Raw genomic sequence first — 64,393 nt, 5'->3', positions numbered from 1 at the left:
TGAGGGATAAGGTTTCTTGCACAAATCTTAAAGAGATTTCATCCATTGAAAATCGGTTGATTTTCCCCATGAAACAATTCAATGATAGGTAGACGGTCTCTATAATTTAGTGCTTTTCACAAACAAACTTGTAGCTCAGTGCTATGTCGAAGTTAATCATTTTCCGCATCAACTCGAAATTTGGCACTGTGGAAGCGATACTACACTAGACACTGAAATGGCAAGAAGTTGGTGCCAATCTCTTTGGTGCACACCTCCAAACAAAGTCACATTTTCCCTCTATCCCTCTTCATATATGGGCTTATTCATTTTGCTACAACTTTCAACTCTACCAATTTTATTTGACAATAAACTGGACAAGTCGCATCTTTATTTGATATGATGTTAGATTTTCCAAGTTTTTTTCAATCTTATAATTAATTTATGATATTGGGATTTAAGTGTGGTAGAGAGGGGACAAACTCTCTTTTCTGCTCCATCCCGCTCTTCAAACAATGGTGTGGTGAGTTGGTATTAGACTTTCAAGGGAATTGATAAAGCAGGGTACACTGCTTCACTTCTCATAATATATTTTTACTTTTATAATGCCAATTTGGTTGACGGTCAGTTTGCCGCATTTAATATTAAGCAAGACCAATTTATACAACTATTTGGTTGAAGCCACAGTTGTGATAATATTCTCTTCCAACAAATTAGGTCTGATGCATCAATAACTTAGAAAAATGTGCCAAAATTCTTTTAGACTTATTAAGGTTTGGTAAAGATTTCGAGCATCTAACCTTAGAGAAGTTTGACAACTACTATTGACTGACAAACGATGGCGACTTGTAAGGCTCTGACTAGCAACTAAACAAACACTAATTCTTGAGATTGAGATGAGGGTGCGGGAGGTCAACGCTAACGAGGGTGGTGCCAACCTTCGACAACCCAAGAGAATGGGCAGCAACCCCATTCACGACACTAGTTGTAATGGACTCTATACCATAAGTACCAGGGGTTATATGGCTGTGCTGTAAATTGTAGCTGAACAACCCATAATCGTTAACACTAAGATGTTTATCCTCCATGTCTAGAACTCTATAGTTAAATTCTAGGTTTAATTTTCGAAAAATGGCTAGGAAGTAAAAGGCCCAAATTTGTAAGATTTAACAAAAATTAACCAATCTCAAAAGAAATTAGATGCTCGTACAAACCAAAGCTGATCAAGGGAGCTCCAAAATCTGAGGATATTCGACGAAATTCGAGCGGAAAGGTGAACTCGTACTTGTTCACTGTCCATGTAACATTGCGTGAAGGAAGACAGCTGGAGTATTATTGTAGTAGTACCACCATCCAACCAGCAGCCGGAAGACCGATCATTTTTAACGGACCAATTGCGAGAATACGCCACAAGTTAGCGTGGTCAAATCTCAGGAAAAGCACTGCAAGTGCGAGACAGAGCAGAGAACAGTTCAGCATTTTCAGGCTGCTAGCTAGCAGGTGCAGTCTTCCAAATGGAGCAAAAAAAGAAGAGAAAAAATGCCAGTTGCGCCCAGCTGTCCGGAGCACGTCTCCACGTGAGAATCGCCGAACGACCCGCCACCGACACTGACATGCGGGCCCAATCCCCCGTACGCACTCGCTGTCCTGTCACCCAAACCTCTTCTTCCCGAAGCCTCTCTGACCGCGTTGCATTCTTGCGGCTCACGAGTCACGACCACCCAACCCAACCCACCCACGAAGACGTCAACACGAACGCGAACGCGCGCGCGCGCGCGCGACGGCGCGAGCCGTATGTAAGGTTCGCTGCGGCTTCTTCTTCCGCTCGCCCGCGCGCTCATGGCCGCACTCCGCCACGCGACGCGGCGCGCGTAGGAGGCAGGCGGCTCGTGCGTATAAGAGGCGACGAGACGAGACGACGACAAGAAGACGCCGGAAGCAGAGGCAGGTAGCGTAGCGGCGGCAGTGAAGCGAGGGACGACTAGCGACGATGAGTTCTCGCTCGGCGGCGCGAGGAGGGGTGCCGCGGCCGAGGAGGCCGAGCAGCGGCGGCGGCGGCGGCGGCAGTAACACGCCGAGGCCGGGCGGTGGGGGTGGCGTGTTCCCCGGGCGAGCGGAGGGGTTCAACTGGTGGGGCGCGGGCGGGCGAGCGGCGGCGGCGGCATCGACGGCGCCGTTGGCGAGGCGGCAGGCGTGCGGCAGGGCAGGCAGGGCGTCGGCGATGGCTCGGGTGCCGACGGGGAACCGGGAGGTGGTGCGGCGGGCGCTGTCGCCGCCCGCCACGCGCAGCCGCGGCGCCGGCGCGCTGAGGAGGTGGAGCTTCCGGCCGGCGCCGAGCCGGCTCCGCAACGCGTCGTCGTCGCCGTCCTCCCCTGCCTCGCCACGGTCGCCGTGATTTTTCTCCTCTGCCGCCATGGCGGCGGTTCTGACCGGATTTTGGCATTCTTCCGTTGGTGACTTGGGGTAGGCACCGGAGATTACTGTCCTTTGTAATTAGGAGTAGTAGTTTGTAAAGTTTAATTTTTAGATGATGATCCTCTGTAATTAGTAGTTCCAGATTAATTCTTTTGACATGATACACGTACACTGGGAAAATGAATTTTGAGAATTACACGGTACAACGCAGATACTCACAACGCACGCGCACTCACTCCTATGAGCATTTTCGAAGAGGCGCCTCGCTGTCGACAGGTACATCGCATGCCACTGAAGAACCCAGTACCTCAGATGCTACTGAGGCTCTTGTAACCATTAGGCTACAGGCCCTTTCACACTGGGAAAATGAATTTTGATCAGGTTAAGTTACACTTGCGCTGTGTTTAGTTCCAAAATAATTCTTCAAACTTCTAACTTTTTCATCACATCAAAATTTTCCTACACACAAACTTTCAACTTTTTCGTCATATTGTTTCAATTTTATAGTGAACTAAACACATAAACACAGGCTTGATGAAAAATGCACTGTTGTATAGGCGAGAAATTTCAGTATATGCCATTCAAGCGGCCGAAGCATCTCCCCGTAAGCTCAAGCTCCGCCGTTGCCACCTTCACTGTGGATTCGCCGTTGGAGTATAAAAAGATCGGTAGATCACCGAGAAACACCATAGCCGCCGGACTCGATCGATGGCGTCGCTGACTCCACCACTGTGCTACTCGATTCATAACACTTTTCAGAACTTGTTGCCGAGGGCACGAAGTGTTGCATTCCGTGCCATCCGATCCATCCAGTACAAAAACGGTTTTCCAAACAGCCAATAATCATTTTCCCGGACGAGGGGAAGGCCTGACTACACGCATAAGCCTGTGAAAATGAGGCGCCATAGCTATCCACCTGCGAAAATATTTTGGGCGAAAAAAAAAATCACCACACCCCCCTACCCAATTCAGCCACGCCGCCGCCGCAATCCTCGCACCTTTGGCCGGATCTAGGGTTAAGGTTTTGGGGGGAGAGGGAGAGGGAGAGGAGGTGAGGGGAGGCTGTTGCAGGGGCAACGCCGCCACCCTTCCCTCCCCCCTTCAGCCAGATCTGGGAGGGAGGGAGGGTAACCGTCGCCACCGCTTGGAGCCGCGTCGACGCTGCCAGGAGGGAGGGAGGGGAGGGAAGGGAAGCCGCCACCGCCGCCCTCCCCCCTCCGACCAGATTTGGGAGAGAAGCCGCCGCCACCCCCCTCCCCCTTCCCTCCGGCCAGAGCTGGGAGGAAGGAGGGGAGTCACCGGCCAACACGCCCTCCCCCATGCCCCCTTCAGCCGGATCTGGGAAGGGAGGGGAGGGGAGGGGATCCGGGCTGGGGGTGGTGCGACGCCACCTCCGCTTGGAGCCGTTGGCGCCGTCGCCATTGCGTATCCCCTCCCTCCGGCCGAATCTGGGAGGAGGGACGGAAGCCGCCGTCGCCGCCCTCTCTCCTCCCCCCTTCAGATGGATCTGGGAGGGAGGAGAGGGGAGCCGCCACCGCCACCGCCGCTAGCCACTGCTGTCGCCGAGGAGAGAGGGAAGAAGAGGTGGGAGGGAAGGGGAGGGGAGCACCGGGGAGAGAGGCAAGGAGAGGTGGGAGGGGAGGGAGAGGGACTTAGGATTTTTGACTACATGTGACAGTTTTTATGAGCTTAGGTATTTTCGTAGGCAGATCTATTAAGAGATCCCAGGTAGACGACGAACTCACCCACGGTTGTCATTTTTGTAGGTGGTCATTTAACTCCGAGAGGCCTACTCGTCTGGAAAAACATGCCATCGTCTAGAAAAATGGTTTTCCTGGTAGTGATCGGGAAGTCACGTCGTACGATTATTAGCATTGCCTGTCGTAGTCGTTGTAGCCACGGAGGTCGGGCACGATGGCATGGAATCCCTGGCCCTTCTCATCACCATCGGTTAGCTTCTCCTCGTGTTGCTACTCTACTCTCCCACTCCAACACACTTTTTGAATAGAAAACAGCACTATAGTGCCTTTTCATTGAATAGAGCAGGAGAAAATACAACCCCTAAAGACAAAATGAAACAAGTAGAAACACTATAGCTATACACTATACAGAGTGCGGGATTAACTCACGCAGCCGCTTAGCCCCTACTAAAGCGCAAAGGCTAGCCTTTTCTTTAATTTTTGATAGAAAAAAACTCGTTGTCACCTCTTTTTGTTAAAGATCCGCCGATTCTCTCCTTTCAGCACACTGGGAGGACCTTAATTAGTGGCAAGCGGCACATAAGGAATAGCCCGTCGACGGAGGCCCGATGCGTGTGCCGGTAAGACCTTGGTGGCTAACGGCGTGAGCGAGGAGCTCGCCAATGGTGCCCGGATGCGCGCGCCGGGATGACCTTGCTGGCTGGCTGGCAGCGCGTGCCGAAAGGACCTTGGCGGTTGATGGCGTGCACGAGGACGAGCTCGTCGTGCTTGGACCTCAGCGGCTGGCGACGCTTGACAGTGGCCAGATGCACGCGAGGAGGACATCGACAGCCGACGGCATGTGTGAGGAGGAGCTCGCCGACGGCGATCAGATCCATGCGCTGGGTGGACGTCAGGACCGGAGGACGACGCGTGGTGCTGCTCGGTTTCCCGGGATTCCACACTGTCGCACCTCACAATCTCACATCCATGGCTACGGCAACTCCGACCGACCGACGATGCTGACAAACGGACGGCGCAACACACACAACTGACGACGCGACTTCTCGAATTGACGAAGTAGTATAGAATGAAACAATTTGAATCAGTTGTGGTAAGTTTTGAAAGTGCCGTTAATTGAGTGGCATTACTAAATTTTTTCCGTTATATGCATATTATACCTACTTGTACACCTGGACTGTGTTTAGTTTGGTTGAAATTGAAACGATGTGACGGAAAAGTTAGAAGTTTACGTGAGTAGAAAAGTTTGATGTGATGGAAAAGGTTGGAAGTTTGAAGAAAAAATTGGGATCTAAACACGGTGCAATTTCAGTACTACCTCCGTCACAAAAAGAGTATAGTTTTGCATTGTTTATGTCCAACGTTCGACTGTTCATATTATTTTTTAAAAAAATATGATTAGTATTATTATTATTATTAGATTATAAAATATGAATAGTACTTTATGTGTGACTATTTTTTTATATTTTCTCATAAATTTTGAAACAAGACGGACGATCAAACGTTGAACACGGAAACCCACAATTACATTTAAATTGGGACGGAGGTAGTATCAAACATCAAAATTGAGTTGAAAAGGCAACCTTCTCTCTCTCACTGGTCGTGGCAGGGCGACCTCAGACTATAGATGGCCAAAAGGCCCGCCCGGCATGGCCCGGCCCAGGCACGGCCCACCAGCCATCGGGCCGGAATGGCCCGATCGGCACTTCGTGCCGGGCCGTGCCGGCCCATGGGCTGCGCCTCCCGCCCAGACACGGCCCACCAGCTGTCGGGCCGTGCCGGGCCGGCCCGAAGACGCGGGTGGCCCACCGTGCCTTTTTTAAATAAGTCTAGTTTTCGTCCCTCGTCTTTGGGCTGTGACATAATATAGCGAAAATAAGTCTATTTTCCGTCCCTCCACTTTGGGCTGTGACATATATATATATAGTGAAAATAAGTCTATTTTATGTCCCTATTCTTTCGACCGTGGCATATAATATGTCTATTTTACTCCCTATTGTTTATGTGTCGGGCCTGGCATGCGGCCCATCGTGCCGTGCCGGCCCAACGTGCCGGCGGAGAGGCCCAGGCACGGCCCGGTGGTCGGGCCGGGCCGGCACGGGCCCGACCCTTGACGGGCCGTGCCGTGCTTGGGCCGGGCCAAAACGCCGTGCCGTGGGCCGGGCCGTCGGGCCTCGGGCCTTTTGGCCATCTATACCTCAGACGCCCCTCCAGTTCCCCTCATTGGCTAGGGCTGTGGTCTTTGCTCCATGTTCCCAACCCCTCTTCCTCGTATTCCGCGCGCACGCTTTTTAAATTGATAGACGGTGTGTTTTTTGCAAAAATTTTCTATACAAAAATTGCTTAAAAAAATCAAATTAATCCATTTTTTTAAAAAAATTGTTAATACTTAATTAATCACGCGCTAATGGACTGCTCCTTTTTTCGTGCGGGGAGATGGGTTCCAAACCATGTGTTAACAGTGAAATTTGGTAATCGGCAAAGACGTCATCAGCTTAGAATCATTATCGGCTACAGCATCTCGGAATCTCGGAATCAGCCGATGGGAGTTATCAAGTCGCCAATAGTCGGATTCCTGCTATATTCAGTTAAGGAAATCAATCTACTAAAGGAAGCTTATCCCTAAGTGACCGAGTTTAAAGAGGATGCGGCATGGCAGTTTATCTATTAATTAGGAATAGTTTGTTAGTTTCCTTTTATCTTTAGGAAAGTGTGTTTAGTGTCCGATAAGGACTTTATATTTTCCTTTTATCTTTAGGTTAGTTTCTTTCTTGTCTGACAAGGACTTGTATCAACCCATGGGTATAAATATGTACACCCGGGGTCTATGTAATCTATCCTCACGATCAATACAATTCGGCGCATCGCCACCTTTTACCTTTTCTATTTAATTTTATCGTCCGGCGGGACTTGGCACCCGACGCGGGGCTGCATCGGTGTTCGATCTCCGGCGAAGGGGTAAGTCCAATGTTCTGCCGGCCCGGGCAATTGTCTCATCTACATCGGCGTCGTTCAAGGCTGCATCAGGACATTCGACCTCTTAGATTACTCTGGTTTGGATGATATATTTGCCTACCTATTTATCATATGTCTCTGTTAATCTAGTCTTAGCATATCAATTTAGCTCTATCGGCTGCTTCTCGTTTTAGGGTTTATGCCGGTATCGGCTAAATCGTGTTGCTAGATTAGATTAGCTTAGACATCTACCACCCTGAAAACTCAATCATCGACTTGATTGTCTAGATATTATGTTTCTTTTCATACTTAGTGCCGCATCAGTTATGTTTGATCTACTAAGTCGTGCTTAGAACCATAATCTCTAGCCTGCTTCTTGATTGCCAATAAGGGTTTCATCGGGGTTTTAGCCGGTGAGTTATCTGGACGTTGCATCGGCTCATAAGGATTGCATATACATATAAGTTTGATTTAGCCGATGACAACAAAGGTTTCACTGTTTAATCTAATCTGTGGATTTATTGACATCGGTCTTCCAGCCGATGTGTGCTTTAACCTTCGGATCAATGTTTATTCTATCATATTATTGTTAGCCGATTGATTTATACTGGATTATATTGCTATATTATATTATCATCAGCCGATTGCCTTCATATCATTATCTACATTGGACATATAGCCGATTGCTTACACCCTATCGCTATCGGCTGGTATCGGCATCGGCTATTATCGGCTATCGGCTAGAACTATTCCATCGGCTTGTTAGCCGATCTGCTGTTTTGATCTACTATTTGCATATCTTGTCAGTTGCAGGATCAAACTAACTGGCACGCCCGCATCTCATCAATCTTTGGACCTGCACTGGAGCTAAGCAAATCTCCCAGGCCGGTGTATTCGATTTTTTTCGTCAACACCATGACATGCGAACACACCCTAGGTTTAAGAAAACTGGTCGGTTATCATGAAACTGTCGATGGTCGTTTTCTGGTATTGGATCAATTTTCGTGCAACGTTGGTTGAAAGTCATTGATTTTACAGGTTATCGATTGGTTTTCGATAAACCGGTGAGAAGCGGTTTTAAATTCCAAAATAAAAGGTTAAACCATTTCCACGCTGTCGACGGGGGATACCCGTAGACCGGATATAGAGGGTATTGGGGTACGCTGGTACGAGGATCTACATAATACGACATCAAGTAGGCAGAAAACAAAGATTATACTGGTTCAGGCCCCTTGATAGGTAATAGCCCTAATCCAGTTGATATGGGATTATATGATGGAAACCACATGTTACAAAGGGAACAGCGGAACTCGACGATACCGACGAGATCGTAGTCGAGTTGATTCGACTAGATCACCCTGCGACTTGGCTCCTGTAGGCTCCGGCTTCGTAGGCTGTGGTGAATGTGTTGGCGGTAAGATTCAATGCCTTAGGTCCTCCCGGGGGGTCCCTTTTATACCGTAGGTCAACTGGTCTCCAAATAGGACCCGGAGACATCGGACCCGGTATGATACAATGACGACCCAGTTCTATCCGAGTAGGACTCCTTCCGTCTGTGAACTCCATAATGAATTTCCTTAACGTATGCTGAAAACGTCCGTATGCACGCAAGTATACCATATCGATATGTAACGTATATCGAAGGGTAGAGGGTATACCTTACCCGTAACCCTGACAGTAGCCCCCGATTTCTGCTTAAATGAACTCGTGAAACCGATCGCGACTTCCGATGTCGAGGTTGTCGTCGTTCTCAGTGTGAGGAGTGAGAGACAAGGAGTGATCGACAATGCCAGGTGAAGCTCAACGGTCATGAGTGAATTTAAATTGATGTCCGAAAAACTGCCGCGCGTAACGGACCCAGAAATTTTCGGCGGCCATCTCTCTCCTTTCCTTGGAATTCTCAACATCGGAAGTGCGTCTATTTAAGGGAGTTTTGGGGATCCAATTTGAAGTCCGCCTGTTGTGAAAAAACTGTCCAGCCTCCAAGCGTCCCTCGTCTTCTGCGCTCCCGCAAAAACCCTAGCTAGCTCATCTCGGTCCTTCCTCTGGCGATCCCCGGCGGCAATGGATCTCGACAAGTCTACCACCACCAGCGCGTCGCTGAAGAAGCTGCAGGAGGATGGCGCCCTTCCTGGTCGCGGGACCATGGAGAGAGAAGCAGGAGGTACTGAACCCCAACCTGTCCTGGGTCGCATGGTTGCGATCGAGGATTATATTCTCTGTGGCTTTCTTCCTCCGCCTTCTGAATTTCTTCTCTTGGTCTTGAATTTCTACGGCCTTTCCTTGCTCCATTTGAGCCCCAATTCCATCGCCTTCCTGAGTATCTTTTCGCATCTTTGTGAGGCCTACATTGGGGTAGAGCCGTTTCTTGACCTCTTCTGCTTTTACTATGAGTTGTCCTGAGTATCTTTTCGCATCTTTGTGAGGCCTACATAGGGGTAGTGCCGGATGTGTCGGTTTTCGACTTCGGGATGGCCTGAAGTCGCGATACATCCCCTTCCAGTGCCCCTCATCTCGCAGCAAATGGTGGGGGAGGTGGTTCTATCTTCATATATCATCTTGGACCGCCAGACCCGCCTTGACCCCATCCCTCCAATCTTTCATCGATATCATTGATGACCTCCGAGTACGGGGGTTGTCGGGGTATGAAATCGCTGCCAACTTCATTGGTAGGCAGATCCAGCCACTCCAGGCTCGAGCCCACCCAGCCTTTGATTATTCTAGGCCGGAGGACGCGACCCGGGTTTCTCCTTGTGGTATTTTTCTTTTTAGTTAAATTGACTCCCTTATGTGCGTGTTCTTCCCGACATATTGAATTCTGGTCTCGATCTATAGGCTTGGATAGCGCAACCTTGGAGCGCCGCGTCGGCCAACTGATGATCAGTGGCCCGACAACGGCGAGCAACGTCCCCGTCCCCCTTTGCGAGAAAGGGGCAGCCGAGCGCGAAGCTGCCATCAATGTAAGTGTACTCAGCGGTCCTTTTGCATTATTCTTCCGGGATCGCATTATGACTTCATGAAGCGTAGGCTCTCCCTCTGACTGATATCATCGGGCCGCTCGTGGACCATCAGGTGGCGGCGTCGCTGAAGGAGAAAGTCGCCAAGGAGGCGTCTGACGCTGCTGCCGCTGCTGCCACAACGAGTGGCGACAACGTTCCGAAAAAGGGGAGGAAATTCTCCTCTGTGATCGTACATCGTTGGAAGACGCCCACCCCCTCAGTAAGCTCTCCTGGTCCTTCATCACGTAGTCAGGAAACTTCCACCTCACCTCATATACGTTATACTCCAGGCCTCGGATGCGTCTCCCCCGCCTCCGCGACGGTAGCGGCTTGTGACGCTCGGCGAGAAGTAAGTGAATGAATTTGAGGTTTCGTGACTTCGTCAAACTCTTGCAGTCTGTCTCAATTGCAGCCTTTCGCAGGGCGGCGCGGGTGAAGGCAGCGCAGGACGGGTCTGGGGGACCTCCAGCGCGTCTCCTGCTGTGGCCTCGATGGATGTCGTGGTCGTGCCCAGGAGCCGCGAGGCGACACCTAGCGGCCCAGCCAGCGATCTCGTGGCTGGTCGTGGTTCGCCGGCTGTCGTCCTCACCTGGGAGCAGCTCCAGGTCGAGATGGGGCGCCTCCTCAAGGCTGGTGCTCGCGGCATTAGTCGCGAGATCGCGGAGGCGAGGGCGGTGGCGGCGTCGTCGGCGAATGAGCGCGCCGACCGGCTGGCGCGCGATTTGGAGGTTTGCGAGGACCTCCAGAAGATGAGGGAACTGGTGGCCGGCAATGAGCGACAACGGTAGGGACTAGAGCACCGCATGTCGGAGCTCGAGAACAACTTGTCAGAAATCTGTGGCTCGTTGCGGGTCACCTATACTGGTCTGCACCAGCTCGCCGGGGAGTGCGGTATCAAGTCTACCATCCCGGCGAATCCCGATGAATTCTCGCTGACGTCTTCTCTTGCGGAGCTAGCGACGGCGATGGAGGAGATCCCCTCCAAGCACGCGGCCAGGATCGGAGAGGAGACGTCCAACGGGATCTATACCGGGGCGTGCCATGTCTTTGCGTGTGTGAGGCTGGCGCACCCTGAACTCGATCTGCGGAAGATCTTGGATCAGGGGGCGGCTAGCGACGCGCGCAAGGATGTGATGGAAGAAGTCGGCGATCTGGGGGAGTCTGTTCTCCCACTTTTTGAAGAGTAGGATTTTGACTCTCTTGTACTCTTTAGTCATGCTTTGTAAAACTTTCATTGGTTCCAACCGCCTTTGTGTGTGTAGTCATCGCCTTAGCTTTCTTTAGCATTTTGATCTTGAGTACTTTGTTGCCATTCGTAGAGATGTTGATGTCAAGGATGTCCAGCAGCGCGGGCAGCCTGAGTTGCTAGTGGTCGTTCCGTTGCTTGCGTTCGAGCCACATGTTCCGGAGGGCGATGTAGCTCAAAATTCGCATGTGGAAACGGGCATGGCGATGACTCCCTTAGGTTGCTTATCTCTGTTTTCATCTCCTTTACTCTTCCGTCTGGATCGATTTGATTTGCTGTATTCTCGGGAGAGAAGAGCAGTTTGACTTAGTCGTTTCCATGCTGAGCAGACCTCGAGAGTGCGCTTGCTGACCAGGATCGTCGCATCCAGTATTGGAGGACGAAGTTTGAGGTCGCGGAACTCGAGAGGACTATGCTGGAAGTGAAGAACGACCAGGCCATGGAGACACTCCGGGGTCGCGAGGTGTGGTTCAACTCGTATCTGAAGAGTTGCTGCACCTCCATGTCAAGGGTCTGTAGAGAGCTCCGAGTACCCCGTGGGGATCCCGAGGAATCGGCGGCTAGATACATCTCGTGGCTGAATGGGGCCTGCACCCAGCTCGAGGGCATCGGCCAGCGTATCGACGAGGCCCTGAAGCAGGAGTGTCGTCGATCGAGCCGATATGCCGGGGGGCATGTATTGGCTTGTATACGAGATCATCGTCCACAGCTGCACCTCGAGTTCCTCCACGAAGGGTTTTCTCGTTCTCGGAGAACTCCTACGGAGATAGATGGCCTGGCGAAGTCGATGGCGCCGCTGGCGGAAGAGGTCTTCCAGTCTATGGACTGGCGTTGGCCTTTCTGGTAGTCTCCGTGTCCTGTGACAAATGTCTTAGAGGAAAAGTGTAATATAATTTTGGATTTTTATAGAATTGTAAGAAGTACTTGTGAAATAGAAAAGAAATCTATCTAATTAAGCTTTCTTACTCTGGATGTAGCGTGTATGAGTGTCTTCTCACTTCGTGACTTCGATCAGTCGTTTGACCTTTGACCTGCCTCGGTTGAACAAGCACTGATCCTAGCCCCCAGCCGTGAAGTTGAAAAGTTTATTTCCGATTACACGGCTTGGTTAATACGCACGGCGAGAACTCTTACATGACCAGATCTTACATGGTCTTTTATCTCTACAGGATCCGACAAGGCCTTATCGGCTCTGGGCATCTCCAGCCGAAGTTCCCTTAGGTTCCTCGGAGGCCTTGTCAAGACGGCGTAAAGGGACATGATGATAGGTTTCAACGCCAGGTGTCATCTGGGTAAGGGATCATCGGGAAGGAACACTTTGATTGTAGTCTGTACCTAAAAATAGGCTTTATTGAAGCTGTAAGATGTCTTACAAGCATGGATACTATTGACTTATACATAGAATTTACGTAATTGATCAATGTTCCAGGAATTTGTCAACTCGCGACCATCACCGTCTGCAATTTTGAATGCGCCTGGCCGTAGAACTTGTGTGATCATGTACGGTCCTTCCCATTTGGGTGAGAGCTTGTTTCGCCCTGCTTGACTTTGAACTTGTCGGAGGACATAGTCGCCGATCGAAAGTGTGCGTGCTCGGATGCGCTTCTCATGGTAACGGCGAAGGGCCTGTTGGTAGCTGGCTGCTCGAACGGCAACTCGTTCACGATGTTCCTCGAGTAGATTCACATCGTCGTTTCGTTGCTCCTCCTGATCCTCATCGGAATACTTCTGTACTCGTGTACTTTAATGCCATAGCTCGGTGGGGAGCATGGCCTCTGAGCCATACACGAGGAAGAAGGGTGTCTCCTTGTTGGACGTTGTCGGTGTGGTACGCACGGCCCATAGTACTGATGGAAGTTCTTCGACCCACTTCTTGTCATGTGACATGAACCTGTCGTAGACGCGGGTCTTGATTCCTTATAGTACTATGCCGTTTGCCCTCTCGACTTGTCCATTGCTCTGAGAGTGAGAAACCGAGGCGAAGCAGATCTCGACTCCCAACCTGATGCAGTAATCCTGGAAATCAGCACTGATGAACTGGGAGCTGTTGTCCGTTATGATATGGTGGGGCAATCCAAACCTGCAGAATATCCCTTTGATGAATTTGATGGCGTTGTCGGCCTTGATTTCCCTCGTGGGTGTCGCTTCAATCCACTTAGTGAATTTGTCGATCGCCACGAATAGGAACCTGTAGCCGCCCTGTCCTCGTGGGAATGGCCCGAGTATATCTAGCCCCCAGCACGAGAACGGCCAAGTGAGAGGGATAGTCTGGAGTGTTTGCGCTGGTAGCCTTGTGTGTTTACTGTGGAATTGACAGGCTTCACACTGCTGAACCATGTCGCAGGCGTCTTTGAGGGCGGTTGGCCAGAAGAACCCTTGTCGAAAAGCTTTTCCGACTAATGTCCGACCGGCGGCATGCGACCCACAGATCCCTTCATGTATGTCGAGGAGGAGGTGTCTGCCGTCGTCGGACGAGACGCATTTTAGGAGTACCCCGTTTGGTGCCTTCTTGTATAGATCGTTACCGATCATACAGTAGACTTTTGCTTTACGGAATATTTTCTCGGCTTCTGCGTCGTCCTCGGGCAACTCTTCGCTGTCTATGAATTTAATGAGTGGGGTGCGCCAGTCGTCTATGGTCTCGATATCGGCAACGGCGCGCTCTGCCTCTGTAGCCCCCGAGCTGATGTTGAGGGCGACCGGGCTACCTTCGCCGCTTGCCTCTTTCACTCATGGCCTGGTCAGGACGTCCAGAAAGGTGCCAGGTTCAAGTGGCTCTCGTCTGGACGCACGCCGTGCTAGATCATCCGGTTCGATGTTGTCTTTGTGGTATACATGTTGGACCTCGGTCCCATTGAACCTTTTTTCCAGCTTCCTGACTTCTGTGGGATACTTGGATAACTCGGGGCTAGAGCACTTGTAATCTTTATGCACCTGGTTCGCGACTAGTTCAGAATCCATTTTCACGATCAGTCGCCTGACTCCGAGTACAGCTGCAGCTCTTATCCCCGCGATTAGTCCTTCGTACTCGGCTGTGTTATTAGTCGCCCTGAAGTTGAGGTGAATTGCATGCTTGAATTGATCTCCCAGAGGTGATGTCAAGATGAATCCTGCCCCTGCTCCTTGGCTGTTGAGTGCGCCGTCGAACGCCATTGTCCACGTTTCGTTGTCGATTTGGTTGTCTGACCCGTTATCAATCATAGTCCAATCGGCTACGAAGTCGGCAAGTACCTGGGACTTGATGGTTGTTCGTGGCACAAAGCGGACATCAAACTGGCTTAGCTCGACTACCCATTTCGCAATGCGGCCGACAACGTCTATGTTTCTCACTACTTCACCGAGAGGGAAGGAGGATACAACTGTGACCCTGTGGGCTTGAAAGTAGTGGCGTAGCTTTCTTGATGTCATGATTACCGCGTAAAGCAGTTTTTGGATCTGTGGATATCTTGTCTTTGCGTCGTGGAGAGCTTCGCTGACATAGTAGACTGGTCGTTGCACCTTCTCTCTCTCAACAACAATGACAGTGCTAACGGAATATGGCGTGGCGGCAATATAGAGAAATAATTCTTCATTAGGTTGGGGGGCAACAAGTACAGGTGGATTTGATAGGTAGCGCTTGAGTGCAATGAATGCCTCTTCGGCTTCCTGTGTCCATACAAATTTGTCTTGCTTTTTCAGCAGAGCGAAGAAAGATTGTCATCGCTCTCCCATCCTAGCGACGAACCTGCTTAGTGCCGCCATGCAAACGGTTAGCTTCTGTACTTCCTTGAGTCTTGTAGGCGACTTCATGTTCTCGATTGCCTTGATCTTCTCGGGATTTGCTTCTATTCCTCTGCCAGAGACGAGGAAGCCGAGTAGCTTGCCCGATGGTACTCCGAACGTGCACTTCATTGGATTGAGCATGAGGCGATATCATTGGAGGTTGTCAAACGTTTCCCGCAGATCGTCAATCAATGAGTCGCTTGTCTTGGTCTTGAAAACAATGTTGTCGACGTAGGCCTCGACATTGTTTCCGAGTTGGTCGCTAAGTGCGCCTTGGACCGTGCACTGGAAAGTGTTTCCTGCGGTTATTAGTCCGAACGGCATCTTAACGTAGCAGAATACCCCGAACGGCGTGATGAATGTTGTCTTCTCCTCATCCTCTTTCGCCATGCTGATTTGGTGGTAGCCGGAGTAAGCGTCGAGGAAGCTCAACAACTCACAACCGGCTGTTGAGTCCACCAGTTGGTCTATCCGAGGAAGAGGGAAGTGATTCTTGGGACACGCCTTGTTGAGGTCGGTGAAATCGACACACATTCTCCATTTCCCGTTGGCCTTCCGCACCATGACTGGGTTGGCTAGCCACTCTGGATGGAGTACCTCTTTGATAAAACCAGCTTTGAGAAGCTTGTCGAGCTCTTCTCGTATGGCTTGTTTTCGATCTGGTGCAAATCTCTGCAGTTTTTGCTTTACTGGCTTGGCGTCGGGTCGCACCATGAGTTTGTGCTCAATCACTTCCCTGGGTACCCCCGGCATGAGTTCGGACGGCTGCCAAGCGAACACGTCAGCATTGTCGCGGAGGAAGGTGATGAGCGCGAGTTCCTATTTCTCGCCTAGTGATGCCCCAATCTTGACGGTCTTGTCAGGGTTGGCACTGGAGAGTGGAACGATCTTGATTGCGCCGTCCGGTTTCGGCGTCTTGTTTGTTTTGCTCAGTTTCTTGGGTGGCTCGGCTGTGGCGGGTGGGCTGGGCGTGTGCTCGACCATGTCGAGGCTCTGCTTGTCGCATTGCACTGCCAGCTTAGCATTCCCTTGAATAGTGATTGTTCCCTTCGGTCCCGGCATCTTGAGCACTTGATACGCGTAGTGAGATGCGGCCATGAACTTCGCGAGTGCAGTTCTCCCAATGATGGCATTGTATGCTGTATCGAATTCAGCGACATCAAAGGTGATCTGTTCCGTTCGGAAGTTATTTGCTTGGCCAAAAGTCACAGGCAACGTAATTTTGCCCAATGGTTTGGACGATGACTGAGGAGTGATTCCATGGAAGGGTTGATCGGTGGGTATCAACTTGCTTCGTGGGATCCCCATCGCGTCCAAGGTGCTGGCGAAGAGAAGGTTGATTGAGCTGCCGCCGTCGATCAGAACTCGTGCGACCTTGATATTCCGAATAGTGGGTTCGACCACGATCGGATATCGCCCTGGGATGAAAGCAGTCTTGGGTGGTCCTCTTCTGAGAATTCTATCTTCTGCTCAGACCACTTCATCTTGGGCGCAGCCCTCTGCCACGTCGAACGGACTTCACGTTCCACCTTCTTGTATTCTCGCTTTGAGGAGTATGCCATGGAACCTCCGAAGATGTGCGAGACATGGAGATCGGAGTCTGGGTATGCTGAGTCCGATTCCTGAGTAGCCGCCTCAGCGTCCTTCTCGACCACACGTACCCGCTTGCCTTTTTCCAATGCTATGTGTTTTGCGAGAGACTTTTTGAAGACGAGGCAATCTTCTAGAGAGTGTACGTCTGACTTGTGTATAGGGCACCATGTTTTCTTCGTGTCGCTGCCTTGTGGGTCTGGGCGCTTGGGAGAGTCCGCGTATTCTGTTGCGAGAACATCCGCTTGAGCTTTCCTTTTCCCACTCTTGCGATTTTTCTTCTCGCTCGACTCAGGTGCGTCTTTGATTGGTTTCTTCTCTCCTCCGGTCTTCGAATTGTCGTTCTTGCGTCTTAGTGCGTCGTCCGCGTGAGCGCATCGATCGACAATTTCGAATAATCTCCGAGTAGTCGTGATGCGCCTCGTTGCCAATGCCTGGGTAGTATAGCGATCTCTGACACTGGACTTGAAGGCACGGATTACAGAAGCGTCGGTGATCTCGGGGATTGTATTCCTGCACTCATTAAAGCGCCGAACATAATCCCTCAAGGATTCATCCGGGTTCTGTGTCAACGCATGTAGGTCGTCTTCGATCGCGTGGCGCTTGTAAGTTCCTTCGAAGTTGGCGACGAACTGCTGCCACAGGTTTGCCCACGAAGAAATCGAGTAGGGGGGAAATGCATCAGCCATGAAGGCGCAGAGCCTTTCAATGCGGTTGGCAAATAATTCGCCAACACGTTGTCGTCCGCTCCGGCAGCGTAGAGTACCGTGGAGTAAACCTGAAGGAATTCTTCTGGGTCGGTACTCCCATCGTATTTCTCTATTGCTCCTGGTCGGAATCTTTCAAGCCATCGGACATCTCGAAGTGAACGACCGAAAGCTCTACACCTAGCGCTGGGGGCGGTGGGTTGTTGGCGATCGTACGTCCTTCGTGGATGTCTATCTGATGATGAGGATGAGGAAGATGACGACGATGACGATGGGTCGCTTGGTTCCGGCGTACGATTACGAGGACGTCGGCCGAGTTCTCGAGAATCCTATTGTCGTTTCCCGTTGTTGTCTCAACGCCGATCTCCATCATCGTCGTCATTATGGCGACGTCCTCGACCAGTATCGCCCGGCACCCGCCGTTCGCAATCGTCGTGATCGTGGCGGTTGTGGCGGTTATCACGGTCTCGGTCTTCGCTCGAACGGCCTCCTCGTTCTTCGTTATCGTGACGCCGTGAAGAGACACGATGTCGGGAACGGTTCTCGTTGTCTCGTGTGTGTCGCGCCTCTCGGCGGCCATTCGGGTGATCGCGGAGATCGCCGGTGCCGCGAGGTGGAGGGGTGGCTCGATGAGGTGATTCCCGCTGTTCAGGGTTTTCACCATTAGCATCGCCAGTTGGTGGCTGTTCCGAGTGCGCTGCAGCAGCGGCCTCTTCGAACGCGTTGCTGAGGTTGGTCACTGATTCCCGTAACCATTCTGTCCATCGTGCGAGATCGTCGTTCAGAACGGGATCGTAGGGGGTTTCCCTCAGTATTGCGTTGACGGCCCTGATGTGCTGGGTCGGTGTAGTCACTTGATTCTCCGCTTCCGCATTGGCGCGCGCTGACGTGCCGGTCTCGTCGATAGCCAGTACCTCGTGCGGCGTACTCGTTGACGATGAGCCATAGTCTTCGAGCAGGTGCAAGACTGATGGTTCGTGAGGATCGATGTCGATTACCCCAACAAATCGATCTGAAATCGGTGTCGCTCCTTGTTCCTTGTCCTCATCCCTGAGGGGGATGTGTGACTGCTGGACCTTAGGAGGTGACGTTTTCATGGCGCTGAGAAAGGCCTTGCAGCTTGAGAGGTCGTGATTCTTTGTCTTGTGAATAGGACAAAAGACATCACGAGTTGGAGAAGTACGCTGAATTCCACGCTCTTTGCAGGCACGAATTTCAACATGGACGTTGAGAAAAACCCAGCAGGCTTGCAAGGTGTGTTTTTTAGTTTTGTGGATAGGACACCAGGACCTTGTCACCTCGGAAGTCATCCTCGTCGGCTCGTGATTCTTGTCGAAAAGACAAGGTTTGGCCGCACTAGGATCCTTCTCATGCTCGGATGTCGTCGACGTTCCGATCTCCGCTTCAGCGGGAGGATCCTTCGACATGGAGTCGTCCTGGGTTGTAGCCACTGCGTTCTCGTTTCCAGCCATTGATAGACCAGCCGAGATTGGCACCGTGGTATAAACCGGGAAGACGATTTCGCCGACTTGAGTTCACACCAGCATTGTTGAAGTAGGAACTCCTTGGTTGAGGTTGGTGTTGGCGCTGTTGTCAACGAAGCTGGATGACGTAGTAGTAGAACCTTGAGCACCAAGTCCCCCTACCTGGCGCGCCACTGTCGACGGGGGATACCCGTAGACCGGATATAGAGGGTATTGGGGTACGCTGGTACGAGGATCTACGTAATACGACATCGAGTTGGCAGAAAACAAAGATTATACTGGTTCAGGCCCCTTGATAGGTAATAGTCCTAATCCAGTTGATATGGGATTATATGATGGAAACCACATGTTACAAAGGGAATAGCGGAACTCGACGATACCGACGAGATCGTAGTCGAGTTGATTCGACTAGATCACCCGGCGACTTGGCTCCTGTAGGCTCCGGCTTCGTAGGTTGTGGTGAATGTGTTGGCGGTAAGATTCGATGCCTTAGGTCCTCCTGGGGGGTCCCTTTTATAGCGCAGGTCAACTGGTCTCCAGATAGGACCCAGAGACATCGGACCCAGTACGATACAATGATGACTCAGTTCTATCCGAGTAGGACTCCTTCCGTCTATGAACTCCATAATGAATTTCCTTAACGTATGCTGAAAACGTCCGTATACACGCAAGTATACCATATCGATATATAACGTATATCGAAGGGTGGAGGGTATTCCTTACCCGTAACCCTGACACACGCCCTTGCCACTTGAATAAAGATTTTTAGATTTATTTGTTGAATTATTTTTTTCCTTCTAGCTTTCGAGAGGGGATTGTCTAGAGTTTTTTCCTACATCTTTGAAAAAAAATTGGGTTTACTTTTTTTATATATTTCATGAAAAAGTTGACTCTAAGAAAAATCTAATCCAGTTTGAATTTTTTTTAAATGATTTTAAAACCGAGCGGCTTGTGTCCTCCAGCCAGTCCGAAAGACCGAGAATTTTTTTTTTCGATTTTGTAAACCCTGGTCATAGCTACTTCAAGGACGTGTCTACAACGAGACCGTTCTTTGTATGGTCATAACCAGCTATCTCAATCTCATATCTAATTGCTACTAGTATACTCAAAAGTGCATGTATTTTTTTCTTCTTATGGAATTTTCTCTTAGATTATCCATCCGATTTACGATCCGATTACACTATTGTGTTCATAACAATTAAATCTTTATAACAAGATCTCACATGACTATATTTTTATGAAAAAATAGAAATCAATTTTATAATATATCTAAATTACTTTTAGATAAAAGTAATTTAATAAAGCTTGATAGTAATTTACCTATATTATAGAAGTAACTTAAAACAAAAGTGAAGTAACTTGTTACGGCATTAAAAGAAATCTTACATTCATGTTGTGAGTTGTTTATTTTATAATCATTTTTAGTCAATGATGTAATTTGTGCTGATTAAATTTAATTTTTATATAGACTCATGTTTTTACCTCCATAACGGATTTACTTTTAATGTCGTGATAAGATTACTTTCTTTTTGTTCTAAGTTACTTCTATAATATATGTAAATTACTTTTAGGCTTTATTGAATTTACTTTTATGGGTCTAAGAAGTAATTTAGTGAAATCTAAAAGTAATTTAGATATATTATAAAAGTAATTTCTAATTTTTCATCAAAATATAATCATGTGAGATCTTGTTATAAAGATTCAATTCTTACGAACACACCGGTGTAATCGGATCGTAGATCGGATGATTAGTTTAAGATAAAATCATTTTTCAAGCCGGCGTAGCGTAGAGCATCACATGGCTTCCAATTTGGATTCATCTGGATGATGCCACGTTCGTGAATCACCAGGCCATGTACAGACGCACCAGCGCTTGTGGGATCAGACGGCCGATGAGCGTGTCACGTGATAAGGCAAAACAGAGAGCGTGCGCGAATTAGATTTCGCCCTACTTCAATCATGTGATCTTTGATGAAGTTATAGGGATTCTTGTTTGCCGGGTTGTCAATGATTCAATTGATAGCACCTACTTACAGCGCGGATCGTCAATTTTATTATTGTGCCGGCTTGTATATTTGTCAAAAGGAGCAAAGATGGTATCCGATGCTCGTTCAAATAGTTTTGTGCGTGTGGGGAGCTCAGTATTGTGGTTGTGCTCGCCTGCTCACAAAAATAAAGTATCTTTGTTCTTGGTTGACATGTTTAACGTTCTTTCTGCAACAATAAGATTGTATTGGTCTCTTAACTCTCCGTTGGTTATACCCAACAACGGTATTTGTAGAGTATTATTATCATTAGTACCAGGGTATATGTGATGAGATAAAAGAGCCAGTGGACAAAGATTTATCTTTTATACAGCTTCGAGTCTCCTATTTACGAATAATAGCTCTACTCCTATACTGAAACCGGTGTTGCCATTATATACTATCACCGTTTCATATTATAAATTATTTTGACTTTTTTATTGATCAAACTTTTTAGGTTTGACTAACTTTATAAAAAATATTAGAAAACTATATTAAATATTAGTTTTAATGAAACTAATTCAGTGTTGTAGATATTGCTAATTTTTTTCTACAAATTTGATAAAACTTACAGAAGTTTGACTTAAAAAATCAAAACTACTTATAATATAAAACGGAGGGAGTATCAACATCACACTAGTACAATATACAGGATGGGCTAATCTAGTCTCTATCAGCCTAGAGACGCAAAGCTCTCATATTTGGTTGACAGCTAGAGGTTAAGGTAGTCAACTTTCTTGAATAAGAACTCAGTGATATTGGAAGTAGCTCTAGATTCCTTTTATCGGTTTTTATGACTCCGTATTGAGGTTATATAGTTTTGTGTTGATCTGTATTGGGTTACCTTGGATTGTCCCCTCTTTTTCTATGTGTCTTGTATTTATATCTTCAGATGTTCCCTTGTCCAAATATAACTAGGGAACCATGTATGGATACGATTCGAGTAACCTTGTAGTGTCTAAGTTAGACTCTGTTTCTCTTTACTTATCCGGAACGATTTTATTCCATATAAGATTTGGTATATGGTGAGTTCCACCAATGTTAATACATAAATATTTCCAATATCCTATATCCATGACACTAGCATGCGTTTGGTTTAAGGGTTGGGATGGGTTGGGTTGGGTTGAACGTATTTTTCGATGTGTTTGGTTTGAGCACAGGCGAGATAGATGGTCCCTAACAGAGAATATTCCCATAGGATCTATATTGGGATGGTCCATAAAAAAACTGGCTGACCAATCCAACCCACTTTTTTCTATCGCTGTCTCGCTGACCTGTGAGTTATTCCTTTAAAAGTAGGATCATCTGATCCCTTATGCTAAACAGATAGATCGGATCATCCCATCCTAAAAACACGGATGAGTCCAAACCATCTCACCTTGTTTCCAAACCAAACACATGCTAACAGTAAACAGTCTCTTATATAGTTATATTTAATATTATCATCCATGTTTCTAAAAAAATAATGCCAAGCAATACATAGGCCGGAAATATACTCGATCTGCAATCAAGGAACAAAATTGGCTCTAATCTCTCTCGCCATTTTACTACGAGAAATGGTTGCTACATGTAACATGTACCGGGTAAAACGGCGGGGACAAATTAAACATCTCCCGTTACAGAGTCCTGTGTGGGACTAGTTCCACAGGACGACTACAACGAGGACAAATCACAAAACCAACGAAATCCAACAAGTAGTCTACAAGGATTGGTCCCTAGCTCGCACTAAATTCCGCACCGCCGGGAAGGTAACCCACAGTCATACACCGCCGTGAGACTCTGCCGTACTGGTCCAGAAGATCACAAAACTTCACATGCACTTCGATCTATCTGCTACAGGGAATTGCAGCTTGTAGCATTGCGATTTTCAAGCTGATCTTGTACTGATGTACTGAACTCTAGCTCTGAATTTTTCTAGTCTTTCCTCCAGTTCTCCACCCGATTCGGGGAGGCATATGGCACGGGCCAGCGAGCAGCGCAATTACGGTACAGAAACCCACCTCCATTGATCATGACATGGCCGCGTTTCTTGTTGCACATCTCGTTTTCTAGTTACGTCCTCGTCAAAATGATGGAAATGAGCAACTGGTCGTGGCTGTCTCTCCGTTACGGTGTACTTAAATATATAATTACCGTTCAATCAATCACTTGTAATTATAGCTGCACCATATCGTCCTGTGCATTGCGTGTTTGTGTTCACAGCGTGGCCATCATCAATCATCATAATTAATTCATGAGTAAGAGAATGATGGTGCCGGCGAAAATAGTTTTCTTTAAACAACCCTCATAAAAATTATACTATAACTGTAAGCCTATAGCTAAAAAAACAAAAAGACAACCACACGACACATCTATGATTAGAACCCTCTACTGAAAACAGAGGGACACGACACCTCAAAGAGAATGGATCTCTACATAACGTCTTCAAGAAGAATATGACACTGAGATTATCGTTGCTGCTCACCCTGAGACCTAGGACATGGTTTTCACTCTAAGAAATCCATCAGGGAGGGTAGGAAAAATCAAACAACAACACCCCAAGGGAAAACGATGCCCACAAGCGTGGCCGTTGCCCACACAAAGAAGTCGGGTTTTCGCCTGTTATTTTTCTGCCAACCCTTACCGAGGTCTCCTCCTGGAAAAAGAAGCCATCACCAACTGTAAACCTTTCAACAAGTAGCCCCGCGCTAGCGCCTCCCCACCAGTCGCCCATCAAGTAGGAGTTCTAACATCTGACGCGCTCCAAAACCATCCATGTAGTTGAGCTAAAGGAGAGGGTGAGAGATAAGAACGGATCCCCTCTACCCAACACTAGCCCGCCAACGTGTCCATCTTGTGGCGGCAAGGCGCCACCGCAAGACGACTAGTGTGTAGATCGGAGCCCATGGCAGGACTACACACCCACCTCAGGGCACCATCGTTGCCGCCACCTCGGCTGGACTGCCCACTCTCAATCCACCCGTCTGCATTGCTATCACCTTGTCATGTTGCTCCTTGTCGCCGCCAACACTGCCTGCCACGAGCCGTGACCTCTTTTTCCCCGGTCGCGCCTTGCCGCTCCGATCCCACCACTATCACCATGTTGGAGTCACATCACATCTGCTTGTGCCGTGCCAGCCTCCTGCCATCATCGGCTGTGCCAGCCCTCCCGCGCCACGCTGTCATTTGCCCCGTAGTGTTAACTGCAGCCCCCGCTAAATTCGACGTCTGTGAGAGGGGGGAATCTAGTTGCGGGGGACTGGATCCGGTGGAGTTAGCGTCGAATCCGTTGCCGCGCTCACCGAGGTGTGTCGCCGCTGCCGGTTTCGCTCTTTTCCCCCACGCCGGAGACCGAGCCTAGCTGGGTTTTGGCCCCACCATCGCCTTCTCAGCATGTCACTCGGCTTTTCCTGTAGTGTGCTCCGACAGCGACGTGGCGGAGAGGGAAGGGGCGGGCGGCGGCTAGGATTTCGCCCAGTGTTGCCTGCACGTGGACGATGCGGGAAGCGCTCGCACCAACGAAAATAATTGAGTAGATTTCACAAAACTATAGATGTTTTGATCCAACTACTATAAAATTACATATTTAATATTGTATTGTAAAACTACATGTTTGATAGTAGATTTGATGCATGCTAATTTTTTATACATCGATTTAGATTTTTAATTTTGTAGCAAATTACTCAAAGTATATATAGTTTTAAAACTTTTATAATCCAACAGTGCGCTTAATTAGCATCGAATCGAACAGGCCATGATTGTTCTAAAGGAAAACCCAGCAGTCCATTATGCGTGCCAGATCAAGATTGAAGTAGTGCAAGTGTAGAATATGCATGTGAGTATGTGTATACATGTTAACTAGTGGTCTAACAATTGAAAAAGACGTATGTGTACCAATTAAATGGGGGGCAAGATCGATCATGCATAATTAAGCTCTCTCCGGCATGGATTAATCAATGGCACAATCATTAGTGGCATGTCCTAGTACCAAGCCACCAAAATTAGTTGGAAGCTGCGTCTAGACTACTCTAGTGTTTAGCTTGTTTCATGTCCAACCGGCCAAAAGGGACAATTTGGAGCCAACATATCATAGTACCTTAATAAGTTTTTTCTTTTCCGACAAATAAATTGGCCCAAATTAATTTGTTGATCAATCAACATCTCTGTTGTGAAGAACTAGAACTAGTGTCTATATCAAATTATCAATTCATGCGGATTTTGATGGAACAATTAATAGTGCAGGCTTTTTGAAAAAAAAACAATTCTTTTTTATAGTAGCCTAATATTCCTAGGATTGTTTTTTAAGAGCCGGGTTACCCATGGTGAGCTTCGTAGTTAGAGACCAAAATCAGACCAGGAACATATATAGCCGAGAAAACAAATGCAGACCTATCACTTATACTATTATTTTGCCTTTTCCAAACCTCAACGGTTGCAAGTAGCGATTTAAGTCATATGAAATTGCAGCTTCTTACAAAATCTTCTGTTACCTTAAATAGTTTAGATTTTTCACCTAAAATTCTGAGTATACGTAATTATGGAATCTAGAAAATAAATAAGAAATCAGAAGTTAAGAAACCCAGTTTTTTTAAATTATCAGTATCTACTAATTATAAGTTGTTTCTTATAATCTTAATTAAGTTCCCAAAATGGCCTTGATTCTGTTTTGCATCATCCCGATTCCGATCCATTCAACGTTCAACGGGAAAACATTTAGTACGTTTCGTGTGACAGCGTGTCAAGCAAACACCAGCCTTGTTAGAGCAAGTCTAATAAGTAGACGATTAGCCAGCAGATGATGTCTCGAGCTGACGTGGAAGAGAAAAAGCGATGTGAGAGAAGGAAGCCGGCGCTTCTGCAGCCGCCCGCTAGGCACGAGCGCCTAGACGTGCTGACAGTTTGGACCCATATCAAGAGAAAGAAGTAATTTGACATGTCGGTCCCACCAAACATATAAAAATAATTATTTATTTATAATAGAGTATGTGTACAGAGCATGCTATTATATGCACTGGCTATAACATCTTGCATAAGCCCATAGCAGGCTCCTCTATTATCCCTGCTCTTATACTACAGTACTAATTAATCAGCTAGCAGTAGATGACAGTAGCTAGACAGGATTCGCAAGTAAGAGATCTATCTCGAGACAATGGAGCCTCGAGGAAATAATTGGCCGCTCCATGCCATGATCGCGGCCGGCCGGCGCCGGCGCTATAACGCGCATGCCAGGGTAGTTGGAAGAACCCCCTGGCCGGCATAACTGCCAGCTGAATAACTTGGCAGCGCGCGATCGAGGGCCCCTCCCAAATCTCCCATGGTTCCATCCATCCCCATCGAGTGGGTAACCGGCCTAGCTAGTATACGTAGTAGGAGTCAGTAGTACCCCGACGACGACAACCACACGCGCGACGCATGCACGCACGCTCCCCCGCCTCGTCAGTGAGACGTCGCGCGCGGTGGTAACAAACCGCGCCAAGCCGAGGGATATCGTGTTGTCGCGCACGGCAGCTCGCGCACCGTGCGATCCAGGAATTAAACGCGCCGCCTTTTCCCTCTCGGTTTCTCTCCCCGGCCGATCGAATCACCGAACTGCCCCGTCCCGTACGTACGTGCATGCGCGTTGCGTTGACGTGGTCTATATAAGGTCGCCGCGGCGTCACCAACTTCCCACACACATCAGCATCCATCGCAGCGAGCGAGCGTCGGCATCACAAGCCATCTCCCTCTCTCTTGTCTTGTGATCTAGCTCCCGTCGCGATCATTGTGATATAGGCATGGCCAGGTCATCGTCGTCGCTGCTCGTCCTCGCGGTCCTGGTGGTGGCCGCGGCGGCGTGCTCCACTACGGCGGCGGCGCGCAGCGTCCCGGCGGAGGAGAAGAAGACGGCTGCGCCGGCGGCGGCGGCGGACGTGAAGCAGCCGGAGACGTTCCACGAGGGGACGGTGCTGATCCCTGGGCTCGGGCGGTTCGAGCTCGGCAGCACCTACGTGCCGGACATCACCGGAGTCGACCACAGCGTCCCGGCAGCCGAGCACGGGCAGTTCCTCCCCGGCGCCGACGACACATGGGTCCCCAACCCCGGCTTCGAGGTGCCCAACCCCTTCCAGCCCGGCTCGTCTTCTCCCTGAATCACCCGCCGGCTCGCCGTCGTCGCCGAGCTAGCTAGCTAGCTAGGCGGCGGTTTGCCGGAGTAATAATGTGTGTGATCCCACGTGTCCCCGTCGGTGCACGGCTGCCGTAGTGGAGTCGTTTAGTTTTTCAATTGTGTGTGGATGCGTAGGATGCATTCAGATGTTTGGCTTGATCGTTCGCGTGCTTCTGTTAGCTTTGAACTCGTAATAATGTATTAATTGGTGAGTGATTATGCAAGAGCTCGGTAAAGTAATTACTGTTCACGTACTAAATTAAGATGCAATTGGAAGCTATACGTCTGTGTGTATTCATCGTGCAGGCAGGACGGTATATCCAAAACACTGTGCAAGTGTGCATTGGAGGCAGGACCATGCAAGTACAGAATGAAGGCAGCTAGGCTACGTACCGCATACTCCATGTTGTACTCATCGGACGGTCCGTCATCGGATCGGACGCCTTTTCACCGGCTTAATTTCTTCGAGTTAAAAAGGAGTAAAGAGAGCAGATGGCCCATGAGAGCTGAGGCCCATGACAGCAGGATTCGCCGGTACAAACAAAAGGGTTGGTATGTGGGCCATACGGCTCAGGTTTTCGGTAAACTTAGCGGTCCAAAGAATGACGTCTGGTGAAAAGTGATATTTTGATAGGATGGCAATATTACCAAAATTTTAATATGATTTATTATGTGTTTATCAAAGTTTAGCAAAAAATCTAAATGAAGGCACATTTTTAGCAACTTTGAAAAAAAAATGGTATGGTTGAAAATATCATCAATCTGAACAGCCCCTAAATTTTGGTTCCAAATTTGTTTTGAAAAAAAGTTAAATTGGCTCCAAATCAAACCAAGACCCCTATATTGGAAGTTTATAAGCAGCTCATCTTAGAGCCTCCAGCTCTCCTCATACAGCCTACATTCTTATTCAGATTTTAAGAATTGTATTTTATATATATATATATATATATATATATATATATATATATATATATATATATATATATATATATTCCCAACTTCTATTCTCTCGTTTTTCATGCACATATTATTTATAATGTGTATTTTACAAATAATTTTATAGGAAAATTGCTTTAAAAATCATATTGATGTATTTTTCAATTTTTTTACTATAAATTCTTACTAACACTAATTCGTCGTGCTATGAGTATCTAGATTTTTTTTATAACTTTCATCTATCTAAATCAAACAGTTGAGAAGATTTGTCAGTAAAAGTTTAGTTTGAAAATTTTAGTCCGTGTAACAGTGCTCTCTTTTCAGAAAGCCCAACATTGTCGATAATTTCGCTATCGCATTAACGGGCCTGTTAGACCGGAGGAACGAGCAGTTCCACCCAACCCCAAAACCGAAACGCCGAACGAAACGAATCGTAAACTCCCCTGCTGCTACGCAACGACTCCCCAACTCTCCGGCCACCACCACCACCTGTTTCCCATCCGCACGCCACGCACCGGCCCAACCGATTCCCCACCATGCCGGACGGCGAGCGGCATGAGGAGGCCCCGGATGTGAACTTCTGGGGCGAGCAGCCGGCGACGGAGGCTGAGTACTACGCGGCGCACGGCGCGGATGGCGAGTCGTCCTACTTCACCCCGCCGGGCGGGCGCCGCCTCTTCACGCGGGCGTGGCGGCCCCGTGGCGACGGCGCGCCGCGGGCGCTCGTGTTCATGGTGCACGGCTACGGCAACGACATCAGCTGGACGTTCCAGTCCACGGCCGTCTTCCTCGCCCGCTCCGGCTTCGCCTGCTTCGCCGCCGACCTCCCCGGCCATGGCCGCTCCCACGGCCTCCGCGCGTTCGTCCCCGACCTCGATTCCGCCATCGCCGACCTGCTCGCCTTCTTCCGCTCCGTCAGGCGGCGGGAGGAGCACGCCGGGCTGCCGTGCTTCCTGTTCGGGGAGTCCATGGGCGGGGCCATCTGCCTCCTCATCCACCTCCGCACGCCGCCGGAGGAGTGGGCCGGCGCCGTGCTGGTGGCGCCCATGTGCAAGATCTCCGACCGGATCCGCCCGCCATGGCCGCTGCCGCAGATCCTCACCTTCGTCGCCCGCTTCGCGCCCACGCTCGCCATCGTCCCCACCGCCGACCTCATCGAGAAGTCCGTCAAGGTGCCGGCCAAGCGCCTCATCGCCGCGCGCAACCCCATGCGCTACAGCGGCCGGCCGAGGCTCGGCACCGTCGTCGAGCTGCTGCGCGCCACCGACGAGCTCGGCGCCCGCCTCGGCGAAGTCACCGTCCCGTTCCTCGTCGTGCACGGCAGCGCCGACGAGGTGACCGACCCGGACATCAGCCGCGCGCTGTACGACGCCGCCGCCAGCAAGGACAAGACCATCAAGATATACGACGGGATGATGCACTCCATGCTCTTCGGGGAGCCTGACGAGAACATCGAGCGCGTCCGCGCTGACATTCTCGCGTGGCTCAACGAGAGATGCACGCCGAGGGAGGAGGGCAGCTTCCTGACAATACAAGATTAGTATCCAGGATTCACTCCACTCTATTCAGATTATTGTGAAATAGCAAATGCACAAAAAGAATGATTAAATGTGCAAATTTGCAGTGATTCTATATATAAATTTGATGAACATTTGCAGTGATTCTATATATAAATTTGATGAACTGCTCAGTCAGGTTTACATGATTTATGGTATAAAATATGCTAAGTCTCCTGACCAATGAAAGAATGTTTCCAGTTTGCGAAGCTTGCCGTTGTATCAGCTCTCTGCCGGCGCTTCTGGAGGCAGTACAAGGCGCTCTCTACCTTGTACAAGCTTGGCAGAACGAATTATATCTCCAGTTTTAATCTGCGACAGAACTTCTCTTCCATCTGTGGTATACCTGCAGATGTTTGATCGACACAGTTCTCTGTTGTTAATCCACAAAATAAACCAAGTTTGCTGTCTAGTGGTCACAGTTCTGTAATGGCAATCACTACTTACCCGAATACTGAGAATTGCCCTTCATCAAAAGATATTCCTCCTAAACCAGACTGCACAAGATAAAGGAAAATAATCACAAATTAAAATATTTACGCAATTAGTTCTTATACATAGGGCACGCTATGGGTCTAGAAAAGCAGAAGCATTCAGAAATATGGTTCACAACACAAGAGGTAGACGGGTGCACTGTTGAGGTACATGCACTTATGCAATCTGAATTTAAAATACTGTGCTAGCGAATATGTCTAGTTCTAAAGATATATCCATTTACTCACATTTCTCTTGTCATACAGATAGAAGAAGAATTGGCTTGGTGACGAGTATTCATCAGAATCCACACTATGGGCCATAGCAACGGCACCATATACAGACATCGGAAGGACTGGCAATTCTCCATCCTGTATTGGATCAAGTAACAAAGGAACTGGGTTATGACTTACGAAAGACGGTAACTCTCAGATTTCACTGGCATTTACAGGGTAGTCCAGATGAGTGGGCTTTCTTTAATATCCTTTTTACATACACTTCCAGTTTGAACTAAATCGTAAGGATTTTGATTGACGATTTAGATCCAAATACCCCTTCAGAACAGACCTAACAGTGTGGAATACTGACCTGAATACTTAGCGGAGTTCTGTATAACGGTTCAAACTGCCCAGCAGGCATGACCTCTAATGGAACAGTGTAACCTTTCTTTCCATTCTCGTTGTCTGCAATAATTGCCTGACTTGCACATTTCAGTTTTATCCCATCATATGCCCCATCCAACACCTGAAGAAAAGTTCATTTCATTGGATCAGATGATGTAACCAAACTACTGAAAAGAAAATCAAGAGCTAGTAAAGGAAATTTTTTTAGCACATCGCAGAACCATGAAATCTTAAATTGATGTTCTCGAAGATGTTATGTCGATGAACACAATCATTTCGATGATCTTTATCATATATGTCAGAAGGCAGAGCTATTGGCAGGAAATAATCAATAGTGAGATGAGGTTGGAGTTAAGCTACCTTACCAATTTCGCAAAGTTTCCAGCAGTCAGTGGGGCAGAATATCCATCAATCACTACCTGGAAATTAGTAAAGAAATCAATAGCTGACACGTGGAATTTTATAACTGCAACTGTATACAGAACCATACTCTTGCACACCATGGTATGACAAAAGATAACAACCAAGGATAAGGTTCTTATTTCTCAATGTCAAAAGACTGCAGTTTATGATACCAGACAATTACACAGCCATTCAAAGCCACCTGAATTGTAGCAACACTTTTTGGTTCACCACCAGCAGTTGGAAAGAATGTTGAACCATCACCTTTCTCCACTGAGAATTCAACAACTCCTCTTCCTGCTAGCCTATTAAAAGCGAGCTGTTTAAATTAAATGTACAAATGAACATTTCGTTACAGACTGGAGGAATGATTGCATGCTTAATATAAGTGCCACAGGGATGGAATGTTCAAAGCACCATTACACTTAGGGCCTGTTTGGGATGGGAGGGACTTATTTTAGTCCCCCTCCCATCCAAACACCACCTTACATAATCTGCTAATCAGCTACACATACTGAGTGTATTGCTTGTCAGCGATCCCCCTGGGATTGAAGGAACACTCACAAGAACAAAGAACAGAGACGCGAATGAATTTGGCGCTGCGCAATCTCGCTGTAGCTTTTCTCAGTTTTCTCCACTGTTGTTTATACGGATTACAGGAGGCTCAAAGTAGTTTCCATTGAGGCCTTCATGCACATGACACGTTCCACTGTGTCGTGTGCCATCCCACATGATCAGAATGTGCCGGGCGCGACAAGGACACGACTCGCTCTGGCGCAAACGTGCGCACCTAAAATGGACAACTTGGACAACAACCTGGGCCCATACTTCACCGACCCCAAAGACCCAAAACAGAAGAAAAACAGGGGACCTAAAGGACGACTAAGTAAACTAAAAACATGCGCTCAAATTTACCGACATTGCTGCTGAAGCGATCAGCCAATCAGAACCCAAGAAAAATTCACCATTCCTCAAGAGTTCGAAAAGAAAAATGCTTGTGAGGTTTTCTTGCCACCCTGTACCAATCTGGCCTTAATGATTTTATAATACTATGTGATGATATATGTTATAAATAAAAATAAGTTCCCACTTGGAATTAACTAGAAAGTACTTTTTATTCGACAGTTTCTACTCCATGAAATATATGAAGGGTGACACCAGCAATAAATAGTGAGTTTGCAAATATGATAAAATGGCAAGTTTGTCAAAACCAATTAATTTGCAACAATGGAAAAACTGGTAAGTTTTCTATTGAATTCATTTTGAAAACCTACTAATAGCGGCAGCTTTGATTATTACCATCAAGAACTTGGGGGCAGAGACCTGGTTATCTTAAAACTTATACTGACATAGAACTTATACTTGTTTGCAGGACATAGAACCATGCATGTCAGTAACTCAGTATAATCAAATGTCACCTTCAATCTTCGGACCTATCTCTGCCCTTCCCTCACAATAATTCTAGAGACAAAGAAACATTTAGATTTTAAGCTTTGGAGAGATCAACAAAAGTTACCTTGGATATTCCAAATATTGTTGTGGTAAGAGGAAGGATAAACCTGGAGCCTGTTGAAAGAAATTTCCCCCTTTAAGTAATCCGATCATCGCCGGAGTATAATCATCCTCCTTTAAACATAATGAAACTTCTATTCAGTTTAGTACAGTTACCTGTAACAGCTCCAATTCAGCAACAGTATCAAGAGAAGAAGCAAGTGCAACCGAAAGTCTGTCAGGATCATTTTCCTTTATATATTTCAAGAGAGTTTGCAAACCACCCTGCAGTTGATTCCAAAGTAGCTCAGATATAATTTATAAATAAGTACAAGTGAAAACCAGAATTCGATCTGTTTCATAAACTGCAATTCACCATGAGCACATCCTAGAACCTACTGACCTTCTCTTCAAGCAAGGAGGTATATAACTTCGAGCCCTTTTCCTTGAGTTCTACAGGTATACTTGCCAAGATCGCATCCTTGTTGTCCATTGCTATCTGCATCCAGAGCGCATTTGTTCTATATATCAGCATTCAGGACAACAGCTCAGCAAGTTCAATAAGAAGTTCACAATGCATAGAAGAAGCAAAACATTGTTGCTAGAAAAATGCTTATGAAGAAGACACAGAGTCAACTTATTACCTTCATGGCCTTTTTTACGTCTCCTTCCATGGAGCCATACGGCTTCCTCTGCGGTATCCTCAGCAAATACGAAATGTCCTCCAGCGATTCCTGGCAAATGGGCTCGCACAATCTAAGAACAACGCCCAGCCAACCGTACTAAGCGATATGCATCGCCGCCGATTCTGATGCAGTTTACCTGTATGGTCTTCATGTTTGGGTTCGCGGGGATGGCCCTCCTCAGCGCCAGCTCCCCCGTCCTCGGCACGTTCGTGTCCGGCGAGTAGAGGATCGCGTCCGCCGGGAGCGACACGGAAATCTGGGCGATGACGGCGAGCGCCGCGACCGCGCCCTTGAGCAGCTCCACCACTCCTCCCTCCTGCACCAAACCAGACAACCACACGATTAAACTGAAGCGAACGCTACAGCTTTGGAAGCCATTTGGATGAGGAGAGACCAGCAACCAGCGCGTGCTCACCTCAGCCGCGCAGGAGGGATGGTCCGAGCGACGGTGGGAGGAGCAGGAGACCCTCCCGCGAATGCCGCCGTCGCAGCACCTGGCGCCGGCTGCGACCAGGGGACGGCCGGGAGACACAGGAAGGGCACCGGCGAGCACCATCGCGGCCGCCGCTCGCGACGCCATGGCGTGCGGTGGATTGGTGCGGGAGCGCGGGTGCTTTTGAATGGATTTCCGGTGGGTTGAGACGCGGGGAGGGGAGGAACCGGAGATGGGGGTGGTGGTGGGGATGCCGTTGCTGCCGTCGCCGTCGTCGTCGTCATCGTCATCGTCGTGGTCGCCGTCTCGTCTATCCCCAGCCAGTGAGCTGTGATCCGGTTCCGAACCGCCTAATTTTGGGCCAGCGGTGAACGGCCCAGGGACGATACAAGAGCCCAAAGCCCAATACTGTCCCGTAAAGAGACAAGGCTGAAATGCCTTTTGCGGCCCTGTTACGTCAACGAGGCCTGAGATGGTAATAGGACTGCATTAATCACAGGTTTTCAGACTCTATCCCAAAAGAAAGCACACACACATATACTGCCATACCCAGATTCAGTGTACTTTCCACTAAAAAATCGAAGTGTATTTTTTCTCTTAAAAAAGACTCACGGTGTAAATGCTTAATGATCGGCAGGTGATGTAGTCACAATCATCCCTCTCTTAAATAATATTACTGCTAGGTGCTGTAGCTAAATTAAAGACTGAAATAATTCAGACCACGGAAGTAGCTGGAGAGATCTATTGACATGCACGCATGTCATGATCACCGCACGAGCGTACAGCCGCAACCCGCAGACATGCCATCATCCCGCAATCCTATTCCAACCAGCATCCGAGCAGCCCACCCGGCACCGCACGCTCACGTACGCGACACGGTCACGTTCGCGCCACGCTGGACGCCGCCGCCGGCCCGCCGCCACATCCCCGAGCCCCAGACCAAGTGCCAACACCTCACACCGCTCCGCTCCCGCACCGCACGGCCCCAAAGAAACCGTTTCCATCAAACCGCCTTGCGGTTGCAGCTGCCACCTCGCCTTGCCGGCTTGCCCCCACCCGCCCCTCTGTCCACCGCGCCGTCTCGCCGAGGTTGCTCACGTAGCGCGCGCTTTGCTAGTACTAGTATCGACCATAACTTGCGTAAAATCCAGGACGGTTTCATCAGTCACACTACCACCCACGGACCACAGTAGTATTCGGCGCACGCTAGCTTATGACCTCGCGCGCATTGGCAGCGTCGTCGTTGGGGTATGCTGCGTGTGTTAGGTGCTCTCGACAGCGCGGGATTCATGGAGCGGTGGCGCTGATCGGGGCACGAGGGGTGCTCCCCGTCCTGCATGCCGCCTCCCTTAAACTACTAGTACTACTACTGCTCGATCGGCACGAGCGGTTTTTTTCATTCGGATGATGACGACGACTTAAGTTTCTTCTCGTTGATAGGTTAAGTTAGATCAACGCGACCTGATTATTGTTTTGGCCGCGCAGCGCTATAAGAATGGTGGTGGCACCGTACCACTCGAGGGAAGTTAGCTTGCACGCAAAGATACGTTTAAGATGGCACGAAGCTAGCGTACTAGTAGTGACTGTAGTAGTACTTACTGTTTCAATAATTGTTTTGGATAAGTACTAATGTAGTGGTAGCTCGTATTTGAATAGTTTAGTAGCAAGATTAGTACGCTGTGATTGCGTTCGGTGAACGAGGACGGCCAATGCAAAGGGCACTAACATTTGTCTTGACAACGAATAGGTGGCCCATCATTGATTGCTTTGTTGACCTCGATCATCCGGAACCGTGCTATGTCGTGACGGTAACAAGCAGAAACGGACAAAAGCTCTTAGCTGATATGCTACCGAGCTTCCTCGAGCCCTGCCTCCGTCCGAGCTCCAGCTGTTACGACTTGCGAGTACTCCGAACAAGGCATGTGTTTGTTGGGACTATGGGGTTGTTTGGTTGGCATACTCACATTACCAAACCTTGCTATACTTCATTTAGCTAACATGTCTAACATGTGACCAACAAAATTAAAGCCACACTTCAGCCATAGGAGAGTAAACTTATCATACTTTTATGTGTCAATGATATGTGGGACCCACATCATGGTGAAGGAATCTTGCTAAACGTGTGGCACCAACCAAACGAATGCCTAACTAAGTCAAACCTGGCTAACTTGAGTTGTGGCATGATGAGGCAAATTGTGGTAGTGAACCAAACAACCCCATATATATCCTACGCGTCTCTTTTAAACTACAGTCTTCAGAAGCAACGAGGAAGAGTACTTCTTGGTAGGAGTGGCCGTATCTATACTTTCTGTTTACCACTCTCTCCATTTCTAGATGTAGGTAACCATTTTCGGTGTAAATGAGCACAAGATCGAGGAAATAGCCCATATCTGTTAGAACGTACTCGTACTGTACAATAATAGAAATAAGCAATGCTGTAGTACTGTGTAAGTCACTGAGCATGCATGGGCAGGTGACTGAATTTTAGTACTAGTAGATGAATGGAGTACGTCCTAAAATAAGCGAAATACTAGTACTCGCATGTTTTCTGATGGGTACTCCTTGGAAATGCTGGGGCCTTTGACCTGCTTCCTACTTGTGTCGTCCTCGAGCCCGCCCAAGATTGCACTTGTCCACGCCGTGCATCGAGCCAGCAACCCGAGTGATCGACCAGTCAAGGACGCATCACACATGGCGTGTCTCTCTGCCTTGCGGAAGCAACAAGTGTCAGTAGGAGAACCTTGCTCTGATCATCATCCTGGAAAAAAATAAAGCTTAGCTAAACATAATTAGGAGATGATTCAAAACTAAGATTTTCGAACACAAAAAATTGATAATACTCTTACTTCCATACAGTTGCAAGAGATGGAAAAATTTCGGCGTTGGCACTTGGCTTTAAAGCGTTCTTTGAAGCGTTGAAAAAAAGCTTTGGAACCACACGTCCGACGCACGCCCGAGCCGGGGGCAGTATGGGAAGGCGGAAACCGCACCGAGCCGCTTCTCGCGAGAGGAGAACGCCACGCGCGCCCCGTCACGGTGGAAATGCCCGTTCTACCCCTGCTCCTCGTGTGTGTACTAGCGCCCCTCCGGGCCCCGTCTCTCGTCACGCTGCAGACAAGGACCTACTAGTCGCGCGTAGGCCGTGTGACGGCGTGACACCACCACTGACCACCCCCTCCTCTCCTCCCAGTTCGTCTCCTCCACTCCTCCTGCATCACCTCCACTCGTCGGCGGCGGCGGCGGCGGCGGCGCGGCGCAGTGCGGTGCCTGCGTTGGAGGAGAGGGCGGGCCGCCGAGAGGTCGGCAATGGCGGCCGGTGGGTTGGCGTGAGGCAGGTGGGATCGGTGGTGGTGGGGAGGGAGGAGAGGTGGGAGGTGCGGGCATGGAGCGCGGGTCGGCGATGGCTCCGGCGGCGGGGCCGGGGTCGGGGCCAGGGGCGGTGGTGGTGGGGTCGGCAGCGGCGCTGGCGGCGCAGGAGGAGATGCGGTGGCGGCAGCTGGACAGCGGCGTCAGCGCGGTGTCGTTCGGGTTCGTGGCCACCGCCATCCTCGTCTCCATGTTCCTCGCCATGGCCATCCTCGAGCACTTCCTCCGCTCCCCGGCCCACCGCGGCCACGCTGGGATGGGGCCGCCGCCCCCGCACCCGCCGCCGCCGGGAGGGATCCTCTCTCGCCTCCGCCTACTCCTCCACCGCCGCGGCGCCGGCGAGGCCGCCTTCCCTGGCGGCTCGGATCTCGAGGCGGCCAGGAAGCTCGACGGCGGCGCGTCCCCCGAGGTATGGCCGCACCGGCGCACTGCTCCCGCACGCTCTCCCCCCCTTCCCGTCCATCGCTTTAATGATTCCGTCATCTCGCCCTTTTCGCAGCTTTCGCTTTTCGCATCGCATCGTATTGCCTTTTCACGCATTGTGTCTGCTCATTTGATGACCCGGTTGCGCAACTTGTCCCGCCACCTTCCTTCCACATCTTCCACTCTCTCACTAGGAAGAAGCAGAAGCAGGGAGTGAGAAGTCAAACCCTGACATTTTTAGATTTCTTGACTTGAATATCGGTTGTGAATTCGTAGTCTCTAAACTCTTTTGACGATTAGGATGATCTTGAAAGATTTGACGATTCCTCACATATAAAAGCGAGGTGCAGCATTTGAGAGCTTAAGTTAGATCTTTCCAATTCCGTTCATAGGTGTACGGTCATTCTGAAGAAATAGGTGTTGCAGCATTGTTCCAAGACAACTCATTAATTAGTTTGGACGGCGTGTCTGATCACAACAAGCCATATCCATATGTCATGTACGATGAGCCCGACCAGCTGCATATGGGATTCGTCCCAATGTTACTGTAGTACATTAGTATCGATTTGTCATCTAAGATCCTGTCTGGAAGCTTGGGATTTGGATCCTAATCCTTAGGATTGCTTCCAGGCGGGTCTGAAGTGTTTTGCTGCTTTCAATAGGCTATGTTGGTTTGTTGTGTTGTGAAAAGAACGGGTTAAAAGCGTTATTGTTCAAGAGAGGCTAGATTATCAATATCATGCGTAATGGACCTGAGAGGGGAATATGGGAGACAGCAGCAAGCAGACAAGGGCCCATCCCTGTCTGCAGCCACCCCAAGGTCTGAATCATCCTCTGGCTTGCAATGTTAGCTGTCCACAGCCAGAGGTCTCATTCATTGCTGTTTGAGAATTATTAGCATTTGTGGAACATCTTGTTAAGATAGATCAGCAGCAGAATTTGATTGAGTTATAATGGTCCACATCATAGGGATCAAAAGCACTCAGTAACTTCAATTAGATGTGAAATGTGCATTGTATACTTCATATAATTTTGTAGACTTGTAGTGATTGCTTTCCTTCTCTTAGGGACGTTAAACTTTGTTGTTCAACTGCTGGCATCAACTTTGCTAGTTTGAAGTTCATTCCTTGCTTGTGCAGAATCCACACTTATGAATTCCTTGCTGGTGCAGAATCCACACTTATGAACTAGTACTAGTGATTAGGACTATGCTCTATTCTGTATGCTAAGTTACTTCATTGTGTTGTCTACATTGAGCTGATCTTTTTCCTATCATAGGAAACTATAATAATGGCTTCCTTCTGGCATATGCTTCTGTTTTTGGTAGTCTAGTGGTTGAAAGAGCAATAGGTATAATGAAATTGGTGCACTCATAGTTGGCAATCACTCCCCTGAAGTGGATTGCCCTGCTGCATGTTGTTTTCTACTCTATTCACAATTTTTTTTGTTTCCTGCTTATTAAGATGCTAGTGCAAATTTGAAATGTTTAAATTTGGACTGTGTTAGAAGAGGGCTGGCTTGTATTGTAGTGATAGAACACTAGACTGAATTGCAAAAGTCCATGGTTTCGAATCCCCATACTTATTCAAAATATAGATGTGTATTACTCCCTCCATTTTTAATAGATAACGTCGTTCACTTTTGATCATTCACCTTAGTCAAAAAATTTGTATGTGTCATTTATTTTGTTGTGACTTGTTTTATCATTAGGTAAACTTTAAGCATGATTCATATTTTTTGTGTATTTATATTTAATAAGACGAATGGCCAAACATTATGCCAAAAGTCAATATCGTCATTTATTACAAAACGGAGGTAGTACTTCCTGTGTGCTCTGTTATAACAAAGGATTGCCATGGAAGAGATAAGGTTTACTATACAATTGAATGGGCATCACCAATGTTAAAAATTCACTATTGCCATTTAATCTGTTAGCCTACCAATAAATCATTCTTGTCACTGTATTATTAAAAAAATTACCCGAGCAACTGTTACCCAATCTATTCCACAAAAAGATTACCTGATCTAGCTGTTTAGTGTAACTGCAGTAGGAGCCACCACATACTTGAAGGATCACCTGCTAAAAATCATCTCTCTCACTACGGTGTGAAGCTAGTGGAGGAAATAGGAATACTGACAATCTTTTACCATTGATTTTTATTTGTGTGCATGCATATGTGGTGGGTTTTTTTGGGTGCGGAGTGGGAGGGGTAAAAACCAGCCACTTACCACTGGACTACTTTAATTATGCATCTGTTTCGCCTTAAGTGGAAAGTATGTGGTCATGTGATCGAGATTTTTGATCGGTTAGATCTTTGGGGGGTGTACTAGAAAACTTGCTTACTAACCCGGTCGAGAAATATTTAGATCAGCTTCATAGTTGTGGATCACAACAAGGCTTCACTAGCAACGTTCCCTGTTAAATGACATCATGCAGCTATTAAATATTCTTTTTCTTGATGCCAAATCTTTCACGATAGCTTTAAACATGGACAACTGATTCAAGCTTTCATACAAACTAGAATTCTTTTTAGCAGCTTCTGTAGTGTGGCTCCAAAATTCACTCAGAACTGTTGACATGGAAATATTTTATAGGAAAATGTAGGCTCCCATCGGATGGCCTATTCAGCCAAAGAAAAAGCCAAAATTTGAATTTTCAAACTTAATTTTGACATTGATTTTGAAATATTTTCAACGTAGTTTTTTTTTCAGCATTGGCTTTTAAGTCACCGAGAACACATATATAAAAGTTTTACCTACAAATTCATTTTTATTCTTTAATAAGCCGTTTTGGCTTATTGTGTTGGCTTATTACGTTTTGGCTTATAAGATTTATAAGGCTATTATGTTCTTTAGTGGTGTATGCTTGTGGTACTTACACTGCAGACTACTTCCTCCGTTTCACAAAGTAAGACTTTCTAGCATTGCTCACATTCACTTAGATGTTAATGAATCTAGACATATGCATGTGTTTAGATTCATTAACATCTATATGTATGTGGGCAATGCTAGAAAGTCTTACATTATGAAACGGAGGGAGTACTTACTATACAGATTAAAACTCTCTGCACTTTGTTTTTTAGATTTAACTATAGTGAATCTTTCACCCAATTAAAAAATAGTTGCATGATAGAACCGTCATCTGCTAGGCCTGGCATCTTGGGAGTTGGGAGTTGGGAGTCCCTGCACTGATCATTCCAAAGTTACGGACTACTAAAACCCATCTGTGTAACTATAGGAGTTCCTGCATTCATAGGAGCCATCTGTGGAACTTCTTCCAGCTTAAAGATCTCCAGTGTAGCCCTGGAGGTTTTTCTTTACCTTTATAGGGAATATGCAGAAAGCTTTGCATGTCATTCCCATTAGATAGAAAAGAGAGTTTACAGCACTAAACAGTAAGCAACTGAGGACTAAAGAGACTCAACAGCGGCACACAGCCCTGAAAATCAAGTTTAAATCCTGCAAACGGATCTGAAACTTTGATGACCCTATGTCACTCCAATCCCTGAGTTCTTAGATGGTCTGAAAATCAAAAGTTTTTCTTCATGTGCATCAGTTTTGCTGTTGGGTTTTGGTAATTTCAACTTGACTGGTTCCTGGGGAAGTTCCGGTATGGAATACATGTTTGTTACTCGTTTCTATTACTAGTATATAAAAATGTAAATCGATTCCATTACCAATGCTCTGTATTTTGAAGTTCCATTACCAGTTTGTGCATACATTGATCATGAAAGTGGGACATCCTCATTGACTACTTTGCTCACGTGTTTCGCAGATACCTGTTTACGCCAAAGGTGTCTCAGTTTTAATGCCAGGACACGATGTACCAACATTCATCGCTCATCCTGCCCCAGCACCCTGCCCTCCAGAAAGGGTCCAGTGGCCCTCACACCAGCCCACTCCTTTTGCTGGTTCCTCATCAAATCCGAGCTAGTAGCATTCAAATGCTAAATGCCATCTGCGTCACAGCGATCCGCAAAGTAATTCTTCTGTTCTTCTCTGGCTGTATTTCCTGCCTCTCCAGCAGAATTCAGGCAGGTTCTCTCCACATATGTACAGGTCTTGTATCTTTGTTCTAAAGCAAGTTCTGCTGCCCCTGCCGTATTGTGGCGGGCGAGCAGCCGGCGGATCGATGGAGTTGGCTACCGATCCCACTTGCTCTGCTAGTGTTAGATGCCTTTGTTTTCGCTGTCGATCCTACACCTTTCTTTGCTAGATCCCCAATGGAGGGAAGGATGGACTATACACATCTTGTAGAAACTCTGTCGGGGAATGTGAAGCTAGCTGTTAAAGCCATTCTTGTTCTGCCTGGTTGTTCCCATGTGCCTGCCTCTTCCTGCTTGCCAGTGACCTTTGATGCTGAGAAAAAAACAGGCTAATCAAAGCAGCCTTGTTTAGTTTCCAAAATTTTTTTCCAAAAAACATCACATCGAATCTTTAGACACATGTATGGAGCATTAAATATAGATAAAAAGAAAAACTAATTGCACAGTTTACATGGAAATCACGAGATGAATCTTTTGAGTCTAATTAATCCATGATTACCCATGAGTGCTACAGTAATCCACGTGTGCTAATGATAGATTAATTAGGCTTAATAAATTTGTCTCGCGGTTTCCATACGAGTTATGAAATTAGGTTTTTCATTCATGTCGGAAAACCATTTCTAACATCCAGTTAAACATCCGATGTGACACCTAAAAAATTCTTCCCGCTTTTCTCCTGAAGAATTCGCTTGGATGGCGTCGTTTCTCCCTTTCGGCAAGACGGCGATTGTAGTAACTTATCTGAAACCGGTCAAGATCGCGATGTGGACCGCACAGGCTGCAGCAGTGCAATGCAACTGATGAAAAGCCGTTAAGCTTGCCTTGTCAGGCAGTCGCCGTCCGGTGGACGGTGACAGCTAGCCTTGGTGGCAACCCGGTGTCCTCGCGCGCAGACAACAAAGCGGCGCTGTCACGATGGTGAGATGGCCACCACCACCACCACCACGACACCCCCCCATGCATGCAACGCAAAATCCACTCGAGAAAACTTGTGCGATTCATCCGATGATGAGTTTTTTTTCTCCTTTTTGTGGTGGCTACGGCGTCAACATCATGCTGAGCCGGCGGCGTGTGTGCCATTAGCTGCCGGATCAGCGGCGGAATCTGGACGCCGGCGGCGACGGCGACAAGAGGAATCCGGCAGCTGTTCCGTTCCCAACCTGTCCGTTCTCGTGGGCCTCTCTCTCTTTGCTGCGTTTCATGTGCCCTCATTTACTCGGCTCGTACTGCACACGTACGCTCTTGTCGATCAGGAGTTTCATACTTTCATATGCCTTGCTTTTGGACAGTTAATTTATTATTAGTACCACTAGTAGATCAACTTGGATGATTTCTTTTGCTGGTGTACCACCAAGATGTTCAGTTAGTAACAGTACCAAATTAGCGAGGCATTCATGCACGTGAGGACATCGTCGTTGTCGATTTATTTTATCAGTTTCGACATGCGTTGCTGAGGCTCAGCTCGAGGTAGATTGGTGGCGACACTGGCTGACACGGCGGCAGCTACAACGGCTACTTAGGCCCCTATTTAGTGCTCCTACTAATTGTTTACTCCTTTCAAAAGGGGCACCACGTTACAGTAGCCGTTACCGGTTAGTGCTGTTGATTACTTGATTAGTCAATTAGTGTTGCGCTTAACAGTTGCTTAATGGAATAATGGTTGGTGCTCAGTGTCCAGTGTGCCGCCAGAAACTGAGAAAAGCTTCGGCCTTTAGGCTCTGTTCGTTCTGAGGAGATAGGGGAGATTGGTTCTCGTTTTCCGCGTGCACGCTTTTTAAACTACTAAACGGTGCGTTTTTTGCCAAAAAAAAATTTTATAGGAAAGTTGCTTTAAAAAATCATAATAATCTATTTTTGAAATTTAAAATAGTTAATATTCAATAAATCATGAGTTAATGGCTCACCTTGTTTTGCGTATCTTCCCAATCTCCTTAATCCCCTTCTCCTCAAACACACCCTTAGTCATAGAAACGGGAGGATTGTGTGAGCCTTCAGCTTGCTGGCATGCCAATCTCCTGCAATGCAAGTAGGAGAAAAAATGGATAATAAATTGCGTATTGTCCTTCTGTTAGTGTACAAGTACAGATTACTGAGGCGACACGAGGCAGCGTATCTGATGCGATGCCTATTGTAGACGCAGAAATTTTGGGCTCTAGATCCTGGGATGACATGATCGGAATCATAACTCTAGGACTACCAAAGCTCACCCCTTTTTTTCATGATTTTATCCATACGATGGGCTAAAAGGATGGGACAAATTCTACAGCAAAAGGCATTCCTTGGATTCCGCCGTGAAACAGGAATAGGAGGGATGGAGCAGTCTTGTACCAGACGACTCCTCAACATCATTTTAGTCTCCAATCCATGGTCATCAGCGTCCCAAAAATCAAAGGGTTCATCATTCTTATACCCACGGTGGTATCTCAGTAAATTGAGATGCTTCTTTTTTTACACAGATTCTATCATGATAAATCGCAATTCTTGTCATTTAAAGCCCAATCACAAAACAGATCTACAGAGTAATTATGCAAAGCGCATAGTAGTAACAAAACCAAATTCACCAATTCTAAATTTATCTGTGACTATGTCTTTTTTTGAGGGGGAGTGGACATGCCTTTGCAAGGCGCACTCATGTTTCATTGTTTCACATGGACAAGGTTGTAAGGTTAAAGGGTGTAAAAGAAAAAGAAAAACAAAGCTATCTGTAACCACGTCTTTAGCAAAAGCCATGGATGTATAGTCACACTTTCATTGCCTCATTCTTGTTAGACAGTTATTTTATAAGTTGTTAGACTGTTTGTACCATGAACTTCACACAGATCCTAAATCTAGGCCCCCTTTATAACATGAGAGTTCACTTGTTTTTTTTTTTTTTTTTGGAAATCAAATAAACCACTCAAAAAATGAAAAAAAAACATGTGAAATTTCTTCTCTGTTTTTAAAAAGAAAATCAGAGAGCTACGAAGTGACCATAACTTGTTAATTCCTTTTGGTAGAATCTACTCACTTAGGTTCAATTTCTAAACTTAACATGCGTAATTATATATACGTCTAATTATTTTTTCATCGATAGACGATGTATCTATCGACACGATATCCATGGTGACTTTGTAAATCAAAGTGTATATTCGCAAACGTCGACAACGAGACGTTCATAGTCACTTCGTCAATCTCATAGAGTGTAGTGTTACAAGTGCTTACATAGATTATTTTTCTTTCGTTTAGAGCAAGTTTAATAGTATAGCCCACTACTGGCTCCAATTCGTCTATAGCCGATCTATTAGTCATTTCATATAATAGTTGCTTACTATTCTATTAATATATGGTCCTACCTGTCATACACACATTACGTCTTGGAGTCCGTGCTGCAGCTGGCTACAGATCTGTAGCCCGCTGTTTTTCTCTCTCATCTTTTATCTCATTAAAATATATTTACAGCTGGCTAATAGTCTGCTCCTGTACCTGCTCTTATACCGTATTAAAAAAATCAGAGAGCTACTACTATCACAATCTTTTTTGAAAAAAAAAATGGTGCTGTCACAATCATTGCTCATTCTTAGCGCTGGCTAAGCAAGTTTAAAAGCGGCTGCTTTGCTGCACTTGTCTTTTTCCCCTTCCACCCCATCTCCGCCTACGCGCACACAAGCGTAACAGACGCTCTCTCACACTCTCCTCCTCACTCGCCGCTCGCTTATCTCCCCAATCCAATCCCCTGCCGCGCGACGGCTCTGCGAGATTGCAAGGCTAGTGTAGATCTGTCTCTTTCCTCCCTCCCCTTTCTCCCGTCGTCTCCGTTGTTCTCCAGCGAGCAGAGCAGCAAAATCCTTAGCGGCCAAGGCTTCCGGGCTCGGTGAGAAGTTTTAAACGCATTATTACGAGGGGGGGGGGGGGGGGGGGGGGGGGATTGCGAGAAAGGAGGGCGCACTCGGTGGTGGTGGACTGGTAGTAGTAGCTTTCGGTGGCGAGCGTCTCCATAAAGCGGCGGCGGCGGCAAAGATAGGGTCGTCGTAGGAGGGGTGCTGTGGCGACAAGAATCTGCAGGTATCGGATTATAATCTTCTTTCTTTTCTTTCTTTCTTTCTCTCTTTTGTTCTCGGTCTTCTTCTGCATCTTCTCGCTTCCTGGCTTCCCTTTTCTCTGTTGCAATCTGTTTTTTGGAGGTAAAATAAACATGTTATTGGGTTATATCTGGCGTGTTCGACGGATTTCTTTTGGAGACTGTGCTGTTGCGAGTGATTAAAAGGGGAATTTTTTTTTCTTGATGTGGTGGATTTCTTGCCGAATTTTGGCACCTCTTTCCGTTGCGAGATTCTTCCAGCGTTGGCATTGCTTGCCATTAGCCAACTTTGTTTTTTTTTCCCTTCTTCTTTATCTGTCCTGTTCCTCTCTGACGCCAGGCTGCACCTGCAATCCTCAGATATTCATCATTCGGCTGGGCGCTCAGAGATCAAAGCAAAGTTGGCGATTACTTTCTTGATCATTCCTCGGAAGTGCTCGTCAGGTGATGCCCGCATTGGAAGATCCTTCATGGATGTTCGCGTGGTGAAGAGCAAGTCCCTGCCCATGATTGCTTCTGCCGCCGTCTTCTTGCTGCTGCTCTCCGCCGCGCTGCCGCTCTCGCAGTCTTACACTTATGAGCAAGATGGTATGTACTGTCCTTTTGGTGGTTTTGACTGTTGCAAAGATCCAGAATTCATAGCTGTACATGATCATGAATTGATGACATCATTAGGGACCCAGATTATTTATGGTTTGATGACGGAGCTGTCTTGTACTATCACATTTTACTCCAAAAATGTGTTCTGTGGCACCTTATTTTTGTGCTTTGTTTGTGTTTATCAGTGTTTGCAATAAATGGCTTGTACACTGCACTTGGGTCACCTTCAGTGCCTGGATGGATTACAAACGGTGGCGACCCCTGCAATGAAGGCTGGCAGGGTGTTGAATGCGTGGTCTCAAATATTACCTCCATGTATGATCTGCTATTACACTTTCGTTTTGTTAATGTTGTTTGTTTGATTACCTGTTTATCTGGTTATCTGAACAATGTGATATTTCTGGTAGAACTCTCAATGCTGCAAATTTGGGCGGACAACTGGGTAACACACTAGGGAATTTCACATCGCTAATCACCTTGTAAGCTGATCATTCGTGAAGTTTAAGATTATTGGTGATTTCCTCTCGAATTGACACTGTTATTGACTTGGTTCTTAATGCTTCTTGGTTTACCCAATGTAGAGATCTTAGCAACAATAATATCGGTGGAACCATACCAGATAATCTGCCAATCACATTGCAGCGTTTGTATGCCCATTTGATCATTTTGTTACTCTTCCAAACCATCTATGTGGTTATTTTAATCTTTTTACTATGGTTTTGCTTGTCAATTACAGTTTCCTTTCTGGTAACCAGCTAAGTGGTAGCATTCCAAGTACATTGTCGACACTTACGCTTTTGACAGGCTTGTAAGTATATTATTGCCTACACATTCACAAGACTTCATAAAGTTAGTGCTTTCAGTGATAATTCTTGCATTTGCAGGTCCCTCAATAACAATCATTTATCTGGAGAGATACCAGATGCATTTTCAACTCTAACTGGACTTGCAAATTTGTAAGAGCAAGTTTAAGTTTGCTCTAAGTGTTATTCTATACTAGCATTTGTTGACAATGTGAAGTTTCTTACCAAAGTGATCAACCTTCTTGAATAGAGATTTTTCTTCCAACAACTTGACTGGTCCTTTGCCACCTTCAATGGGAAACTTGACAGCATTGACTAGCCTGTGAGTATTGAAGTTTATTGCACTGTCTTTCAAGTTGACTTTTCACTAGTGTCAAGTACTTAATGTTATACTATGATCACAGGCATATTCAGAACAATCAAATAATTGGGTTGCTTAATGTGCTGCAAGATCTCCCTCTCCAAGATTTGTATGTACACAAAACTACAGTTTTTTTTTACTTAATTCTTTTCTCCAAGAAGTTCAGGAAACCTGCTATTTCAGTAAAGATAATTTCTCTCTCTTTTTTCACGCCTTGTTTTCTGTGGTGACTAATTCAACAGGAACATAGAAAACAATCTTTTCTCCGGTCCTGTGCCTGTGAAACTAGAGAACATACCAAATTTTAAGTAAGGAACTTCCCCTTGATTGAGTTGTTTCTGTCGATCGTTGCTCTAACTTTAATGTTTAAAAATCAATTCCATTGCTCGTATACTCTTTTAATATTAAGAATCAACTAGTTTTTCATGTGCATATTTGTGTTTAGCGAAAGAAGAAAAGTTCATTCAAACTAATGTACCACACAGGAAGGATGGGAACCCATTCAATACCAGCATAGCCCCATCAGCATTGCCTCCTGCTGCACCGACACCATTACCATCAGTATCACCTCCAGCAGGGCATGTCCCCACAAAAGAACCTTCAAATTCTTCTATTGCACCAGCAGGGAATGCCCCATCAAGAAAAAACAATGTTTCTGCAATGAAATTTGTTGGATACATTCTTGTTGGGGTGGTATCCGCGGTGGTTCTCGTGCTAATGGTGATGTTTTGTCTATCCAAGTACAAAGAAAGAAAATCAAGAGATGATGTGTATACAAAAAACCAGTTAGGAAGGTCTCCTCAAAAGCTTGGAGAACCTAAAATCAAGGAAGTTTCAGACATCAAGGAACCACCAGTTAAACTCAAGAATAATGCTGGAAAAGGTTGTCATTGTTCTCTTGGCAAACAAATGACTTCCAGTTTTTTTACTTTATTTTTTGCCCATTGACTAAACTGATCTCTTGGGCGGTGACAGCTTCAAATGTGATTTCTCATACAAGGGAGGAGCAGAAATTGAATGTATCAACAGCAGGTGAACAATTTTATGCCTAAAAAAGTGCACATGCCCTTTTTTTATTCGTCACTATTCTGCAAGTTTTAGTATGGTAAAGCTTAATAGAAACATTGGCATGGCAGCTGCTTTCTTCCTCTCTTGATTTTGACATTCCAATATTTCTTTGCAGCAGCTTCAGATGCAGTTTATGATTCAAGGGAAGAGCGGAAGCCAGGTTCATCAATGTCAGGTAAATGACTCGAAACTAAATTACATGCAGAAGTGCTATTTTACTGCTCTGCGAGTTTGAGTATGTCAAAGTTAACATGAGAACTTACATGGCAGCTGCTCCTAGGGTGGTTACAATGGAACAAAAAGAGCATGTGATTGATATGGAAAAAAAAGATAATTTTGTGGATGAACAACTGCATCCTCCACAGTCTGCTGTACTGCGTACTGAAAAGGTCACTGTACATCCCAGCGTGCGTACTAGAAAGGGAAGAGTACCTTCAGCTGGGAAATTGGATTTAACAACTACCGTCAAGTCGTTCTCTATTGCGTCCCTTCAGCAATATACCAATAGTTTCAACGAAGAAAATTTGATAAGAGATAGCAGGTTTGGTAAGGTATATCTGGCAGAGCTTCCGGATGGAGAGGTACAAAACTGTTGGGCAGATTTTCTAGTAGTTACTTTAGCAAGAATTTGTTGATTATACCATCGTCACTTCTGAACTGTGATATTTGCTTTGCATCAGCTACTGGAAGTTTTGAAGATTGATGCTGCTAACTCAAGAATACCAGCGGATGCCTTTCTAGAGCTAGTTGTGAACATCTCCGAACTGACGCATCCTAACATACTCGGGCTTGTTGGATATTGTGCTGAGTTTGATCAGAAATTACTTGTATATGAGCACTGTAGCAAGATGACTTTACATGATGAACTTCATTATGTTGATGACTCAAACAAGGGATTATCATGGAATGCTCGCCTCCAAGTCGCTGTGGGGGCAGCAAAAGCATTACAGTAAGCAAATTATAACTTTTCTATTTTTTTCTTCCCAATTTTGTGAAGTGATTCTATTGATTTGTGAAAATGCTATGTGTTTTTTTTTTTGTAGATATCTTCATGATGGTTGTCAACCTCCAATTGTACACCAAAATTTTGAACCGTCTATTGTTCTTCTCAACAGCACTTTAGTTGTGCATATTTCTGAATGTGGTCTTGCAGCACTGTCATCAAGATCAGTATCCCAGGTACAATAATGTTAATGAAAATATTTTGGCATCAGACTCTTTGGTGATGCTCTGGATGTTCAGTATTTCGGATGCCCTCATGCACTGCTATTTAAGTATTTATAGCATAGCTGTGCATTTGTAATTATAATGAAGGCTAGTGTAAATGAAAGAATTGTATTTAGGAATGGGTATTGCTGATTGCTATGCATTTTCATCACATTGCATCAATTGAGATGACAGAGTCTTTTGTTTGTTTGTTTGCGAGGAGAGATGAAAGAGTTTGTTATAGAAAAGTGATCTTGTTATATTTCGCAGGGATGCTTAGCTGACAGCAGCTAACAAATTTAGGCTTCAGATAATATTTCTTTCTAGATCTATTCTCAATCTCATTTTTTAATTGCCATCCTTGTATTCCAGTATAGACGCCCCCCGTGTCAATTGACATTGCTAACTTGTGAAGCTGTTCTTCTTTTAATCTGCTTAGGAATTGCTAGTGTTTCCGAAACACATACTGTCATGTTTAGCAGTAGTTATACACTTTGGAATTTGGATCGCAACAGAATAAGGTTGCTAGTTTATTTTTGACTTTTTGAGTGAATTTTACTATTTCTTTATTGATAAATAGTGTACTCTTTTTTATGTCAGTTGTCTGGCCGTATGCGCACCTTGTTCCATTATGAAGCCCCCGAAGTGCATGAATCTGGATTATTAAGTGATCGAAGTGATGTTTACAGCTTTGGAGTTGTCATGTTGGAACTTCTTACAGGGCGTAAACCTTATGACAGGTAACATTCCAAAAGGACAATATCCCAGACCCACTTCCACTTAGCTAAGTATCCTTGTTTTGCTTGAAGATGGTTTCTAATTTTTCTCATGGAAACGGAACTGCAGTTCACGTCCACGTGCTGAGCAACACCTGGTGCGGTGGGCCACTTCCCAGCTTTACGATATCGATGCTATATCAAAGATGGTAGATCCCTCTATTCGAGGCCAATGTTCTGAAAAGGCGTTGTCGCGTTTTGTTGACATTATCAGCAGTTGTATTCAGGTAAGATATTTGATATTACCATCAACACCAAGATGGATCGGTGTGGCTGACCTGATTCCTCTTATGCAGCATGAGCCAGAGTTTAGGCCCTCAATGTCTGAAGTTGTCCAAGATTTAACTCGCATGGTGAGTGATGCAACAAAGGCTTCCATGTAGGCGCTTCCAAAAGGAGAAAAATCCCAGAATCCTCAATTAGCTCATTGCTGAAAATTCAAGAGTTATCTAGTCATATTACCTGCTTGCAAGTTGATCGCTCAAGCATTCGACCAGGCGTAGGCAGATCAAGGAAAGTTCAAGCAGCGAACTTGTGAAGTGGCGATGTGCAGATTGCTGCATTTCCCCCCCCCCCCCCCCCCCCCCCCCTTTCTCCAAGCCATTTTATCCCTGATAGGTTCCCCATCCTTAGACAATAATGCTCCTCTGTGATCTCTCTATAATTCTTTAGACTGTACTCTGCTATCAACACCTCGAAGTGCTTGGTTTCAGATCACATGACGTGATCTCCGTAGTTTTTTAGACGATATGTAAATATACTCAGAAGTCAGAAGTGAAGAAACTTTTGTACGTCAGTATGTCGAGTTTATGATGACGGTTAGGCGCAGATACATCAGCTCTAGGAAATCTGAATATTTTCCTGAGCATTCACAAGTTTGTGTACTATATATGCATTCTAGTCATACACTATATATGCAACTTCTAGCAGATCATCATAAACCCTATGTAAGCATTCTGGTCATACACTTCGTGATCTCTTCTAGCATGAGAAAGGTTTGCTTTGCATTGCACATCTTATCTGCTCTGTTAGCACCGGGGAATACACCAGGGTTCATAAAACTGATGAAATACAATCGGATTTTGTGAAAAACCGACGTTTCAACGTGGCTCCGCAGTGGTTCTCCTCTGAAATTTCAATGGGTTTCATCCATGCGAAAACCGCCGTACCGCCAATGTCCAACATGGAAGATGGTATCGGAATTGTGAACCCTGGTTAGCACTTAAGTAGATTCTTGTTTGTCTCCAGGAAAAGAAACGAGTTTAGTTCGAAACTTCTTCTTCAAACTTTCAACTTTTCTATCACATCAAAATTTTTTTACACACATAAACTTCCAACTTTTCCATTTCATCGTTACAATTTCAACCAAACTTTCAATTTTGGCGTAAACTAAACACACCCCTAGTAAGTTTCTAGCATAGCATTGTTAACTTGATTACTCTGTCCGTTTCATATTGTACCGTTTCATATTTAAAATGTTTTAGTTTTTGTCCGAACTGAAATTTTTTTAGTTTAATCAAATTTATGTAAAACAATATAGCAGTATTTTCAACCAAAAATAAGTATAATAAAAAAATATTCAATATATTCAATGGCTGATTTCTAATGAAATTAAGTTGGTGTTGTAGATGACCCTATACATTTAAAATATTTAATGAAATGTTAAAAAGTTAGTTAGACACTCATTCTAATCCAATGCCCATAGTACATTTGCAGTAGCACACGAGTATTCTGCGAGGAGTACGTTTTATCCTCTGCAGGAGTAAAAACGTGCGAAGCGTGCAAAAGCAAAAGCACTGCAGTGCTGCGTGGGCCCGCACCACCTCACGTTCCCCCCCTCTCCGAGATTAGCAATTTTCATTGCTATCGAGAGAGCCAGCCAGTAGATAGAATCCGTCCAAATCCGAAAACCACGCGACCCAACCCAAAAGATTAACAAAAAAAAAAAAAAGACAAAAAAACAGCCGGCGAAAGTGAAACAAGAAACCGCCTTCGGACAGAGAGAAACCACCGCGACGACGACCTCCTCCCACACGCCTATCGTCATCCTCGCGATCGCCGCATTCATCCATCCACTCCCCCCGCACGCCGAAGGAATAACCTAGACCAGAGACGACCAAGGAGAGCGTCTCCGATGGTGGTGGTGGTGGTGGGAGGCGGAGGCGGAGGCGGAGGAGGAGGAGGAGGAGGAGGAGGGGTGAAGAAGGAGGAGGGGGAGGAGGAGGCGAGGGGAAGAGGAGGAGGAGGCGGCGTGGTGGGAGGGTGGGGGACGTGGGAGGAGCTGGTGCTGGGCAGCGCCGTCATCCGCCATGGGGGCGTCGCGTGGGGCGCCGTCGCCGCCGAGGTCCGGTCCCGCTCGCCGTGCGCCTTCTCGCCTGAGGTCCGTGCTTCCCCCCTCCCCGTCTCCAACCCTAACCTGGTGGTAGTGCTCATGAGTCGTGCCCAATGGCTGTATTGTCGGTAGTTGTAGGATACTATGCATTAGGGCATGGATTTAGCCATTTAGGGGTGCTTAATTTAAGTATTATCATCGTTGGAGGATTTGGTACATTTCCATCAAATGGTCTTAGGTTGTGATTTTAGCGATGCTGAGAATATGTGGTCGTGTTGCTTGGACGGGAATGAGCTTTACATTCCAAACAAAATGAAGCAAATGTTAAGGAACACATGCTGTAATTTTGACTCGCAACGAGGGAATGGAATGAAAATGTAACCTTACAGCCATTGGCCTTACAGTAAAGCACCCATTGCATACCTTGTTCTTGCTTCGATACCAAAGTTTGACAGTTTGTGCAATGCCAAGGGTGATTCGTCTTACACTTGCGGCAAACTAATTTGATGGAATGCTGTTGTTAGCTCATGCCTTTCTTACAATAGTTTGGGTATGTGAGAGCATTGAGCCCATTGTCTGAAACATTTTGGAGCTTAGTACAATCAGTTTTACAGATCAAATTGTTTCTAGTTTCCAAAAAGGAGCAATGCATTTTATCCGCCTGCATGTCTGATGCCTGCTGGAAGTTATGGTAGACATTTGCTTACTTGATATTAGAGTTCCATACTAATTATGAGCTTACCCATTCTTGTTCGCAGGAATGTGAAGCTAAATTTTCAGAGATACAAGCACGCTACTCTGCATGCGAGTAAGTGTTGCATCATTCTTTCTATGTTGTACTAGCTTGTCCACATGAATTCAGTCTTATAACGTCTTGCAGTAAGTATGTGACGATAAATTAGTAAATTGCTAACCTTGAACTTTAACCTGTGTTGAGTCTCCTGTCTTGCCTATTGTATTTTTCATGCGGGAACTGGATGAACTCTGAAACTGATTACACAAGATGCATAATTTGTGTCTCATGGCACATAAAAGCTAAATAGACATGATTTATACCTTATATTATTTGTCTTCTTTAAGTTGGCCTATGATTTCTAGCATCTACAATTAGAATTACAGCAGGTGATTTTTTTCCTACTCTCTGATATAGTTTTCCAATTAGGACAAGTTTGGTGGTAAAATGGTGTTTTGCTGTCTAGCAGTGAACTGGCTTAGATTTTAGAAATTGTTGTATGAGGGCAAGGGCACTGGTGGATCTGGGGTAGAGCCGTAGAGGTAGGGATAATACTTTATGATCAATTGATCATTGTTGAGTTAGCTTTGGGATCATCAGCATGAGATTCAAAGAAAGAAACAGCAAGCCTCTCAAGTTGGGCACAGTTCGAACAGTGCGTATTTTACAAAAAGAAAAAATCTTGCTATAGAGAAGTATTTTTTAAAAAAACAAAATAAATCCATTTTTCAAGATTGTAATAATTAATAGTCAATCAATCATGTGCTAATGACTCGCCACGTTTCAAATGCCGCCGATAAGCTCAGCCTAACTCCTGATTTGAACGTAGCCTAAAGCAGTAGTTGAAATTTGAACAGTCGATTCAACTCTTAAACATCTTTTAATAAGATGTGCTGAGTTTAAGTTACTCTCCTCATATTCAGCTTTTACCTAGAGCCAATATACCCAAGACATTTCAACTGGCTGTGGTCTAGTATGCATAGTGTTTTGTTCTGCAGTAAAACAACTCACCTGTTGGCCATTGATAGAACATATCATATTCATTCAACTTGCTTCTTTGCAGTGCTTGGTTTGAGGAGCTCCGTAAGCGGAGAGTTGCTGAATTAAGAAATGATCTGAAGAAGTCTGAAAATTTTATTGGGTTAGTGTTTATGTTGTTACATTTCAGTATATGTCTAATTCTTGATCTTCTTTTTAGCATTTCAAATTTAATTTCACAATAATTTAGTTTGAATATAAGGCCTATGATTATTGATTTCAGAAAAATGGTCATTCCATCTGGTTTTCATCTTTTGTACACTTACATAATGTGAAATCTGGTTTCCTTTTTCCTGTTCCAGATCCCTGCAGTCCATGATCAAAAGCCTCAGCAATAGCAAGCATGATGATGGCAACTCTGAATGTCACACTAGTCATACTGAATCATGTTCAAATAATGAAAATACAGCTGATAACAATTCATCAAGCAAAGCATTGTCCAAAGATAGATCATCTGCTGCTAGTTTTACAGAGGAAGCAAGCAACAGTCAGAAATCTGAAAAGGTGCAACACTGCGATACTGATTCAATTCAAGTGAACAATACTTCAGCAGAGACTTTGGTAAAACCCCTTGTTGAAAAAAAGGTTTGTGCTGAAGATGGTTTGCTTTGGGGCTCTAGAAAGAAAAGGGCCGTGAGGGATAGGAGGACTTTTCTGATGGCTGATAATAGTTGCAGAGCTGGCGAGAATACATCTACATCACACATACAGACAGATGGTTCCTCTGAAGGCTATGCAAAGAAGGGCTTGAAAACTCCAAATCTAGAATCTGGTGTGTCTGTCGTTGAGAAAGCAAAACCAAACTTGGCAGAGATTTTGAAAACTATATCTACTCAAAGTGACTGTTATATGTTGCAACGCCGACTTGATGTCCAGGTATGATGGATAGATCTTGTAAATTCAGTCAAGTCTTGTACTTCTGGAAAATTGATTAGAGTTGCACGCTGTTTGTTCTGATAGGGTATCAAGCAAATGAAACCTTTGTGGATACTAAGAGTTTTTAGAACCCATTTTAGCGACTTCAAAATAAAGTATACATGTTTATATAACTGTTTGTGCTGGAAGAAACTTTCAGTGCCTTTCTGCAGTTTATGCATTTCAAGATGAAAAAATAGCAGACACTGGTATGTTTACATTCTATCTTATTTGTCACTTTTGTCACACCTGCAGCGGAAGCGGGCTAGATACAAGAAGATGATTCGCCGGCATATAGACTTCCGTATCCTTCATTCAAAGATCAAGAGTGGCACAACATCTTCTACCAAGGAGCTTCTAAGAGACATTCTACTGTTTGTGAATAATGTCCTTGCCTTCTATCCAAAGGCTACGTTAGAGCACATGGCTGCAATTGAACTTCGAAATATTGCATTCAGAACAGTGCAAGAGAGCGCAAGCATGCCCTCTAAGAGTTGTGGAGTAACAGGAGCAGCAACTGCCCCTTTAGTGAAGAAGAACACCCGACCCGTGCAGCCTGGAAGTCATGGGCCTCATGATGCAAAGAGAAGCAAAGTTTCTTCAAAGGGGACTGGAAGTACTGTCAAGCAGGGTGAGGCCAAGGGATCGCGTGGTGGTTCATCAGTGACAGCTAATGTAAAAACTATACAGAGAAATCCACCGGCCAAGAAGAGAGGTGTTGGGCGGCCTCCAAAGAATGGGCAGAAGCGTGCTGCTGCACAGCAAGATATCCCTAACAAAGGCAGGAAGAGGACCCGACGCTGAACTTCGGCTCAAAATGCCCAAATATACAAAACTGTGTACAGACAGCGTATAGCTAGACCACATAGTGTCGTCTCTTTCAGTGTTTACTTGTTACCTGGCAAAGACTAGGTCGGAAATCAGAATGTTGTAGCAGGGAGTAGTAGTGTATTTCCTGTTGTTGTCTTAAAAGGACAGATAGGAAAGAACATTTTTATAGGCAGAAACTATCAACTTAGATATATATAGTATATCTCTTGCTTTGTGCAATGCTGATGGTTTCTTGATCAAATGCATGCTATGATACTAACGCAGAAAGTTTACCTGCAAATTTTGAACTTATTAGGGGTATATATTCAGTACAATGTACAGTGGCTTGTCATTGCTCAAGAATCATGATCTGTATAGTACCTGTCAGTCTCCAGTAACTGCATGATCTGCATCTGTATAGACGACAGTCAATACTTACTCAAGGCGTGTTCAGGATTGATGCCATTTCAAACCATACTATATTTTTTAAGTTGTTAAATATGTGCATCCATTTAGTTTCTTGTCAATCTTTAATAAATACATAAGAAATAATGTTAAAATTTTGACAATATTGTTAAAAATTTGGTAAGGTTTATTTTGGCTACAATCTAAATTGCCCCTCATTCCCTGTTTGAGGGAGGGAACCGGTGCTTTGATTGATGATGTTATTGGGCCGGTATGTCGTTATGATGGGCCGCGGCGGGCCGGCCCAAAAGCAGCGAGCCCGAGGAGGAGCCAGCCAACAAACAAACCGTGCGGAAAACCCGGTCGCCAGCGGCTAGCCCAAAAAAAAGAAAGAAAAGGAGAAAAAAAAGCCGCCGAGGCGGCTCGCACCCGTCGCCATCACGGCAAATCACCGCGCGGCGCGAGGCGAGGGGGGTGTGGGCGGTGGAATCCGGTGTAATCTGGGCGAGGCGCCACCCGTGCCCCCTCCTCTGACCCCCGTCGCGCGCTGCCTCGTTGCGTTGCTCCATTCCGCCCGCGCCCCCGTGCTCGTGCCAGTGTGGTGTGCGGTGTGCCACCCGCCCCCCTTTCCCAATCCCTCCGGTCTCCTCTGGAAAAACATTTTTTCTCTTCCCAACCACTAACACAGCACCGGCGGCCATTAACGCGCTCCGCCGCCTCCGCCGATCTTCGGCTCCGGCTCCTCCTGCAGACGCGTCCGCCGCAGCGGCCACGGCGGTAAGTTCCTCAGTTGTCCCCTTCTCCGCACGAATCCTAGATCGTTCTGCTGCGTGGGGTTCGGAGGTATCTGCTATCCGATCGCGTGCTCGTGAGATTTGCCTCCGCTTTTGATTGGGAGTAATCCCAGCGAGCCCCCGGCGACGGCGGCGAGCGCTCGCGAAGCTGCGAGTGGAGGATCGAACTGTCGAACGTCATTTCGTCATCAAGCATAGCACGCCTTTTTTTTCCCCTAGTCTAGTCGCCGATGCATTATCATTCCCACCCAATGCTTCATCGCGCATCTTGTGCTTGTGCCATCCTCAGGCTCCAGTAAAGAGCAACTGCAAATCGTATCGCATCGCGAATCACGCATGACGCGTACATTAGATTTTTCAGTTTTCCCGTTTATGTCCGCTTCCTCGAATTTCCACCCCCCCCCCCCCCCCTCCTTTTTTTACCAGCAATCCACGGGAAAGCAGATGCTAAAGCTGGAGTATACTACTTTTCTTGTTTTCTTCCCTCCTTTTGGTTCGTGAGGTATGCATCCAAATTTATGTACGCCTCATGCCTATGCATTTCTCTGTGAGGGACCACTAGGGATCATGCGTCATGTTTTTACCCCAAAAGAGAAAATCTGACTTTTTTTTTCTCTGCATACAGGATGCTATGAATTTATCAGGCCTTTCTTCTTGATGTCATGAGACAGTCCGCCTTTATTCCACATATTTAGAATTTTAGATAGTAGTGCCTTGTGGATAAGGTGAGTTCGCTTGTGCTGTTTTATTTGTTCATTTCTGGTGAAGTATATGCTTGCCGAACTCTCTAAGCTGGCTCAATGCAAAGTAATGAATGATGATACTACCCACTTGATTCCACAGAATGGTAGCAGGAGAGATAGCTGTTCTAAGATGAGACTGCGGTTGCATCTGCTGATTCTTTGCTTGATCATTTTATTTCTGGTTTATAACATGGCGAGTTACCAACATAAACAGACAAAGGTAACACTCATCTACGAAATGTCTCCCTGTAGTTTGCTTGACAGATATGACTGACCTTATTAAGGGTTGTTGCAGTTGGAAGCAAAATCCCGTCCATTTGATACAATTACGGTATGTAAACCAATCAGCTCCACTAGAAGGAAAAGAACTTTGTGCTATGTTAATCTGGAAGCATATTTTCATTTGTTGCTGGGACGCTGATTTTGTCTTCTATGTAAATATTTAGGTGTCTGACAAAGTGTCTTCTAAGGTGTCTAAAAGATCTGCCAATAGGGTTGGTTTTTTACCCCATGGTATAGTGGAACCTTACTCTGACATGGAGTTGAAGCCATTATGGCTCACAAGAAGTGCGCAATCAAAGGTAATTTGAAAACCAAGCCTATTCTTGTATACAGTGTGTTGCTCAGTACAATATATTTGTTGGTTCTATTTCAGTTTTCATACATAAAGCAGGCTTTAGTTGCTCCACCTTTCTGAGTACGAGGCCTGAATATCTAGTTATCTGACGCTCTGCGAATTTTGGCTCCACAGGATTCTAGCCAGAAGGATCGGTGCTTGCTTGCCATTCCTGCTGGTATAGATCAGAAAAGAAGTGTGGATGCTATTATGAAGAAGGTACTTAATTTGCTACCTCAGGAAGTGATAGTTTCCTCATGATGGTAACTCTTGAATGTTCAGTTTCTTCCAGAGAATTTTACAGTTATGTTGTTCCACTACGATGGTAATGTTGATGGGTGGAACGATCTACCTTGGAGCAAAAGTGTGATACATATAGCTGCTTCTAACCAGACAAAATGGTATGGCATCTTTCTGCCCTTCCTCTGTGAGAAGAGCCTGACTTTGAGTGCTCTTGCTGTTGAATATACTTTGCTTCACCTTGCGATTTCTACTGATCTGGTGTCGTCTTAATTCAAGATAAGATAATGAGGCATCTATTTTTTAGGTGGTTTGCAAAAAGATTCCTCCATCCTTCTGTTGTCTCCATGTACGAGTATATATTTCTTTGGGATGAAGATCTGGAAGTAGATAACTTTCACCCAAGGAGGTATGGTATTTCATAAATACTTGATGTTGATTTTGAGCCTCACATTGCCTAGCTGTTGTATAAATGATGTTGAGGTTAGACATACTGAAGTGCTGAATCATTCCTAGTACAATGTACTGAATCCCGTAATCCTGGTTCAAGAAACTTTGTATAAAATTATCAGTGCATCCTTTAAATGTAAGAATCAACTACTGACTGACTGGTATGTGTTAGGCTGCAAAAGTTAATCTTGGCAATAATGTGATCTTATGCTAATTTTCTTCTCGAGTATTTTAGTTTATGCTATGCAACAATTGTGCTAACGCATGAATTTCATGCAGGTACTTGAATATAGTTAAATCAGAAGGGCTAGAGATATCTCAACCAGGTCTTGATCCTAAATTGTCTGAAATTCATCATCGGATAACTGTTCGTAAAAAGGGGTGGAGTTTCCACAGGTAACTTTTTCATGTGCTGCAACTTTTTTATTATTGATTTGTTGACTAAATCAAATAACATATGCACTTTGATAGAAAAGTTAATCGGGGAAACAAAGATTGTGCAAAAGAGGGACCGCCTTGTTCTGGGTATGTCTTCTTTCTTGAGTTATTTCTCATTATATGACAGCTACTTCGCTGGGTAACTGTTTTCATTGGTTACTGTTTGGTCTAGTGCAGTTCAATAGTATTGTCTTACTGCACAGTAAACACAGTAACTACATTTCTGTTACCTAGCATTTAGCAACAAACCTAGATCATATTTCTGCTTGGTGTAACGATTATATCATCTATAGATGGGTTGAGGGCATGGCACCAGTTTTCTCGAGATCTGCTTGGCGATGTGCTTGGCATCTTATCCAGGTAATGGTTGTATCTTTCAATAGCAATGAGATTCTGACCATGTCTCATATTTGAATGTATAATTGAACCTGGCTATAAAACTGTCCTTCTGAGTGCTTAATTCGGCCAGGGGTATTACAAGATGGAATAGACCTCAGAGACCCATTCAATGTTAAAATTTTGAGCCAGTGACCCATCCTATGAACATCAAGCCATATTGGGCAAAGTGATCAGGACTGTTTTTTAGTATACAAAAAGGACCGTTCAGGGCCTGAATGGCATCCTTTTATCCCCTTTTGGCAGAATAGTTCTGCTCAGACATGCAAATATCAAATCTTGGATGATAGGGGAAGGAGGGAGGGAGGGAGGAAAAAGTTGCCAAAAAAAAAACTGCGGAAAGAGCTGTTATAGGCTTATAGCAACTTGTTTTATTGGATCCGTTTATTCTAAAAAAAGTTAAGTCTCCGTTTTTCCACATTACTCACAAAATGCTTTGAATCATATTTATTTATGTGGTTCTAGTTCTCTTAGCTTTACATAGTCCCGGGATTGCTAATGCTGCAGTTGTGAGGAAAAGGGACCAATCCATTATAAGTTCATAGTTTATTGTAGATAAAATGACTTGTTGCCATAAGGAATTAATATATGATCAACCTGGTTTTTTTTTTGGCAAAAAACACCCCCGTCAATTTACCTGGTTACCACAATCTGAAACTTACATTTTGTCTTTAACCTAAATGACTTTTGTGGACTATTTTGCAGCCACTAATATATATATTTTTCATTTTTTGCAGAATGATCTTATCCACGGATGGGGCATTGATTACAAATTTGGGTACTGTGCTCAGGTTTGATGTTGCTTTTAAATAGATGTGGAATTCTTTATAGTTAAACTAGGTGAAACCCCGTGTGTTACTGCACGAGTTTAATATGATAATAAGTAGAAATAATGTGTAAGATAGCTAGACCACATAAGCTTATATAAGTTAATGTGATTTATGATAATTTAAATGGTAATGATGATCCAAATGTAAAAGTAAGGTGATATGGCTTTATGAGAGGAAAAAGGAGGGATATAATTTGGACCATAGATTAATCATATAAGAGCTAGAAACAATTAAGGTGATATGGCTTATGAGCGAAGAGAGAAATAACATTAGCTAAGTGAGGGTGAGGATGAACTGTGTAGATATATAGGATATTGTAAAAAATGATGGAGATATATATTGAAATATTATGTGAATTATGTGGGATGATGATTTAAATGTTTGCATTTTAGAGCTCTAGAATTTAATAAATTATATAGATAATATAACATGCTTGCATGAGGTTTAAGATGTAATAATTGTTAGTGGATGATAATGTGGCATCTTTGCATGTTGAGCTTTAGGATGTAACTTTATAAAAAGGTAGGATTTCTTTGGCTACACGTGGGCATTGGCAATGCAGGGTTGTAGTTCATGTCTCGAAATTTCTTTTGTGAAGTTTTATTAGAGGAATAGTCATATATTTCCCTTAATTCTTCATTTCCTTAAGTGATGTTTCACTATAATAATACTTTTACCTTAACCTTACCACCAACCATACTTCCTTTTTCATCATTTTTAGGGTGACAGAACAAAGAACATTGGAGTAGTTGATAGTGAATACATAGTTCATCGAGGGGTACAGACATTGGGAGGTCCTTCAGTAAAGGTTTGTACAGATCTATTATTTTTGTACTGCACGACAATCTCTATCAGACCATATATTAATGCCTTTGGGCACATATAAGAAGATAACACATCAACTTTTTCGATGCACTCATTCACTTTCTTGAGTTTTAATTGACTGATATTCCTATCCATATAGCTATAGCTTTTATTTTTAAAAAAAGAATTTGGGGAGTTGAAGTCCTTGTTATTGATATTTTACTAGCTAAGTCATAGTGACATGAATACACAGCCACACAGGACTAATAACTGAAATGCTGCATGTGATGATTGACTAATAGTTACCATTGGGTGGAAAGTGTACTAAGTGTGACAATAGAAACATACTTGTATATAATTTAGGGATGATGCCATTCTTAATTCTTATATACACTACATTGCACCTTAATAACTGTTTCATATATTAATTTATTTTGAATTCTGGTATCAGCGATCCCATGGCAAAAACAATGATCCACTTCACCAGAAAACTGCAGAAGCGCAACAACAGATGAGAGTATGCTGTCTTTGCCAGATCCTTAGAATACACATTGTAGTTATATTTCTTTATGCAACCTCTCAATAATGCATATGACGTTACTTGTAAACAGGTGAAGGCAGGCCTTGATATGCGGACAAAGGTAAGCTAAGAAACTATAATCTGGGGAATGCTTCCATATGGCATTTATTTGAAATATGACCCAAGCTAAAACAGTAGAACCAAGAGTTGGAACCGAAACAAGCTAAATAATCACTGATATTTCACTTGTAAACTGAACATTTCTCTGGGTTAAAACTACAAGTCAAACATTATTTGGCAGTTTACCATAATTTGATTTTTTTTTTCAAGAATACACAAGTTTTACCCATCAATGCAGCATTCTATTCTCTTGCATTAAGATGACCATGGTTTGTTTGGTCTTGTAGGTCAGGAGATATTCACGATCGGAGCTTCGGGATTTCCAGAAGCGTTGGGAGCGGGCCACCAGGGAAGACAGAGCATGGGTCGATCCGTTTGCTCGCCCACGAAGAAAAAGGAAGAGAACTGATAGACAATAGGTTAGCGAGTGTTTCGATCATGATTTGTATTTTTTTTTCTTTTGCAACACCAGTTTTGGAGCGTAGAGTTTTCGGTCGCCAGATTATGTGTAGAAAATTTGTGAATTCTTTACAGGTGGTATCTACAGTTTTTTTAAGGTAACACATGACGAAACTCCCGAAAAGTTTGAGCAGGAAAAGTTTGGTTGTATGGACATGTTTGGTTCATTTCCACATATTAACACACTATCTTTTGTCAAATCTTGCTTGAAATTGTAGCTAACAAAGTTTGGCAAAGAAATAGGTCTAGGTCTATGACAGGTGCGGCAAACCACAGTTATGGCAGTGACTCGCTTAAGGAATTATAGCGTGCCTATGTAACAAAGTTTTATCAACCAACCAAAACCAAACATGCCCTTCGTGTGGTACTGTGGCTGGTTCCAGACATGGGGATTTTGCTAGCGTGGTCTATTACGTCCAGGTTCATAATTCTGACAAAAATCGGTTGAATTCCGTGAAATTTCGAGGTTTTGTTGAGGCTCGAAAGCAGAAGCCGTCTGAGATTTCAATGAGTTTCATCCAAATTCAAATTTAAATTGATAAAAAAGGAAAAATCAAATAAAATCTTATAAATAGTGTGATATTTATAGAATCTATTGGGATATAAATTTTTGAAAAAATTGATGTATTCCATGTATTTACTGAAATTTACAGTAGGAAAGGAAAAAATAATGAAATAAAAAAGGAAAAGAATTTCAGTTTACCTCCTTTTCTAGATACGGATTGAAATTTCAGTGATTTCGCTCAGAATTTCGCCAAAGCCCTTGGTTTTCATGAGCTTATCAGTAAACTTATGGAATTTGTATTCAAATTTTGGTTTATAAAATTTGTTTGGAATCTACCGGCTTTCTACCGGATTTCGCGAAAACCGTTATTTCGCCACAGAGTTCAAAACGGAAGACCATTTCGAAATCGTAAACCCTGTTACATCCTCTCCAAAGCTGAAACTGAATCTGATATTCGGATCCGCTACAGCTGCTCAACTCCTTCCCTGTCCCACGACGCTACACGGCTGCTATTCGGATCCGCTGTCGTTGGGCCTAATATAAGCGGAGACAAGACGAAAAACGTGCGATGCTGTTAGCATGTCAGATTAGTAGAATTAGTTGCTCGCTTGTCGATCATGCAGGGTCATGTAGTACAATTGTTGTGTTGGTTTTTCTTCTCTCTACAGCTACGCTTGTCTTGCTGCTTTGAACTTCCCATGATTCCATTTCAAAGGAAAACAGAAAATCTTTCTATAATCATTTATTTTTTTCTTTTTTATTGTGCACTCGTGGCTTTTTAGGTAATATTTTTTTTGTGAACAAATATGTTTCAACATGCTTGAATGTATGCATTGATAGAAAAAGAACGGCAGTGAAATGGACAGATTTTTACCAAGCTTGAATAGTGGTGCTTGAATGTATGTTCCAACATTTCCTTTCTACATATGCCATAGCTTTTGCTATTGTGAGTT

The 64,393-nt window shown here is 45.4% G+C and overlaps 8 protein-coding genes across 11 annotated transcripts; 7 read left to right on the top strand and 1 right to left on the bottom strand.

Moving 5' to 3' along the window:
* The first annotated feature begins 1,685 nt into the window (after positions 1-1,685).
* On the top strand, positions 1,686-2,587 carry LOC127780068 (uncharacterized). The gene has a single exon (XM_052307023.1). The coding sequence runs from the start codon at positions 1,970-1,972 to the stop codon at positions 2,372-2,374; it is 405 nt and encodes a 134-aa protein (XP_052162983.1). The 5' UTR covers positions 1,686-1,969; the 3' UTR covers positions 2,375-2,587.
* Positions 2,588-26,511: 23,924 nt separating this feature from the next.
* LOC127778926 (putative cell wall protein) lies at positions 26,512-27,225 on the top strand. The gene has a single exon (XM_052305572.1). It carries the CDS (start codon positions 26,615-26,617, stop codon positions 26,966-26,968), a length of 354 nt encoding a protein of 117 aa, XP_052161532.1. The 5' UTR covers positions 26,512-26,614; the 3' UTR covers positions 26,969-27,225.
* Positions 27,226-28,333: 1,108 nt separating this feature from the next.
* On the top strand, positions 28,334-29,611 carry LOC127780583 (caffeoylshikimate esterase). Its single transcript, XM_052307504.1, has one exon. The coding sequence runs from the start codon at positions 28,458-28,460 to the stop codon at positions 29,460-29,462; it is 1,005 nt and encodes a 334-aa protein (XP_052163464.1). The 5' UTR covers positions 28,334-28,457; the 3' UTR covers positions 29,463-29,611.
* On the bottom strand, positions 29,526-33,865 carry LOC127780582 (peptidyl-prolyl cis-trans isomerase CYP37, chloroplastic). Its single transcript, XM_052307503.1, has 12 exons — positions 33,569-33,865; positions 33,290-33,469; positions 33,112-33,201; positions 32,871-32,966; positions 32,645-32,752; positions 32,493-32,542; positions 31,179-31,281; positions 30,940-30,993; positions 30,540-30,695; positions 30,200-30,322; positions 29,925-29,974; positions 29,526-29,823 (listed from the first exon to the last, which is right to left on the bottom strand). Exons 1-12 carry the CDS (start codon positions 33,731-33,733, stop codon positions 29,700-29,702), a joined length of 1,299 nt encoding a protein of 432 aa, XP_052163463.1. The 5' UTR covers positions 33,734-33,865; the 3' UTR covers positions 29,526-29,699.
* Positions 33,866-36,681: 2,816 nt separating this feature from the next.
* On the top strand, positions 36,682-41,680 carry LOC127778237 (uncharacterized). Its single transcript, XM_052304806.1, has 2 exons — positions 36,682-37,361; positions 41,151-41,680. The coding sequence occupies exons 1-2, from the start codon at positions 36,969-36,971 to the stop codon at positions 41,307-41,309; spliced, it is 552 nt and encodes a 183-aa protein (XP_052160766.1). The 5' UTR covers positions 36,682-36,968; the 3' UTR covers positions 41,310-41,680.
* A 3,358-nt stretch (positions 41,681-45,038) lies between these two features.
* On the top strand, positions 45,039-51,088 carry LOC127779682 (protein STRUBBELIG-RECEPTOR FAMILY 3-like). 3 transcript variants are annotated; one of them, XM_052306545.1, is made up of 19 exons: positions 45,039-45,462; positions 45,839-46,066; positions 46,264-46,393; positions 46,486-46,557; positions 46,660-46,725; positions 46,815-46,886; positions 46,963-47,034; positions 47,132-47,203; positions 47,286-47,351; positions 47,485-47,550; positions 47,728-48,125; positions 48,218-48,274; positions 48,429-48,485; positions 48,581-48,891; positions 48,991-49,259; positions 49,354-49,489; positions 50,117-50,256; positions 50,363-50,519; positions 50,589-51,088. In XM_052306545.1, the coding sequence occupies exons 2-19, from the start codon at positions 45,949-45,951 to the stop codon at positions 50,673-50,675; spliced, it is 2,346 nt and encodes a 781-aa protein (XP_052162505.1). In that variant the 5' UTR covers positions 45,039-45,462; positions 45,839-45,948; the 3' UTR covers positions 50,676-51,088. The 3 variants fall into 3 exon arrangements, with proteins under 3 accessions (XP_052162505.1, XP_052162503.1, XP_052162504.1); XM_052306543.1 differs by having other exon boundaries at positions 48,426-48,485; XM_052306544.1 differs by lacking the exon at positions 45,039-45,462 and adding an exon at positions 45,519-45,581 and having other exon boundaries at positions 48,426-48,485.
* Positions 51,089-52,229: 1,141 nt separating this feature from the next.
* LOC127778377 (uncharacterized) lies at positions 52,230-56,466 on the top strand. The gene is made up of 5 exons (XM_052304963.1): positions 52,230-52,672; positions 53,383-53,432; positions 54,421-54,498; positions 54,698-55,271; positions 55,566-56,466. Exons 1-5 carry the CDS (start codon positions 52,427-52,429, stop codon positions 56,112-56,114), a joined length of 1,497 nt encoding a protein of 498 aa, XP_052160923.1. The 5' UTR covers positions 52,230-52,426; the 3' UTR covers positions 56,115-56,466.
* A 503-nt stretch (positions 56,467-56,969) lies between these two features.
* LOC127780675 (uncharacterized) lies at positions 56,970-63,041 on the top strand. Of its 2 annotated transcripts, XM_052307613.1 has the most exons (16): positions 56,970-57,302; positions 57,945-58,044; positions 58,163-58,282; positions 58,358-58,393; positions 58,509-58,643; positions 58,814-58,897; positions 58,961-59,079; positions 59,226-59,327; positions 59,648-59,764; positions 59,840-59,893; positions 60,100-60,166; positions 60,940-60,993; positions 61,754-61,840; positions 62,288-62,353; positions 62,448-62,477; positions 62,764-63,041. In XM_052307613.1, exons 3-16 carry the CDS (start codon positions 58,193-58,195, stop codon positions 62,893-62,895), a joined length of 1,173 nt encoding a protein of 390 aa, XP_052163573.1. In that variant the 5' UTR covers positions 56,970-57,302; positions 57,945-58,044; positions 58,163-58,192; the 3' UTR covers positions 62,896-63,041. The 2 variants fall into 2 exon arrangements, with proteins under 2 accessions (XP_052163573.1, XP_052163572.1); XM_052307612.1 differs by lacking the exons at positions 56,970-57,302; positions 57,945-58,044 and having other exon boundaries at positions 58,056-58,282.
* The last annotated feature ends 1,352 nt before the right edge of the window (positions 63,042-64,393 follow it).

Source organism: Oryza glaberrima, chromosome 7 (genome assembly GCF_000147395.1).
Source record: "Oryza glaberrima chromosome 7, OglaRS2, whole genome shotgun sequence".
NCBI classification, from domain to species: domain Eukaryota; kingdom Viridiplantae; phylum Streptophyta; class Magnoliopsida; order Poales; family Poaceae; genus Oryza; species Oryza glaberrima.
Note: the sequence above shows the minus strand (reverse complement) of the source record. Positions and strands in the feature narration are given on the sequence as shown.

Bases quoted from the DNA above. Each gene is read 5' to 3' on its own strand.
- LOC127780582 (XM_052307503.1), bottom strand. From the start codon at position 33,733: ATGGCGTCGCGAGCGGCGGCCGCGATGGTGCTCGCCGGTGCCCTTCCT. The intron at 32,753-32,870 runs GTCAGTAGGTTC...AATCAACTGCAG, and splicing joins CCTCCTTGCTTGAAGAGAAG to GGTGGTTTGCAAACTCTCTT. The intron at 29,975-30,199 runs GTGAGTAAATGG...TATCTTGTGCAG, and splicing joins ATCTGTATGACAAGAGAAAT to TCTGGTTTAGGAGGAATATC.
- LOC127778377 (XM_052304963.1), top strand. From the start codon at position 52,427: ATGGTGGTGGTGGTGGTGGGAGGCGGAGGCGGAGGCGGAGGAGGAGGA. The intron at 53,433-54,420 runs GTAAGTGTTGCA...GCTTCTTTGCAG, and splicing joins GCACGCTACTCTGCATGCGA to TGCTTGGTTTGAGGAGCTCC. The intron at 55,272-55,565 runs GTATGATGGATA...TCACACCTGCAG, and splicing joins AACGCCGACTTGATGTCCAG to CGGAAGCGGGCTAGATACAA.
- LOC127780068 (XM_052307023.1), top strand. From the start codon at position 1,970: ATGAGTTCTCGCTCGGCGGCGCGAGGAGGGGTGCCGCGGCCGAGGAGG.
- LOC127779682 (XM_052306543.1), top strand. From the start codon at position 45,949: ATGGATGTTCGCGTGGTGAAGAGCAAGTCCCTGCCCATGATTGCTTCT. The intron at 46,067-46,263 runs GTATGTACTGTC...TGTGTTTATCAG, and splicing joins TTACACTTATGAGCAAGATG to TGTTTGCAATAAATGGCTTG. The intron at 50,520-50,588 runs GTAAGATATTTG...CCTCTTATGCAG, and splicing joins TTATCAGCAGTTGTATTCAG to CATGAGCCAGAGTTTAGGCC.
- LOC127778237 (XM_052304806.1), top strand. From the start codon at position 36,969: ATGGAGCGCGGGTCGGCGATGGCTCCGGCGGCGGGGCCGGGGTCGGGG. The intron at 37,362-41,150 runs GTATGGCCGCAC...CGTGTTTCGCAG, and splicing joins ACGGCGGCGCGTCCCCCGAG to ATACCTGTTTACGCCAAAGG.
- LOC127780583 (XM_052307504.1), top strand. From the start codon at position 28,458: ATGCCGGACGGCGAGCGGCATGAGGAGGCCCCGGATGTGAACTTCTGG.
- LOC127780675 (XM_052307612.1), top strand. From the start codon at position 58,091: ATGCTTGCCGAACTCTCTAAGCTGGCTCAATGCAAAGTAATGAATGAT. The intron at 59,080-59,225 runs GTATGGCATCTT...TCTATTTTTTAG, and splicing joins GCTTCTAACCAGACAAAATG to GTGGTTTGCAAAAAGATTCC. The intron at 59,894-60,099 runs GTATGTCTTCTT...TATCATCTATAG, and splicing joins GAGGGACCGCCTTGTTCTGG to ATGGGTTGAGGGCATGGCAC.
- LOC127778926 (XM_052305572.1), top strand. From the start codon at position 26,615: ATGGCCAGGTCATCGTCGTCGCTGCTCGTCCTCGCGGTCCTGGTGGTG.